Below are 72,089 nucleotides of genomic sequence, written 5' to 3' on the forward strand. Positions count from 1 at the left end.
CAATACCTGTGGAAACTCTCACACTCCTATTATAAACAATACCTGTTGAAACTCTCACACTCCTATTATAAACAAAACCTGTTGAAACTCGCACACACCTGTTATAAACAATATCTGTTGAAGCTCGCACACTCGTGTAATCCACAATACCTGTTGAAACTCTCACACTCCAGTTAGAAACAATACATGTTGAAACTCTCACACTCATGTTATAAACAATACCTGTGGAAACTCTCACACTCCTGCTATAAACAATACCTGTTGAAACTCTCACACTCATGTTATAAACAATACGTGTGGAAACTCTCACACTCCTGTTATCCACAATACCTGTTGAAACTCTCACACTCATGTTAAAAACAATACCTGTGGAAACTCTCACACTCCGGTTATAAACAACACCTGTTGAAACTCTCACACTCCTGTTGTAAACAATACCTGTTGAAGCTCGCACACCCATGTTATCAACAATACCTGTTGAAACTCTCACACTCCTGTTATAAACAATAGCTGTGGAAACTCTCACACTCCGATTATAAATAATACCTGTGGATACACTGACGCTCCTGTTATTAACAATACCTTTTGAAACTCTCACACTCCTGTTATAAACAATACCTGTTGAAACTCTCACACACCTGTTATCAACAATACCTGTTGAAACTTTCACCAACCTGTTATCCACAATACCTGTTGGAACTCTCACACTCCTGTTAGAAACAATACATGATGAAACTCTCACACTCATGTTATAAACAATACCTGTGGAAACTCTCACACTCCTATTATAAACAATACCTGTTGAAACTCTCACACTCCTATTATAAACAATACCTGTTGAAACTCGCACACACCTGTTATAAACAATATCTGTTGAAGCTCGTACACTCGTGTAATCCACAATACCTGCTGAAACTCTCACACTCCAGTTAGAAACAATACCTGTGGAAACTCTCACACTCCTATTATAAACAATACCTGTTGGAACTCTCACACTCCTGGTAGAAACAATACATGATGAAACTCTCACACTCATGTTATAAACAATACCTGTGGAAACTCTCACACTCCTGTTATAAACAATACCTGTTGAAGCTCTCACACACCTGTTATCAACAATACCTGTGGAAACACTCACACACCTATTATAAATAATACATGTGGAAACTCTCACACTCCTGTTATAAACAATACCTGTTGAAACTCTCACACACCTGTTATCAACAATACCTGTCGGAACTCTAACACTCCTTTTATCAACAATACCTGTTGAAACTCGCACACACCTGTTATAAACAATACCTGTTGAAGCTCTCACACTCCTGTTGTAAACAATACCTGTTGAAGCTCGCACACTCATGTTATCAACAATACCTATTGAAACTCTCACACTCCTGTTATAAACAATACCTGTGGAAACTCTCACACTCCTATTATAAACAATACCTGTTGAAACTCGCACACACCTGTTATAAACAATACCTGTTGAAGCTCTCACACTCCTGTTGTAAACAATACCTGTTGAAGCTCGCACACTCATGTTATCAACAATACCTATTGAAACTCTCACACTCCTGTTATAAACAATACCTGTGGAAACTCTCACACTCCTATTATAAACAATACCTGTTGAAACTCTCACACTCCTGTTATAAACAATACCTGTTGAAACTCGCACACTCATGTTATCAACAATACCTATTGAAACTCTCACACTCCTGTTATAAACAATACCTGTGGAAACTCTCACACTCCTATTATAAACAATACCTGTTGAAACTCTCACACTCCTATTATAAACAAAACCTGTTGAAACTCGCACACACCTGTTATAAACAATATCTGTTGAAGCTCGCACACTCGTGTAATCCACAATACCTGTTGAAACTCTCACACTCCAGTTAGAAACAATACATGTTGAAACTCTCACACTCATGTTATAAACAATACCTGTGGAAACTCTCACACTCCTGCTATAAACAATACCTGTTGAAACTCTCACACTCATGTTATAAACAATACGTGTGGAAACTCTCACACTCCTGTTATCCACAATACCTGTTGAAACTCTCACACTCATGTTAAAAACAATACCTGTGGAAACTCTCACACTCCGGTTATAAACAAAACCTGTTGAAACTCGCACACACCTGTTATAAACAATATCTGTTGAAGCTCGCACACTCGTGTAATCCACAATACCTGTTGAAACTCTCACACTCCAGTTAGAAACAATACATGTTGAAACTCTCACACTCATGTTATAAACAATACCTGTGGAAACTCTCACACTCCTGCTATAAACAATACCTGTTGAAACTCTCACACTCATGTTATAAACAATACGTGTGGAAACTCTCACACTCCTGTTATCCACAATACCTGTTGAAACTCTCACACTCATGTTATAAACAATACCTGTGGAAACTCTCAAACACCTATTATAAATAATACATGTGGAAACTCGCACACTCCTGTTATCAACAATAACTGTTGAAGCTCTTACACTCCTTTTATCAACAATACCTGTTGAAACTCGCACACACCTGTTATAAACAATACCTGTTGAAGCTCTCACACTCCTGTTGTAAACAATACCTGTTGAAGCTCGCACACCCATGTTATCAACAATACCTGTTGAAACTCTCACACTCCTGTTATAAACAATACCTGTGGATACACTCACACTCCTGTTATTAACAATACCTTTTGAAACTCTCACACTCCTGTTATAAACAATACCTGTTGAAACTCTGACACACCTGTCATCAACAATACCTGTTGAAACTTTCACCAACCTGTTATCCACAATACCTGTTGAAACTCTCACACTCCTGTTAGAAACAATACATGATGAAACTCTCACACTCATGTTATAAACAATACCTGTGGAAACTCTCACACTCCTATTATAAACAATACCTGTTGAAACTCTCACACTCCTATTATAAAGAATACCTGTTGAAACTCGCACACACCTGTTATAAACAATATCTGTTGAAGCTCGCACACTCCTGTAATCCACAATACCTGTTGAAACTCTCACACTCCAGTTAGAAACAATACCTGTGGAAACTCTCACACTCCTATTATAAACAATACCTGTTGGAACTCTCACACTCCTGTTAGAAACAATACATGATGAAACTCTCACACTCATGTTATAAACAATACCTGTGGAAACTCTCACACTCCTGTTATAAACAATACCTGTTGAAGCTCTCACACACCTGTTATCAACAATACCTGTGGAAACACTCACACACCTATTATAAATAATACATGTGGAAACTCTCACACTCCTGTTATAAACAATACCTGTTGAAACTCTCACACACCTGTTATCAACAATACCTGTTGGAACTCTAACACTCCTTTTATCAACAATATCTGTTGAAACTCGCACACACCTGTTATAAACAATACCTGTTGAAGCTCTCACACTCCTGTTGTAAACAATACCTGTTGAAGCTCGCACACTCATGTTATCAACAATACCTATTGAAACTCTCACACTCCTGTTATAAACAATACCTGTGGAAACTCTCACACTGCTATTATAAACAATACCTGTTGAAATTCTCACACTCCTGTTATAAACAATACCTGTGGATACACTCACACTCCTGTTATTAACAATACCTTTTGAAACTCTCACACACCTGTTATCAACAATACCTGTTGAAACTTTCACCAACCTGTTATCCACAATACCTGTTGGAATTCTCACACTCCTGTTAGAAACAATACCTGTGGAAACTCTCACACTCCTGTTATAAACAATACCTGTTGAAGCTCTCACACTCATGTTATGAACAATACCTGTTGAAACTCTCACACACCTGTTATCCACAATACCTGTTGAAACTCTCACACACCTGTTATAAACAATACATGTTGAAGCTCTCACACTCATGTTATCAACAATACCTGTTGAAACTCTCACACTCCCGTTATAAACAATATCTGTTGAAGCTCGCACACTCCTGTAATCCACAATACCTGTTGAAACTCTCACACTCCAGTTAGAAACAATACCTGTGGAAACTCTCACACTCCTATTATAAACAATACCTGTTGGAACTCTCACACTCCTGTTAGAAACAATACATGATGAAACTCTCACACTCATGTTATAAACAATACCTGTGGAAACTCTCACACTCCTGTTATAAACAATACCTGTTGAAGCTCTCACACACCTGTTATCAACAATACCTGTGGAAACACTCACACACCTATTATAAATAATACATGTGGAAACTCTCACACTCCTGTTATAAACAATACCTGTTGAAACTCTCACACACCTGTTATCAACAATACCTGTTGGAACTCTAACACTCCTTTTATCAACAATATCTGTTGAAACTCGCACACACCTGTTATAAACAATACCTGTTGAAGCTCTCACACTCCTGTTGTAAACAATACCTGTGGATACACTCACACTCCTGTTATTAACAATACCTTTTGAAACTCTCACACACCTGTTATCAACAATACCTGTTGAAACTTTCACCAACCTGTTATCCACAATACCTGTTGGAATTCTCACACTCCTGTTAGAAACAATACCTGTGGAAACTCTCACACTCCTGTTATAAACAATACCTGTTGAAGCTCTCACACTCATGTTATGAACAATACCTGTTGAAACTCTCACACACCTGTTATCCACAATACCTGTTGAAACTCTCACACACCTGTTATAAACAATACATGTTGAAGCTCTCACACTCATGTTATCAACAATACCTGTTGAAACTCTCACACTCCCGTTATAAACAATATCTGTTGAAACTCTCACATACCTGTTAGAAACAATACATGTTGAAACTCTCACACTCATGTTATAAATAATACATGTGGAAACTTGCACACTTCTTTTATCAACAATAACTGTTGAAGCTCTTACAATCCTGTTATTAATAATACCTGTTGAAACTCTCACACTCCTTTTATCAACAATACCTGTTGAAACTCGCACACTCGTGTAATCCACAATACCTGTTGAAACTCTCACACTCCTGTTAGAAACAATACATGTTGATACTCTCACACTCCTGTTATAAACAATACCTGTTGAAACTCTCACACTGATGTTATAAACAATACCTGTGGATACTCTCACAATCCTGTTATAAACAATACCTGTGGAAACTCTCACACACCTATTATAAATAATACATGTGGAAACTCTCACACTCCTGTTATAAACAATACCTGTTGAAACTCTCACACACCTGTTATCAACAATACCTGTTGGAACTCTAAAACTCCTTTTATCAACAATACCTGTTGACACACGCACACACCTGTTATAAACAATACCTGTTGAAGCTCTCACACTCCTGTTGTAAACAATACCTGTTGAAGCTCGCACACTCATGTTATCAACAATACCTGTTGAAACTCTCACACTACTGTTATAAACAATACCTGTGGAAACTCTCACACTCCTATTATAAACAATACCTGTTGAAACTCTCACACTCCTGTTATTAACAATAACTTTTGAAACTCTCACACTCCTGTTATAAACAATACCTGTTGAAACTCTCACACACCTGTTATCAACAATACCTGTTGAAACTTTCACCAACCTGTTATCCACATTACCTGTTGGAATTCTTACAATCCTGTTAGAAACAATACATGTTGAAGCTCTCACACTCATGTTATCAACAATACCTGTTGAAACTCTCACACTCCCGTTATAAACAATACCTGTTGAAGCTCTCACACTCCTATTATAAACAATACATGTTGAAGCTCTCACACTCATGTTATCAACAATACCTGTTGAAACTCTCACACTCCTGTTATAAACAATACCTGTGGAAACTCTCACACTCCTATTATAAATAATACCTGTGGATACACTCACTCACCTCTTATTAACAATACCTTTTGAAACTCTCACACTCCTGTTATAAACAATACCTGTTGAAACTCTCACACACCTGTTATAAATAATACATGTGGAAACTCGCACACTCCTGTTATCAACAATAACTGTTGAAACTCTCACACTCCTATTATAAATAATGCCTGTGGATACACTCATGCTCCTGTTATTAACAATACCTATTGAAACTCTCACAATCCTGTTATAAACAATACCTGTTGACACTCTCACACTCCTGTTATAAACAATACCTGTTGAAGCTCTCACACTCCTATTATAAACAATACCTGTTGAAGCTCTCATTCTCATGTTATGAACAATACCGGTTGAAGCTCTCACACTCCTGTAATAAACAATACCTGTTGACACTCTCACACTCCTGTTATAAACAATACCTGTTGAAGCTCTCACACTCCTGTTATAAACAATACCTGTTGAAGCTCTCATACTCATGTTATGAACAATACCGGTTGAAGCTCTCACACTCATGTTATCAACAACACCTGTTGAAACTCGCACACACCTGTTATAAACAATACCTGTTGAAGCTCTCACACTCCTGTTATAAACAATACCTGTTGAAGCTCGCACACTCATGTTATCAAAATTACCTGCTGAAACTCTCACACTCCTGATATAAACAATACCTGAGGAAACTCTCACACACCTATTATAAATAATACCTGTGGATACACTCATGCTCCTGTTATCAACAATACCTGTTGAAACTCTCACACTCCTGTTATAAACAATACCTGTGGATACACACACACACCTCTTATTAACAATACCTTTTGAAACTCTCACACTCCTGTTATAAACAATACATGTTGAAACTCTCACACACCTGTTATAAACAATACCTGTTGAAACTCTCACACACCTGTTATAAATAATACATGTGGAAACTTGCACACTCCTGTTATCAACAATAACTGTTGAAGCACTTACACTCCTGTTATCAATAATACCTGTTGGAACTCTAACACTCCTTTTATCAACAATACCTGTTAAAACACTCACACTCCTGTTATCAACAATACCTGTTGGAACTCTAACACTGCTTTTATCAACAATACCTGTTGAAAATCTCACACACCTGTTATAAACAATACCTGTTGAAACTCTCATATTCCTGTTATCAACAATACCTGTTGAAACTCTCACACTCATGTTATAAACAATACATGTTGAAGCTCTCACACTAATGTTATCAACAATACCTGTTGAAACTCTCACACACCTGTTATCCACAATACCTGTTGAAACACTCAAACACCTGTTATAAACAATACCTGTTGAAGCTCTCACACTTATGTTATCAACAACACCTGTTGAAACTCTCACACACCTGTTATAAACAATACCTGTTGAAGCTCGCAGACACCTGTTATCCACAATACCTGTTGAAACACTCACACACCTGTTATAAACAATACCTGTTGAAGCTCTCACACTCCTGTTATAAACAATACCTGTTGAAACTCTCACACTCCTGTTATCCACAATACCTGTTGAAACACTCACACACCTGTTATAAACAATACCTGTTGAAACTCTCACACTCATGTTATAAACAATACCTGTTGAAGCTCTCACACTCCTGTTATAAACAATACCTATTGAAGCTCGCAGACTCCTGTTATCAACAATACCTGTTGGAACTCTAACACTCCTTTTATCAACAATACTTGTTGAAACTCTCACACTCCTGTTATAAACAATACCTGTTGAAGCTCTCACACTCCTGTTATAAACAATACCTGTTGAAGCTCGCACACTCATGTTATCAACAACACCTGTTGAAACTCTCACACACCTGTTATCAACAATACCTGTTGGAACTCTAACACTCCTTTTATAAATAATACCTGTTGAAACTCTCACACTCCTGTTATAAACAATACCTGCTGAAACTCTCACACTCCTGTTAGAAACAATACCTGTGGAAACTCTAACACTCATGTTATAAACAATACCTGTGGAAACTCTCACACTCCTATTATAAATAATACCTGTGGATACACTCACGCTTCTGTTATTAACAATACCTTTTGAAACTCTCACTCTCCTGTTATAAACAATACCTGTTGAAACTCTCACACTCCTGTTATAAACAATACCTATTGAAACTCTCACACTCCTGTTATAAACAATACCTGTTGAAACTCTCACACACCTGTTATCAACAATACCTGTTGAAACTCTCACACTCCTGTTATCAACAATACCTGTTGAAAATTTCACCAACCTGTTATCCACAATACCTGTTGGAACTCTCACACTAGTATTCGAAACAATACCTGTTGAAAGTCTCACATTCATGTTATAAACAATACCTGTGGAAACTCTCACACTACTGTTATAAACAATACCTGTTGAAACTCTCACACTCATGTTATAAACAATACCTGTGGAAACTCTCACACTCCTATTATAAATAATACCTGTGGATACACTCAAGCTCCTGGTATTAACAATACCTGTTGAAACTCTCACACTCCTGTTTTAAACAATACCTGTTGAAACTCTCACATACCTGTTTTAAACAATACCTGTTGAAACTCTCACATACCTGTTATAAACAATAACTGTTGAAACTTTCGAACTCCTGTTATGAACAATACCTGTTGAAACTCTCACACTCCTATTATAAACAATACCTGTTGAAACTCTCACACACCAGTTATAAACAATACCCGTTGAAACTCTCACACACCTGTTATAAATAATACATGTGGAAACTCGCCCACTCCTGTTATCAACAATAACTGTTGAAGCTCTTACACTCCTGTTATCAATAATACGTGTTGAAACTCTCACACTCCTGTTATGAACAATACCTGTTGAAGATCGCACACTCATGTTATCAACAATACCTGTTGAAACTCTCACAATCATGTTATAAACAATACCTGCGGAAATTCTCACACTCCTGTTATAAACAATACCTGCTGAAACTCTCACACTTCCGTTATAAACAATATCTGTTGAAGCTCGCACACTCGTGTAATCAACAATACCTGTTGAAACTCTCATACTCCTGCTACAAACAATACCTGTTGAAAATCTCACACACCTGTTATCAGCAATACCTGTTTAATCATTCACCAAACTGTTATCCACAATACCTGTTGAAACTCTCACACTACTGTTATAAACAATACCTGTTGAAACTCTCACAATCCTATTATAAACAATACTTGTTGAAGCTCTCACACTCCTGTTATTAACAATACCCGTTGAAACTCTCACACTCCTGTTATGAACAATACCTGTTGAAGCTCGCAAAATCATGTTATCAACAATACATGTTGAAACTCTCACAATCATGTTATAAACAATACCTGCAGAAACTCTCACACTTTCGTTATAAACAATATCTGTTGAAGCTCGCACACTCGTGTAATCAACAATACCTGTTGAAATTCTCACACTCATGTTATAAACAATACATGTGGAAACTCTCACACTCCTATTATAAATAATAGCTGTGGATACACTCGCGCTCCCGTTAATAACAATACCTGTTGAAACTCTCACACTCCTGTCATGATGAACACCCATTGAAACTCTCACAATCCTATTATAAACAATACCTGTTGAAGCTCTCACACTCCTGTTATTAACAATACCCGTTGAAACTCTCACACTCCTGTTATAAACAATACCTGTGGAAACTCTCACACTCCTGTTATAAACAATACCTGCTGAAACTCTCACACTCATGTTATAAACAATACCTATGGAAACTCTCACACTCCTATTATAAACAATACCTGTTGAAACTCTCACACTCCTGTTATAAACAATACCTGTTGAAACTCTCACACTCCTGTTATAAACAATACCTGTTGAAACTCTCACACTCATGTTATAAACAATACCTGTTGAAACTCTCACACTCCTGTTATAAACAATACCTGTTGAAACTCTCACACTCATGTTATAAACAATACCTGTTGAAACTCTCACACTCATGTTATAAACAATACCTGTGGAAACTCTCACACTCCTGTTATAAACAATACCTGCTGAAACTCTCACACTCATGTTATAAACAATACCTATGGAAACTCTCACACTCCTATTATAAATAATACCTGTGGATACACTCAAGCTCCTGTTATTAACAAAACCTGTTGAAACTCTCACACTCCTGTTATCAACAATACCTTTTGAAACTCTCACACTCCTGTTATAAACAATACCTGTTGAAACTCTCACACTCCTGTTATAAACAATACCTGTTGAAACTCTCACACTCCTGTTATAAACAATACCTGTTGAAACTCTCACACTCCTGTTATAAACAATACCTGTTGAAACTCTCACACTCCTGTTATAAACAATACCTGTTGAAACTCTCACACTCCTGTTATAAACAAAACCTGTTGAAACTCTCACACTCCTGTTATAAACAATACCTGTTGAAACTCTCACACTCCTGTTATAAACAAAACCTGTTGAAACTCTCACACTCCTGTTATAAACAATACCTTTTGAAACTCACACACACCTGTTATAAACAATACATGTTGAAGCTCTCACACTCCTGTTATGAACAATACCTGTTGAAACTCTCACACACCTGTTATCAACAATACCTGTTGGAACTCTCACACACCTGCTATAAACAATACCTGTTGAAACTCTCACACTCCTGTAATAAACAATACCTGTTGAAACTCTCACATACCTGTTATAAACAATAACTGTTGAAACTCTCACACTCCTGTTATAAACAATACCTGTTGAAACTCTCACACTCCTGTTATAAACAATACCTGTTGAAACTCTCAAACACCTTTTATAAACAATACCTGTTGAAACTCTCACACACCTGTTATAAATAATAAATTTGGAAACTCTTACACTCCTGTTATTAATAATACCTGTTGAAACTCTCACACTCCTTTTAATAACAATACCTGTTGAAACACTCACCCTCCTGTTATAAACAATACCTGTTGAAGCTCTCACACACCTGTTATAAACAATACCTGTTGAAACGCTCACACTCATGTTATAAACAATACCTGTTGAAACTCTCACACTCCTGTTATAAACAATACCTGTTGAAACTCTCACACTCCTGTTATAAACAAAACCTGTTGAAACTCTCACACTCCTGTTATAAACAATACCTGTTGAAACTCACACACACCTGTTATAAACAATACATGTTGAAGCTCTCACACTCCTGTTATAAACAATACCTGTTGGAACTCTCACACACCTGTTATAAACAATACCTGTTGAAACTCTCACACTCCCTTTAATAACAATCCCTGTTGAAACTCTCACACTCCTGTTATAAACAATACCTGTTGAAACTCTCACATACCTGTTATAAACAATAACTGTTGAAACTCTCACACTCCTGTTATAAACAATACCTGTTGAAACTCTCACACACCTGTTATAAACAATACCTGTTGAAACTCTCACACACCTGTTATAAATAATAAATTTGGAAACTCTTACACTCCTGTTATTAATAATACCTGTTGAAACTCTCACACTCCTTTTAATAACAATACCTGTTGAAACACTCACCCTCCTGTTATAAACAATACCTGTTGAAGCTCTCACACTCCAGTTATTAACAATACCTTTTGAAACTCTCACATTCCTGTTATCAACAATACCTGCTGAAACTCTCACACTCATGTTATAAACAATACCTATGGAAACTCTCACACTCTATTATAAATAATACCTGTGGATACACTCACGCTCCTGTTATTAACAATACCTGTTGAAACTCTCACATACCTGTTATAAACAATACCTATGGAAACTCTCACACTCTATTATAAACAATACCTGTGGATACACTCACGCTCCTGTTATTAACAATACCTGTTGAAACTCTCACACTCCTGTTATCAACAATACCTGTTGAAACTCCCACACTCCTGTTATAAACAATACCTGTGGATACACTCACACTCCTGTTATTAACAATACCTTTTGAAACTCTCACACTCCTGTTATAAACAATACCTGTTGAAACTCTCACACTCCAGTTATAAACAATACCTGTTGAAACTCTCACACTCCTGTTATAAACAATACCTGTTGAAAGTCTCACACTCATGTTATAAACAATACCAGCTGAAACTCTCACACTCATGTTATAAACAATACCTTTGGAAACTCTCACACTCCTATTATAAATAATACCTGTGGATACACTCACGCTCCTGTTATTAACAATACCTGTTGAAACTCTCACACTCCTGTTGTAAACAATACCTGTTGAAACTCTCACACACCTGTTAAAAACAATACCTGTTAAAACTCTCACACACCTGTTATAAATAATATATGTGGAAACTCGTACACTCCTTTTATCAAAAATAACTGTTGAAGCTCTTCCACTCCTGTTATTAATAATACCTGTTGAAACTCTCACACTCCCTTTATTAACAATCCCTGTTGAAACTCTGACACTCATGTTATAAACAATACCTGTTGAAAATTTCACCAACCTGTTATCCACAATACCTGTTGGAACTCTCACACTAGTATTCGAAACAATACCTGTTGAAAGTCTCACATTCATGTTATAAACAATACCTGTGGAAACTCTCACACTACTGTTATAAACAATACCTGTTGAAACTCTCACACTCATGTTATAAACAATACCTGTGGAAACTCTCACACTCCTATTATAAATAATACCTGTGGATACACTCAAGCTCCTGGTATTAACAATACCTGTTGAAACTCTCACACTCCTGTTTTAAACAATACCTGTTGAAACTCTCACATACCTGTTTTAAACAATACCTGTTGAAACTCTCACATACCTGTTATAAACAATAACTGTTGAAACTTTCGAACTCCTGTTATGAACAATACCTGTTGAAACTCTCACACTCCTATTATAAACAATACCTGTTGAAACTCTCACACACCAGTTATAAACAATACCCGTTGAAACTCTCACACACCTGTTATAAACAATACCTGTTGAAGATCGCACACTCATGTTATCAACAATACCTGTTGAAACTCTCACACTCCTGTTATGAACAATACCTGTTGAAGATCGCACACTCATGTTATCAACAATACCTGTTGAAACTCTCACAATCATGTTATAAACAATACCTGCGGAAATTCTCACACTCCTGTTATAAACAATACCTGCTGAAACTCTCACACTTCCGTTATAAACAATATCTGTTGAAGCTCGCACACTCGTGTAATCAACAATACCTGTTGAAACTCTCATACTCCTGCTACAAACAATACCTGTTGAAAATCTCACACACCTGTTATCAGCAATACCTGTTTAATCATTCACCAAACTGTTATCCACAATACCTGTTGAAGCTCTCACACTCCTGTTATTAACAATACCCGTTGAAACTCTCACACTCCTGTTATGAACAATACATGTTGAAGCTCGCAAAATCATGTTATCAACAATACATGTTGAAACTCTCACAATCATGTTATAAACAATACCTGCAGAAACTCTCACACTTTCGTTATAAACAATATCTGTTGAAGCTCGCACACTCGTGTAATCAACAATACCTGTTGAAATTCTCACATTCCTGTTACAAACAATACCTGTTGAAAATCTCACACACCTGTTATCAACAATACCTGTTGAAACTTTCACCAAACTGTTATCCACAATACCTGTTGAAACTCTCACACTCCAGTTATAAACAATACCTGTTGAAACTCTAACACTCATGTTATAAACAATACATGTGGAAACTCTCACACTCCTATTATAAATAATAGCTGTGGATACACTCGCGCTCCCGTTAATAACAATACCTGTTGAAACTCTCACACTCCTGTCATGATGAACACCCATTGAAACTCTCACAATCCTATTATAAACAATACCTGTTGAAGCTCTCACACTCCTGTTATTAACAATACCTGCTGAAACTCTCACACTCATGTTATAAACAATACCTATGGAAACTCTCACACTCCTATTATAAATAATACCTGTGGATACACTCACGCTCCTGTTATTAACAAAACCTGTTGAAACTCTCACACTCCTGTTATCAACAATACCTGTTGAAACTCTCACACTCCTGTTATCAACAATACCTTTTGAAACTCTCACACTCCTGTTATAAACAATACCTGTTGAAACGCTCACACTCCTGTTATCAACAATACCTGTTGAAACTCTCACACTCCTGTTATCAACAAAACCTGTTGAAACTCTCACACTCCTGTTATCAACAATACCTTTTGAAACTCTCACACTCCTGTTATAAACAATACCTGTTGAAACTCTCACACTCCTGTTATAAACAATACCTGTTGAAACTCTCACACTCCTGTTATAAACAATACCTGCTGAAACTCTCACACTCCTGTTATAAACAATACCTGTTGAAACTCTCACACTCCTGTTATAAACAATACCTGTTGAAACTCACACAAACCTGTTATAAACAATACATGTTGAAGCTCTCACACTCATGTTATAAACAATACCTGTTGAAACTCTCACACACCTGTTATCAACAATACCTGTTGGAACTCTCACACAACTGTTATAAACAATACCTGTTGAAACTCTCACACTCCCTTTAATAACAATCCCTGTTGAAACTCTCACACTCCTGTTATAAACAATCCCTGTTGAAACTCTCACACTCCCTTTAATAACAATCCCTGTTGAAACTCTCACACTCCTGTTATAAACAATCCCTGTTGAAACTCTCACACTCCTGTTATAAACAATACCTGTTGAAACTCTCACACTCCTGTTATAAACAATACCTGTTGAAACTCTCACACTCCTGTTATAAACAATACCTGTTGAAACTCTCACACTCCTGTTATAAACAAAACCTGTTGAAACTCTCACACTCCTGTTATAAACAATACCTGTTGAAGCTCTCACATTCCTGTTATCAACAATACCTGCTGAAACTCTCACACTCCTGTTATAAACAAAACCTGTTGAAACTCTCACACTCCTGTTATAAACAATACCTGTTGAAACTCTCACACACCTGTTATAAATAATAAATTTGGAAACTCTTACACTCCTGTTATTAATAATACCTGTTGAAACTCTCACACTCCTTTTAATAACAATACCTGTTGAAACACTCACCCTCCTGTTATAAACAATACCTTTTGAATCTCTCACATTCCTGTTATAAACAATACCTGTTGAAACTCCCACACTCCTGTTATAAACAATACCTGTGGATACACTCACACTCCTGTTATTAACAATACCTGTTGAAACTCTCACACTCCTGTTATCAACAATACCTGTTGAAACTCCCACACTCCTGTTATAAACAATACCTGTGGATACACTCACACTCCTGTTATTAACAATACCTTTTGAAACTCTCACACTCCTGTTATAAACAATACCTGTTGAAACTCTCACACTCCAGTTATAAACAATACCTGTTGAAACTCTCACACTCCTGTTATAAACAATACCTGTTGAAAGTCTCACACTCATGTTATAAACAATACCAGCTGAAACTCTCACACTCATGTTATAAACAATACCTTTGGAAACTCTCACACTCCTATTATAAATAATACCTGTGGATACACTCACGCTCCTGTTATTAACAATACCTGTTGAAACTCTCACACTCCTGTTGTAAACAATACCTGTTGAAACTCTCACACACCTGTTAAAAACAATACCTGTTAAAACTCTCACACACCTGTTATAAATAATATATGTGGAAACTCGTACACTCCTGTTATCAAAAATAACTGTTGAAGCTCTTCCACTCCTGTTATTAATAATACCTGTTGAAACTCTCACACTCCCTTTATTAACAATCCCTGTTGAAACTCTAACACTCATGTTATAAACAATACCTGTGGAAACTCTCAAACACCTATTATAAATAATACCTGTGGATACACTCACGCTCCTGTTATTAACAATACCTTTTGAAACTCTCATATTCCTGTTATAAACAATACCCGTTGAAACTCTCACACACCTGTTATAAACAATAACTGTGGAAACTCTCACACACCTGTTATCAACAATCACTGTTGAAGCTCTTATACTCCTGTAATCAATAATACCTGTTGAAACTCTCACACACCTGTTATCAACAATCACTGTTGAAGCTCTTATACTCCTGTAATCAATAATACCTGTTGAAACTCTCACACTCCTTTTATCAACAATACCTGTTGAAACTCTCACACTCCTGTCATGAAGAACACCTGTTGAAACTCTCACAATCCTATTATAAACAATACCTGTTGAAGCTCTCACACTCCAGTTATTAACAATACCTTTTGAAACTCTCACATTCCTGTTATCAACAATACCTGCTGAAACTCTCACCCTCATGTTATAAACAATACCTATGGAAACTCTCACACTCTATTATAAATAATACCTGTGGATACACTCACGCTCCTGTTATTAACAATACCTTTTGAAACTCTCACACTCCTGTTATAAACAATACCTGTTGAAACTCTCACACACCTGTTACAAACAATACCTGTTGAAACTCTCACACTCCAGTTATAAACAATACCTGTTGAAACTCTCACATTCCTGTTATCAACAATACCTGTTGGAACTCTCACACTCCTGTTAGAAACAATACCTATGGAAACTCTCACACTCTATTATAAATAATACCTGTGGATACACTCACGCTCCTGTTATTAACAATACCTGTTGAACCTCTACACTCCTGTTATAAACAATACCTGTTAAAACTCTCACACACCTGTTATAAATAATATATGTGGAAACTCGTACACTCCTGTTATCAAAAATAACTGTTGAAGCTCTTCCACTCCTGTTATTAATAATACCTGTTGAAACTCTCACACTCCCTTTATTAACAATCCCTGTTGAAACTCTAACACTCAAGTTACAAACAATACCTGTGGAAACTCTCAAACACCTATTATAAATAATACCTGTGGATACACTCACGCTCCTGTTATTAACAATACCTTTTGAAACTCTCATATTCCTGTTATAAACAATACCTGTTGAAACTCTCACACTCCTGCTATAAACAATACCTGTTGAAGTTCTCACACTTCTGTTATGAACAATACCTGTTGAAACTCCCACACTCCTGTTATAAACAATACCTGTGGATACACTCACACTCCTTTTATTAACAATACCTTTTGAAACTCTCACACTCCTGTTATAAACAATACCTGTGGAAAGTCTCACACTCATGTTATAAACAATACCTGTGGAAACTGTCACACTCCTGTTATAAACAATACCTGCTGAAACTCTCACACTCCTGTTATAAACAATACCTTTGGAAACTCTCACACTCATATTATAAATAATACCTGTGGATACACTCACGCTCCTGTTATTAACAATACCTGTTGAAACTCTCACACTCCTGTTATAAACAATACCTGTTGAAACTCTCACATACCTGTTATAAACATTAACTGTTGAAACTCTCACACTCCTGTTATAAACAATACCTGTTGAAACTCTCACACTCATGTTATAAACAAAACCTGTTGAAACTCTCACACTCCTGTTATAAACAAAACCTGTTGAAACTCTCACACTCCTGTTATAAACAATACCTGTTGAAACTCTCACACACCTGTTATAAACAATACCTGATAAAACTCTCACACACCTGTTATAAATAATACATGTGGAAACTCGTACACTCCTGTTATCAAAAATAACTGTTGAAGCTCTTACACTCCTGTTATTAATAATACCTGTTGAAACTCTCACACTCCCTTTAATAACAATCCCTGTTGAAACTCTAACACTCCTGCTATAAACAATACCTGTTGAAGTTCTCACACTTCTGTTATCAACAATACCTGTTGAAACTCCCACACTCCTGTTATAAACAATACCTGTTGAAACTCTCACACTCCTGTTGTAAACAATACCTGTTGAAACTCTCACACACCTGTTATAAACAATACCTGTTAAAACTCTCACACACCTGTTATAAATAATATATGTGGAAACTCGTACACTCCTGTTATCAAAAATAACTGTTGAAGTTCTTCCACTCCTGTTATTAATAATACCTGTTGAAACTCTCACACTCCCTTTATTAACAATCCCTGTTGAAACTCTAACACTCAAGTTACAAACAATACCTGTGGAAACTCTCAAACACCTATTATAAATAATACCTGTGGATACATTCACGCTCCTGTTATTAACAATACCTTTTGAAACTCTCATATTCCTGTTATAAACAATACCTGTTGAAACTCTCACACTCCTGCTATAAACAATACCTGTTGAAACTCTCACACTCCCTTTAATAACAATCCCTGTTGAAACTCTAACACTCCTGCTATAAACAATACCTGTTGAAGTTCTCACACTTCTGTTATCAACAATACCTGTTGAAACTCCCACACTCCTGTTATAAACAATACCTGTGGATACACTCACACTCCTTTTATTAACAATACCTTTTGAAACTCTCACACTCCTGTTATAAACAATACCTGTGGAAAGTCTCACACTCATGTTATAAACAATACCTGTGGAAACTGTCACACTCCTGTTATAAACAATACCTGCTGAAACTCTCACACTCCTGTTATAAACAATACCTTTGGAAACTCTCACACTCATATTATAAATAATACCTGTGGATACACTCACGCTCCTGTTATTAACAATACCTGTTGAAACTCTCACACTCCTGTTATAAACAATACCTGTTGAAACTCTCACATACCTGTTATAAACATTAACTGTTGAAACTCTCACACTCCTGTTATAAACAATACCTGTTGAAACTCTCACACTCATGTTATAAACAAAACCTGTTGAAACTCTCACACTCCTGTTATAAACAAAACCTGTTGAAACTCTCACACTCCTGTTATAAACAATACCTGTTGAAACTCTCACACACCTGTTATAAACAATACCTGATAAAACTCTCACACACCTGTTATAAATAATACATGTGGAAACTCGTACACTCCTGTTATCAAAAATAACTGTTGAAGCTCTTACACTCCTGTTATTAATAATACCTGTTGAAACTCTCACACTCCCTTTAATAACAATCCCTGTTGAAACTCTAACACTCCTGCTGTAAACAATACCTGTTGAAGTTCTCACACTTCTGTTATCAACAATACCTGTTGAAACTCCCACACTCCTGTTATAAACAATACCTGTTGAAACTCTCACACTCCTGTTGTAAACAATACCTGTTGAAACTCTCACACACCTGTTATAAACAATACCTGTTAAAACTCTCACACACCTGTTATAAATAATATATGTGGAAACTCGTACACTCCTGTTATCAAAAATAACTGTTGAAGTTCTTCCACTCCTGTTATTAATAATACCTGTTGAAACTCTCACACTCCCTTTATTAACAATCCCTGTTGAAACTCTAACACTCAAGTTACAAACAATACCTGTGGAAACTCTCAAACACCTATTATAAATAATACCTGTGGATACATTCACGCTCCTGTTATTAACAATACCTTTTGAAACTCTCATATTCCTGTTATAAACAATACCTGTTGAAACTCTCACACTCCTGCTATAAACAATACCTGTTGAAACTCTCACACTCCCTTTAATAACAATCCCTGTTGAAACTCTAACACTCCTGCTATAAACAATACCTGTTGAAGTTCTCACACTTCAGTTATCAACAATACCTGTTGAAACTCCCACACTCCTGTTATAAACAATACCTGTGGATACACTCACACTCCTTTTATTAACAATACCTTTTGAAACTCTCACACTCCTGTTATAAACAATACCTGTGGAAAGTCTCACACTCATGTTATAAACAATACCTGTGGAAACTGTCACACTCCTGTTATAAACAATACCTGCTGAAACTCTCACACTCCTGTTATAAACAATACCTTTGGAAACTCTCACACTCATATTATAAATAATACCTGTGGATACACTCACGCTCCTGTTATTAACAATACCTGTTGAAACTCTCACACTCCTGTTATAAACAATACCTGTTGAAACTCTCACATACCTGTTATAAACATTAACTGTTGAAACTCTCACACTCCTGTTATAAACAATACCTGTTGAAACTCTCACACTCATGTTATAAACAAAACCTGTTGAAACTCTCACACTCCTGTTATAAACAAAACCTGTTGAAACTCTCACACTCCTGTTATAAACAATACCTGTTGAAACTCTCACACACCTGTTATAAACAATACCTGATAAAACTCTCACACACCTGTTATAAATAATACATGTGGAAACTCGTACACTCCTGTTATCAAAAATAACTGTTGAAGCTCTTACACTCCTGTTATTAATAATACCTGTTGAAACTCTCACACTCCCTTTAATAACAATCCCTGTTGAAACTCTAACACTCCTGCTGTAAACAATACCTGTTGAAGTTCTCACACTTCTGTTATCAACAATACCTGTTGAAACTCCCACACTCCTGTTATAAACAATACCTGTTGAAACTCTCACACTCCTGTTGTAAACAATACCTGTTAAAACTCTCACACACCTGTTATAAATAATATATGTGGAAACTCGTACACTCCTGTTATCAAAAATAACTGTTGAAGCTCTTCCACTCCTGTTATTAATAATACCTGTTGAAACTCTCACACTCCCTTTATTAACAATCCCTGTTGAAACTCTAACACTCAAGTTACAAACAATACCTGTGGAAACTCTCAAACACCTATTATAAATAATACCTGTGGATACACTCACGCTCCTGTTATTAACAATACCTTTTCAAACTCTCATATTCCTGTTATAAACAATACCTGTTGAAACTCTCACACTCCTGCTATAAACAATACCTGTTGAAGTTCTCACACTTCTGTTATGAACAATACCTGTTGAAACTCCCACACTCCTGTTATAAACAATACCTGTGGATACACTCACACTCCTTTTATTAACAATACCTTTTGAAACTCTCACACTCCTGTTATAAACAATACCTGTGGAAAGTCTCACACTCATGTTATAAACAATACCTGTTGAAACTCTCACATACCTGTTATAAACATTAACTGTTGAAACTCTCACACTCCTGTTATAAACAATACCTGTTGAAACTCTCACACTCATGTTATAAACAAAACCTGTTGAAACTCTCACACTCCTGTTATAAACAAAACCTGTTGAAACTCTCACACTCCTGTTATAAACAAAACCTGTTGAAACTCTCACACTCCTGTTATAAACAATACCTGTTGAAACTCTCACACACCTGTTATAAACAATACCTGATAAAACTCTCACACACCTGTTATAAATAATACATGTGGAAACTCGTACACTCCTGTTATCAAAAATAACTGTTGAAGCTCTTACACTCCTGTTATTAATAATACCTGTTGAAACTCTCACACTCCCTTTAATAACAATCCCTGTTGAAACTCTAACACTCCTGCTATAAACAATACCTGTTGAAGTTCTCACACTTCTGTTATCAACAATACCTGTTGAAACTCCCACACTCCTGTTATAAACAATACCTGTTGAAACTCTCACACTCCTGTTATAAACAATACCTGTGGATACACTCACACTCCTTTTATTAACAATACCTTTTGAAACTCTCACACTCCTGTTATAAACAATACCTGTTGAAACTCTCACACTCCTGTTATAAACAATACCTGTTGAAACTCTCACACTCCTGTTATAAACAATACCTGTTGAAACTCTCAGACACCAGTTATCAACAATACCTGTTGGAACTCTCACACTCCTGTTAGAAACAATACCTGTTGACTCTCACACTCATGTTATAAACAATACCTGTGGAAACTCTCACCCTCATGTTATAAACAATACCTGTGGAAAATCTCACACTCCTATTATAAATAATACCTGTGGATACACTCACGCTCCTGTTATTAACAATACCTGTTGAAACTCTCACACTCCTGTTATAAGCAATACCTGTTGAAACTCTCACATACCTGTTATAAACAATAACTGTTGAAACTCTCACACTCCTGTTATAAACAATACCTGTTGAAATTCTCACACACCTGTTACGAACAATACCTGTTGAAACTCTCACACACCTGTTATAAACAATACCTGTTGAAACTCTCACACCCCTGTTATAAATAATAAATTTGGAAACTCTTACACTCCTGTTATTAATAATACCTGTTGAAACTCTCACACTCCTTTTAATAACAATACCTGTTGAAACACTCACACTCCTGTTATCAACAATACATGTTGGAACTCTCACACTCCTGTTATCAACAATACATGTTGAAACTCTCACACACCTGTTAAAAACAATACCTGTTAAAACTCTCACACACCTGTTATAAATAATATATGTGGAAACTCGTACACTCCTGTTATCAAAAATAACTGTTGAAGCTCTTCCACTCCTGTTATTAATAATACCTGTTGAAACTCTCACACTCCCTTTATTAACAATCCCTGTTGAAACTCTAACACTCATGTTATAAACAATACCTGTGGAAACTCTCAAACACCTATTATAAATAATACCTGTGGATACACTCACGCTCCTGTTATTAACAATACCTTTTGAAACTCTCATATTCCTGTTATAAACAATACCTGTTGAAACTCTCACACACCTGTTATAAACAATAACTGTGGAAACTCTCACACACCTGTTATCAACAATCACTGTTGAAGCTCTTATACTCCTGTAATCAATAATACCTGTTGAAACTCTCACACACCTGTTATCAACAATCACTGTTGAAGCTCTTATACTCCTGTAATCAATAATACCTGTTGAAACTCTCACACTCCTTTTATCAACAATACCTGTTGAAACTCTCACACTCCTGTCATGAAGAACACCTGTTGAAACTCTCACAATCCTATTATAAACAATACCTGTTGAAGCTCTCACACTCCAGTTATTAACAATACCTTTTGAAACTCTCACATTCCTGTAATCAATAATACCTGTTGAAACTCTCACACACCTGTTATCAACAATCACTGTTGAAGCTCTTATACTCCTGTAATCAATAATACCTGTTGAAACTCTCACACTCCTTTTATCAACAATACCTGTTGAAACTCTCACACTCCTGTCATGAAGAACACCTGTTGAAACTCTCACAATCCTATTATAAACAATACCTGTTGAAGCTCTCACACTCCAGTTATTAACAATACCTTTTGAAACTCTCACATTCCTGTAATCAATAATACCTGTTGAAACTCTCACACACCTGTTATCAACAATCACTGTTGAAGCTCTTATACTCCTGTAATCAATAATACCTGTTGAAACTCTCACACTCCTTTTATCAACAATACCTGTTGAAACTCTCACACTCCTGTCATGAAGAACACCTGTTGAAACTCTCACAATCCTATTATAAACAATACCTGTTGAAGCTCTCACACTCCAGTTATTAACAATACCTTTTGAAACTCTCACATTCCTGTTATCAACAATACCTATGGAAACTCTCACACTCTATTATAAATAATACCTGTGGATACACTCACGCTCCTGTTATTAACAATACCTGTTGAAACTCTCACACTCCAGTTATAAACAATACCTGTTGAAACTCTCACACTCCTGTTATAAATAATACCTGTTGAAAGTCTCACACTCATGTTATAAACAATACCTGCTGAAACTCTCACACTCAAGTTATAAACAATACCTTTGGAAACTCTCACACTACTATTATAAATAATACCTGTGGATACACTCACGCTCCTGTTATTAACAATACCTGTTGAAACTCTCACACTCCTGTTGTAAACAATACCGGTTGAAACTCTCACACACCTGTTATAAACAATACCTGTTAAAACTCTCACACACCTGTTATAAATAATATATGTGGAAACTCGTACACTCCTGTTATCAAAAATAACTGTTGAAGCTCTTCCACTCCTGTTTTTAATAATACCTGTTGAAACTCTCACACTCCCTTTATTAACAATCCCTGTTGAAACTCTAACACTCAAGTTACAAACAATACCTGTGGAAACTCTCAAACACCTATTATAATTAATACCTGTGGATACACTCACGCTCCTGTTATTAACAATACCTTTTGAAACTCTCATATTCCTGTTATAAACAATACCTGTTGAAACTCTCACACTCCTGCTATAAACAATACCTGTTGAAGTTCTCACAATTCTGTTATCAACAATACCTGTTGAAACTCCCACACTCCTGTTATAAACAATACCTGTGGATACACTCACACTCCTTTTATTAACAATACCTTTTGAAACTCTCACACTCCTGTTATAAACAATACCTGTGGAAAGTCTCACACTCATGTTATAAACAATACCTGTGGAAACTGTCACACTCCTGTTATAAACAATACCTGCTGAAACTCTCACACTCCTGTTATAAACAATACCTTTGGAAACTCTCACACTCCTATTATAAATAATACCTGTGGATACACTCACGCTCCTGTTATTAACAATACCTGTTGAAACTCTCACACTCCTGTTATAAACAATACCTGTTGAAACTCTCACATACCTGTTATAAACATTAACTGTTGAAACTCTCACACTCCAGTTATAAACAATACCTGTTGAAACTCTCACACTCATGTTATAAACAAAACCTGTTGAAACTCTCACACTCCTGTTATAAACAAAACCTGTTGAAACTCTCACACTCCTGTTATAAACAATACCTGTTGAAACTCTCACACACCTGTTATAAACAATACCTGATAAAACTCTCACACACCTGTTATAAATAATACATGTGGAAACTCGTACACTCCTGTTATCAAAAATAACTGTTGAAGCTCTTACACTCCTGTTATTAATAATACCTGTTGAAACTCTCACACTCCCTTTAATAACAATCCCTGTTGAAACTCTAACACTCCTGCTATAAACAATACCTGTTGAAGTTCTCACACTTCTGTTATCAACAATACCTGTTGAAACTCCCACACTCCTGTTATAAACAATACCTGTTGAAACTCTCACACTCCTGTTATAAACAATACCTGTGGATACACTCACACTCCTTTTATTAACAATACCTTTTGAAACTCTCACACTCCTGTTATAAACAATACCTGTTGAAACTCTCACACTCCTGTTATAAACAATACCTGTTGAAACTCTCACACACCAGTTATCAACAATACCTGTTGGAACTCTCACACTCCTGTTAGAAACAATACCTGTTGACTCTCACACTCATGTTATAAACAATACCTGTGGAAACTCTCACCCTCATGTTATAAACAATACCTGTGGAAAATCTCACACTCCTATTATAAATAATACCTGTGGATACACTCACGCTCCTGTTATTAACAATACCTGTTGAAACTCTCACACTCCTGTTATAAGCAATACCTGTTGAAACTCTCACATACCTGTTATAAACAATAACTGTTGAAACTCTCACACTCCTGTTATAAACAATACCTGTTGAAATTCTCACACACCTGTTACGAACAATACCTGTTGAAACTCTCACACACCTGTTATAAACAATACCTGTTGAAACTCTCACACCCCTGTTATAAATAATAAATTTGGAAACTCTTACACTCCTGTTATTAATAATACCTGTTGAAACTCTCACACTCCTTTTAATAACAATACCTGTTGAAACACTCACACTCCTGTTATCAACAATACATGTTGGAACTCTCACACACCTGTTAAAAACAATACCTGTTAAAACTCTCACACACCTGTTATAAATAATATATGTGGAAACTCGTACACTCCTGTTATCAAAAATAACTGTTGAAGCTCTTCCACTCCTGTTATTAATAATACCTGTTGAAACTCTCACACTCCCTTTATTAACAATCCCTGTTGAAACTCTAACACTCATGTTATAAACAATACCGGTGGAAACTCTCAAACACCTATTATAAATAATACCTGTGGATACACTCACGCTCCTGTTATTAACAATACCTTTTGAAACTCTCATATTCCTGTTATAAACAATACCTGTTGAAACTCTCACACACCTGTTATAAACAATAACTGTGGAAACTCTCACACACCTGTTATCAACAATCACTGTTGAAGCTCTTATACTCCTGTAATCAATAATACCTGTTGAAACTCTCACACACCTGTTATCAACAATCACTGTTGAAGCTCTTATACTCCTGTAATCAATAATACCTGTTGAACCTCTCACACTCCTTTTATCAACAATACCTTTTGAAACTCTCACATTCCTGTTATCAACAATACCTGCTGAAACTCTCACACTCATGTTATAAACAATACCTATGGAAACTCTCACACTCTATTATAAATAATACCTGTGGATACACTCACGCTCCTGTTATTAACAATACCTGTTGAAACTCTCACACTCCTGTTATCAACAATACCTGTTGAAACTCTCACACTCCAGTTATAAACAATACCTGTTGAAAGTCTCACACTCATGTTATAAACAATACCTGTTGAAACTCTCACACTCATGTTATAAACAATACCTGTTGAAACTCTCACACTCCTGTTATAAACAATACCTGCTGAAACTCTCACACTCATGTTATAAACAATACCTTTGGAAACTCTCACACTCCTATTATAAATAATACCTGTGGATACACTCACGCTCCTGTTATTAACAATACCTGTTGAAACTCTCACACTCCTGTTGTAAACAATACCTGTTGAAACTCTCACACACCTGTTATAAACAATACCTGTTAAAACTCTCACACACCTGTTATAAATAATATATGTGGAAACTCGTACACTCCTGTTATTAAAAATAACTGTTGAAGCTCTTCCACTCCTGTTATTAATAATACCTGTTGAAACTCTCACACTCCCTTTATTAACAATCCCTGTTGAAACTCTAACACTCAAGTTACAAACAATACCTGTGGAAACTCTCAAACACCTATTATAAATAATACCTGTGGATACACTCACGCTCCTGTTATTAACAATACCTTTTGAAACTCTCATATTCCTGTTATAAACAATACCTGTTGAAACTCTCACACTCCTGCTATAAACAATACCTGTTGAAGTTCTCACACTTCTGTTATCAACAATACCTGTTGAAACTCCCACACTCCTGTTATAAACAATACCTGTGGATACACGCACACTCCTTTTATTAACAATACCTTTTGAAACTCTCACACTCATGTTATAAACAATACCTGTGGAAACTGTCACACTCCTGTTATAAACAATACCTGCTGAAACTCTCACACTCCTGTTATAAACAATACTTTGGAAACTCTCACACTCCTATTATAAATAATACCTGTGGATACACTCACGCTCCTGTTATTAACAATACCTTTTGAAACTCTCACACTCCTGTTATAAACATTAACTGTTGAAACTCTCACACTCCTGTTATAAACAATACCTGTTGAAACTCTCACACTCATGTTATAAACAAAACCTGTTGAAACTCTCACACTCCTGTTATAAACAAAACCTGTTGAAACTCTCACACTCCTGTTATAAACAATACCTGTTGAAACTCTCACACACCTGTTATAAACAATACCTGATAAAACTCTCACACACCTGTTATAAATAATACATGTGGAAACTCGTACACTCCTGTTATCAAAAATAACTGTTGAAGCTCTTACACTCCTGTTATTAATAATACCTGTTGAAACTCTCACACTCCCTTTAATAACAATCCCTGTTGAAACTCTAAAACTCCTGCTATAAACAATACCTGTTGAAGTTCTCACACTTCTGTTATCAACAATACCTGTTGAAACTCCCACACTCCTGTTATAAACAATACCTGTTGAAACTCTCACACTCCTGTTATAAACAATACCTGTGGATACACTCACACTCCTTTTATTAACAATACCTTTTGAAACTCTCACACTCCTGTTATAAACAATACCTGTTGAAACTCTCACACTCCTGTTATAAACAATACCTGTTGAAACTCTCACACTCCTGTTATAAACAATACCTGTTGAAACGCTCAGACACCAGTTATCAACAATACCTGTTGGAACTCTCACACTCCTGTTAGAAACAATACCTGTTGACTCTCACACTCATGTTATAAACAATACCTGTGGAAACTCTCACCCTCATGTTATAAACAATACCTGTGGAAAATCTCACACTCCTATTATAAATAATACCTGTGGATACACTCACGCTCCTGTTATTAACAATACCTGTTGAAACTCTCACACTCCTGTTATAAGCAATACCTGTTGAAACTCTCACATACCTGTTATAAACAATAACTGTTGAAACTCTCACACTCCTGTTATAAACAATACCTGTTGAAATTCTCACACACCTGTTACGAACAATACCTGTTGAAACTCTCACACACCTGTTATAAACAATACCTGTTGAAACTCTCACACCCCTGTTATAAATAATAAATTTGGAAACTCTTACACTCCTGTTATTAATAATACCTGTTGAAACTCTCACACTCCTTTTAATAACAATACCTGTTGAAACACTCACACTCCTGTTATAAACAATACCAGGTGAAGCTCTCACACTCCTGTTATCAACAATACCTGTTGGAACTCTCACACTCCTGTTATCAACAATACATGTTGAAACTTTCACATTCATGTTATAAACAATACCTGTTGAAACTCTCACACACCTGTTATAAATAATACATGTGGAAACTCGTACACTCCTGTTATCAAAAATAACTGTTGAAGCTCTTACACTCCTGTTATTAATAATACCTGTTGAAACTCTCACACTCCCTTTAATAACAATCGCTGTTGAAACTCTAACACTCATCTTATAAACAATACTTGTTGAAACTCTCACACTCCTGTTATGAACAGTACCCGTTGAAACTCTCACACACCTGTTATAAACAATACCTGCTGAAACTCAACACACTCATGTTATGAACAATACCTGTGGAAACTCTCACACTCCTGTTATAAACAATACCTGTTGAAACTCTAACACTCATGTTATAAACAATACCTATGGAAACTCTCACACTCTATTATAAATAATACCTGTGGATACACTCACGCTCCTGTTATTAACAATACCTTTTGAAACTCTCATATTCCTGTTATAAACAATACCTGTTGAAACTCTCACACTCCTGCTATAAACAATACCTGTTGAAGTTCTCACACTTCTGTTATCAACAATACCTGTTGAAACTCCCACACTCCTGTTATAAACAATACCTGTGGATACACGCACACTCCTTTTATTAACAATACCTTTTGAAACTCTCACACTCATGTTATAAACAATACCTGTGGAAACTGTCACACTCCTGTTATAAACAATACCTGCTGAAACTCTCACACTCCTGTTATAAACAATACTTTGGAAACTCTCACACTCCTATTATAAATAATACCTGTGGATACACTCACGCTCCTGTTATTAACAATACCTTTTGAAACTCTCACACTCCTGTTATAAACATTAACTGTTGAAACTCTCACACTCCTGTTATAAACAATACCTGTTGAAACTCTCACACTCATGTTATAAACAAAACCTGTTGAAACTCTCACACTCCTGTTATAAACAAAACCTGTTGAAACTCTCACACTCCTGTTATAAACAATACCTGTTGAAACTCTCACACACCTGTTATAAACAATACCTGATAAAACTCTCACACACCTGTTATAAATAATACATGTGGAAACTCGTACACTCCTGTTATCAAAAATAACTGTTGAAGCTCTTACACTCCTGTTATTAATAATACCTGTTGAAACTCTCACACTCCCTTTAATAACAATCCCTGTTGAAACTCTAAAACTCCTGCTATAAACAATACCTGTTGAAGTTCTCACACTTCTGTTATCAACAATACCTGTTGAAACTCCCACACTCCTGTTATAAACAATACCTGTTGAAACTCTCACACTCCTGTTATAAACAATACCTGTGGATACACTCACACTCCTTTTATTAACAATACCTTTTGAAACTCTCACACTCCTGTTATAAACAATACCTGTTGAAACTCTCACACTCCTGTTATAAACAATACCTGTTGAAACTCTCACACTCCTGTTATAAACAATACCTGTTGAAACGCTCAGACACCAGTTATCAACAATACCTGTTGGAACTCTCACACTCCTGTTAGAAACAATACCTGTTGACTCTCACACTCATGTTATAAACAATACCTGTGGAAACTCTCACCCTCATGTTATAAACAATACCTGTGGAAAATCTCACACTCCTATTATAAATAATACCTGTGGATACACTCACGCTCCTGTTATTAACAATACCTGTTGAAACTCTCACACTCCTGTTATAAGCAATACCTGTTGAAACTCTCACATACCTGTTATAAACAATAACTGTTGAAACTCTCACACTCCTGTTATAAACAATACCTGTTGAAATTCTCACACACCTGTTACGAACAATACCTGTTGAAACTCTCACACACCTGTTATAAACAATACCTGTTGAAACTCTCACACCCCTGTTATAAATAATAAATTTGGAAACTCTTACACTCCTGTTATTAATAATACCTGTTGAAACTCTCACACTCCTTTTAATAACAATACCTGTTGAAACACTCACACTCCTGTTATCAACAATACATGTTGGAACTCTCACACTCCTGTAATCAAGAATACATGTTGAAACTCTCACACTCATGTTATAAACAATACCTGTTGAAACTCTCACACACCTGTTATCCACAATACCTGTTGAAACTCTTACACTCCGGTTAGAAACAATATATGTTGAAACTCTCACACTCATGTTATAAACTATACCTGGGGAAACTCTCACACTCCCGTTATAAAAAATATCTGTTGAAGCTCGCACACTCATGTAATCAACAATACCTGTTGAAACTCTCACACTCCTGTCATGAAGAACACCTGTTGAAATTCTCACAATCCTGTTATTATCAACACCTGTTGAACCTCTCACAATCCTATTATAAACAATACCTGTTGAAGCTCTCACACTCCTGTTATTAACAATACCTGTTGAAACTCTCACTCTCCTGTTAAAAAACAATACCTGTTGAAGCTCTCACACTCATGTTATCAACAATAGCTGTTGAAACTCTCACACACCTGTTATAAACAATACATGTTGAAGCTCTCACACTCATGTTATCAACAATACCTGTTGAAACTCTCACACTCCCGTTATAAACAATATCTGTTGAAGCTCTCAAACTCCTGTTATCAACAATATCTGTAGAAACTCTCAAACACCTGTTATCAACAATACCTGTTAAAAATCTCACACACCTGTTATAAACAATACCTGTTGAAACTCTCACACTCCTGTAATCCACAATATCTGTTGAAACTCTCACACTCCCGTTATAAACAATACCTGTTGAAACTCTAACACTCATGTTATAAACTATACCTGTGGAAACTCACACACACCTGTTATAAACAATACCTGTTGAAACTCTCACTCTCCTGTTATAAACAATACCTGTTGAAACTCTCAGACTCATGTTATAACCAATACCTGTGGAAACTCTCACACTCCTGTTATAACCAATACCTGTGGAAACTCTCACACTCCTTTTATCAACAATACCTGTTGGAACTCTCACACTCCTGTTAGAAACAATACCTGTTGAGTCTCACACTCATGTTATAAACAATACCTGTTGAAGCTCTCACACTCATGTTATCAACAATACCTGTTGAAACTCTCACACTCCTGTTATAAACAATACATGTTGAAACTCTCACACTCCCGTTATAAAAAATATGTGTTGAAGCTCGCACACTCATGTGATCAACAATACCTGTTGAACCTCTCACAATCCTATTATAAACAATACATGTTGAAACTCTCACACTCGTGTAATCAACAATACCTGTTGATACTCTCACACTCCTGTTAGAAACAATACATGTTGAAACTCTCACACTCATGTTATCCACAATACATGTGGAAACTCTCACACTCCTGTTATCAACAATACCTGTTGGAACTCTAACACTCCTTTTATAAACAATACCTGTTGAAACTCTAACACTCATGTTATAAACAATACCTGTGGAAACTCACACACTCCTGTTATAAACAATACCTGTTGAAACTCTCACACACCTGTTATAAACAATACCTGTTGTAACTCTCACACACCTGTTATAAAGAATTCCTGTTGAAACATTCGCCAACCTTTTATCCACAATACCTGTTTGAACTCTCACACTCATGTTATAAACAATACCTGTGGAAACTCTCACACTCCTGTTATAAACAATATCTGTTGAAACTCTCACACTCCTGTTAGAAACAATATATGTTGAAACTCCCACACTCATGTTATAAACAATACCTGGGGAAACTCTCACACTCCTGTTATAAACAATACCTGTTGAAACTCTCACACACCTGTTATCAACAATACCTGTTGGAACTCTCAAACTCCTGTTAGAAACAATACCTGTTGAGTCTCACACTCATGTTATAAACAATACCTGTGGAAAATCTCACACTCCTATTATAAATAATACCTGTGGATACACTCACGCTCCTGTTATTAACAATACCTGTTGAAACTCTCACACTCCTGTTATAAGCAATACCTGTTGAAACTCTCACATACTTGTTATAAACAATAACTGTTGAAACTCTCACACTCCTGTTATAAACAATACCTGTTGAAACTCTCACACTCCTGTTATAAACAATACCTGTTGAAACTCTCACACACCTGTTATAAACAATACCTGTTGAAACTCTCACACACCTGTTATAAACAATACCTGTTGAAACTCTCACACACCTGTTATAAATAATAAATTTGGAAACTCTTACACTCCTGTTATTAATAATACCTGTTGAATCTCTCACACTCCTTTTAATAACAATACCTGTTGAAACTCTCACACTCCTGTTATCAACAATACCTGTTGGAACTCTCACACTCCTGTTATCAACAATACATGTTGAAACTCTCACACTCATGTTATAAACAATACCTGTGGAAACTCTGACACTCCTGTTAGAAACAATATATGTTGCAACTCTCACACTCATGTTATAAACAATACCTGGGGAAACTCTCACACTCCTGTTATAAACAATACCTGTTGAAACTCTCACACTCCTGTTAGAAACAATATATGTTGCAACTCTCACACTCATGTTATAAACAATACCTGGGGAAACTCTCACACTCCTGTTATAAACAATACCTGTTGAAACTCTCACACACCTGTTATAAACAATACATGTTGAAGCTCTCACACTCATGTAATCAACAATACCTGTTGAAACTCTCACACACCTGTTACCACAATACCTGTTGAAACTCTCACACACCTGTTATGACAATACCTGTTGAAGCTCTCACTCTCCTGTTAAAAAACAATACCTGTTGTAACTCTCACACTCCTGTTAAAAAACAATACCTGTTGAAGCTCTCACACTCATGTTATCAACAATACCTGTTGAAACTCTCACACACCTGTTATCCACAATATCTGTTGAAACTCTCACACTCGTGTCATCAACAATACTTGTTGAAACTCTCACACTCCTGTTATGAACAGTACCCGTTGAAACTCTCACACACCTGTTATAAACAATACCTGCTGAAACTCAACACACTCATGTTATGAACAATACCTGTGGAAACTCTCACACTCCTGTTATAAACAATACCTGTTGAAACTCTAACACTCATGTTATAAACAATACCTGTTGAAACTCTCACACACCTGTTATAAATAATACATGTGGAAACTCGCACACTCCTGTTATCAACAATAACTGTTGAAGCTCTTACACTCCTTTTATCAACAATACCCGTTGAAACTCTCACACTCCTGTTAAAAACAATACCTGTTGAAGCTCACACACTCATGTTATCAACAATTCCTGTTGAAACTCTCACACTCCTGTTATCAACAATACCTGTTGAAACTCTCACACTCCTGTTGGAAACAATACCTGTTGAAAGTCTCACACTCATGTTATAAACAATACCTGTGGAAACTCTCACACTCCTGTTATAAACAATACCTGCTGAAACTCTCACACTCATGTTATAAACAATACCTGTTGAAACTCTAACACTCATGTTATAAACAATACCTGTGGAAACTCTCACACTCCTATCATAAATAATACCTGTGGATACACTCATGCTCCTGTTATTAACAATACCTATTGAAACTCTCACACTCCTGTTATAAATAATACCTGTTGAAACTCTCACACTCCTGTCATCAACAATACCTGTTGGAACTCTCACACTCCTGTTGGAAACAATATCTGTTGAAAGTATCACACTCATGTTATAAACAATACCTGTGGAAACTCTCACACTCCTGTTATAAACAATACCTGCTGAAACTCTCACACTCCTGTTATAAACAATACCTGTTGAAACTCTCACATACCTGTTATAAACATTAACTGTTGAAACTCTCACACTCCTGTTATAAACAATACCTTTTGAAGCTCTCACACTCCTGTTATCAACAATACCTGTTGAAACTCTCACACTCCTCTTATAAACAATACCTGTTGAAACTCTCACACTCCTGTTATAAACAATACCTGTTGAAACTCCCACACACCTGTTATAAACAATACCTGTTAAAACTCTCACACACCTGTTATAAATAAAACATGTGGAAACTCGTACACTCCTGTAATCAAAAATAACTGTTGAAGCTCTTACACTCCTGTTATTAATAATACCTGTTGAAACTCTCACACTCCCTTTAATAACAATCCCTGTTGAAACTCTAACGCTCATGTTATAAACAATACCTGTGGAAATTCTCAAACACCTATTATAAATAATACCTGTGGATACACTCACGCTCCTGTTATTAACAATACCTTTTGAAACTCTCATATTCCTGTTATAAACAATACCTGTTGAAACTCTCACACTCCCGCTATAAACAATACCGGTTGAAGTTCTCACACTTCTGTTATCAACAATACCTGTTGAAACTCTCACACTTCTGTTATCAACAATACCTGTTGAAACTCCCACACTCCTGTTATAAACAATACCTGTGGATACACTCACACTCCTTTTATTAACAATACCTTTTGAAACTCTCACACTCCTGTTATAAACAATACCTGTGGAAACTCTCACACTCCTGTTATAAACAATACCTGTTGAAACTCTCACACATCTGTTATAAACAATACCTGTTGTAACTCTCACACACCTGTTATAAAGAATTCCTGTTGAAACATTCGCCAACCTGTTATCCACAATACCTGTTGGAACTCTCACACTCATGTTATAAACAATACCTGTGGAAACTCTCACACTCCTTTTTATAAACAATACCTGCTGAAACCCTCACACTCATGTTATAAACAATACCTGTGGAAACTCTCACACTCCTGTTATAAACAATACCTGTTGAAACTCTCAGACACCTGTTATCAACAATACCTGTTGGAACTCTCACACTCCTGTTAGAAACAATACCTGTTGAGTCTCACACTCATGTTATAAACAATACCTGTGGAAACTCTCACACTCCTGTTATAAACAATACCTGCTGAAACTCTCACCCTCATGTTATAAACAATACCTGTGGAAACTCTCACACTCCTATTATAAATAATACCTGTGGATACACTCACGCTCCTGTTATTAACAATACCTGTTGAAACTCTCACACTCCTGTTATAAACAATACCTGTTGAAACTCTCACATACCTGTTATAAACAATAACTGTTGAAACTCTCACACTCCTGTTATAAACAATAACTGTTGAAACTCTCACACACCTGTTATAAACAATACCTGTTGAAACTCTCACACACCTGTTATAAATAATAAATTTGGAAACTCTTACACTCCTGTTATTAATAATACCTGTTGAAACTCTCACACTCCTTTTAATAACAATACTTGTTGAAACACTCACACTCCTGTTATAAACAGTACCAGGTGAAGCTCTCACACTCCTGTTATCAACAATACATGTTGAAACACTCACACTCATGTTACAAACAATACCTGCGGAAACTCTCACACTCCTGTTATAAAAAGTACCTTTTGAATCTCTCACACACCTGTTATGCACAATACCTTTTGAAACTCTCACACTCCTGTTAGAAACAATATATGTTGAAACTCTCACACTCATGTTATAAACAATACCTGGGGAAACTCTGACACTCCTGTGATAAACAATACCAGTTGAAACTCTCACACTCCTGTTATAAACAATACCTGTTGAAACTCTCACACACCTGTTATAAACAATACCTGTTGTAACTCTCACACTCATGTCATGAAGAACACCTGTTGAAACTCTCACACTCCTGTTATTATCAACACCTGTTGAAACTCTCACTCTCCTGTTAAAAAACAATACCTATTGAAGCTCTCACACTCATGTTATCAACAATACCTGTTGAAACTCTCACACTCCCGTTATAAACAATATCTGTTGAAGCTCGCACACTCGTGTAATCAAGAATATCTGTTGAAACTCTCACACACCTGTTATAAACAATACATGTTGAAACTCTCACACTCCTGTTATCAACAATAACTGTTGAAGCTCTCACACTATGTAATCAACAAAACCTGTTGAAACTCTCACACACCTGTTATCCACGATACCTGTTGAAACTCTCACACTCCTGTTATAAACAATACCTGTTGAAACTCTAACACTCATGTTATAAACAATACCTGTTGAAACTCTCACACACCTGTTATAAATAATACATGTGGAAACTCGCACTCTCCTGTTATCAACAATAACTGTTGAAGCTCTTACACTCCTTTTATCAACAATACCTGTTGAAACTCTCACATACCTGTTATTAACAATACCTGTTGAAACTCTCACACTCCTGTTATAAACAATACCTGTTGAAACTCTCACATACCTGTTATAAACAATAACTGTTGAAACTCTCACACTCCTGTTATAAACAATAACTGTTGAAAGTCTCACACTCCTGTTATAAACAATACCTGTTGAAACTCTAACACTCATGTTATAAACAATACCTATTGAAACTCTCACACTCCTGTTATAAATAATACCTGTTGAAACTCTCACACTCCTGTTATCAACAATACCTGTTGGAACTCTCACACTCCTGTTATAAACAATACCTGTGGAAACTCTCACACTCCTATCATAAATAATACCTGTGGATACACTCATGCTCCTGTTATTAACAATACCTATTGAAACTCTCACACTCCTGTTATCAACAATACCTGTTGGAACTCTCACACTCCTGTTGGAAACAATACCTGTTGAAAGTCTAACATTCATGTTATAAACAATACCTGTGGAAACTCTCACACTCCTGTTATAAACAATACCTTTGGAAACTCTCACACTCCTGTTATAAACAATACCTGCTGAAACTCTCACACTCATGTTATGAACAATACCTGTGGAAACTCTCACACTCCTGTTATAAATAATAACTGTTGAAACTCTCACACTCCTGTTATCAACAATACCTGTTGGAACTCTCACACACCTGTTGGAAACAATACCTGTTGAAAGTCTAACACTCATGTTATAAACAATACCTGTGGAAACTCTCACACTCCTGTTATAAACAATACCTTTGGAAACTCTCACACTCCTGTTATAAACAATACCTGCTGAAACTCTCACACTCATGTTATGAACAATACCTGTGGAAACTCTCACACTCCTGTTATAAACAATACCTGTTGAAACTCTCACACACCTGTTATAAACAATACCTGTTGAAACTCTCACACACCTGTTATAAACAATACCTGTTGAAACTCTCACACACCTGTTATAAACAATACATGTTGAAACTCTCACACTCATGTTATAAACAATACTTGTTGAAACTCTCACACACCTGTTATAAACAATACATGTTGAAGCTCTCACACTCATGTTATCAACAAAACCTGTTGAAACTCTCACACTTCTGTTATCAACAATACCTGTTGAAACTCCCACACTCCTGTTATAAACAATACCTGTGGATACACTCACACTCCTTTTATTAACAATACCTTTTGAAACTCTCACACTCCTGTTATAAACAATACCTGTGGAAACTCTCACACTCCTGTTATAAACAATACCTGTTGAAACTCTCACACATCTGTTATAAACAATACCTGTTGTAACTCTCACACACCTGTTATAAAGAATTCCTGTTGAAACATTCGCCAACCTGTTATCCACAATACCTGTTGGAACTCTCACACTCATGTTATAAACAATACCTGTGGAAACTCTCACACTCCTTTTTATAAACAATACCTGCTGAAACCCTCACACTCATGTTATAAACAATACCTGTGGAAACTCTCACACTCCTGTTATAAACAATACCTGTTGAAACTCTCAGACACCTGTTATCAACAATACCTGTTGGAACTCTCACACTCCTGTTAGAAACAATACCTGTTGAGTCTCACACTCATGTTATAAACAATACCTGTGGAAACTCTCACACTCCTGTTATAAACAATACCTGCTGAAACTCTCACCCTCATGTTATAAACAATACCTGTGGAAACTCTCACACTCCTATTATAAATAATACCTGTGGATACACTCACGCTCCTGTTATTAACAATACCTGTTGAAACTCTCACACTCCTGTTATAAACAATACCTGTTGAAACTCTCACATACCTGTTATAAACAATAACTGTTGAAACTCTCACACTCCTGTTATAAACAATAACTGTTTAAACTCTCACACACCTGTTATAAACAATACCTGTTGAAACTCTCACACACCTGTTATAAATAATAAATTTGGAAACTCTTACACTCCTGTTATTAATAATACCTGTTGAAACTCTCACACTCCTTTTAATAACAATACTTGTTGAAACACTCACACTCCTGTTATAAACAATACCAGGTGAAGCTCTCACACTCCTGTTATCAACAATACATGTTGAAACACTCACACTCATGTTACAAACAATACCTGCGGAAACTCTCACACTCCTGTTATAAAAAGTACCTTTTGAATCTCTCACACACCTGTTATGCACAATACCTTTTGAAACTCTCACACTCCTGTTAGAAACAATATATGTTGAAACTCTCACACTCATGTTATAAACAATACTGGGGAAACTCTGACACTCCTGTGATAAACAATACCAGTTGAAACTCTCACACTCCTGTTATAAACAATACCTGTTGAAACTCTCACACACCTGTTATAAACAATACCTGTTGTAACTCTCACACTCATGTCATGAAGAACACCTGTTGAAACTCTCACACTCCTGTTATTATCAACACCTGTTGAAACTCTCACTCTCCTGTTAAAAAACAATACCTATTGAAGCTCTCACACTCATGTTATCAACAATACCTGTTGAAACTCTCACACTCCCGTTATAAACAATATCTGTTGAAGCTCGCACACTCGTGTAATCAAGAATATCTGTTGAAACTCTCACACACCTGTTATAAACAATACATGTTGAAACTCTCACACTCCTGTTATCAACAATAACTGTTGAAGCTCTCACACTATGTAATCAACAAAACCTGTTGAAACTCTCACACACCTGTTATCCACGATACCTGTTGAAACTCTCACACTCCTGTTATAAACAATACCTGTTGAAACTCTAACACTCATGTTATAAACAATACCTGTTGAAACTCTCACACACCTGTTATAAATAATACATGTGGAAACTCGCACTCTCCTGTTATCAACAATAACTGTTGAAGCTCTTACACTCCTTTTATCAACAATACCTGTTGAAACTCTCACATACCTGTTATTAACAATACCTGTTGAAACTCTCACACTCCTGTTATAAACAATACCTGTTGAAACTCTCACATACCTGTTATAAACAATAACTGTTGAAACTCTCACACTCCTGTTATAAACAATAACTGTTGAAACTCTCACACTCCTGTTATAAACAATACCTGTTGAAACTCTAACACTCATGTTATAAACAATACCTATTGAAACTCTCACACACCTGTTATAAATAATACCTGTTGAAACTCTCACACTCCTGTTATCAACAATACCTGTTGGAACTCTCACACTCCTGTTATAAACAATACCTGTGGAAACTCTCACACTCCTATCATAAATAATACCTGTGGATACACTCATGCTCCTGTTATTAACAATACCTATTGAAACTCTCACACTCCTGTTATCAACAATACCTGTTGGAACTCTCACACTCCTGTTGGAAACAATACCTGTTGAAAGTCTAACATTCATGTTATAAACAATACCTGTGGAAACTCTCACACTCCTGTTATAAACAATACCTTTGGAAACTCTCACACTCCTGTTATAAACAATACCTGCTGAAACTCTCACACTCATGTTATGAACAATACCTGTGGAAACTCTCACACTCCTGTTATAAATAATACCTGTTGAAACTCTCACACTCCTGTTATCAACAATACCTGTTGGAACTCTCACACACCTGTTGGAAACAATACCTGTTGAAAGTCTAACACTCATGTTATAAACAATACCTGTGGAAACTCTCACACTCCTGTTATAAACAATACCTTTGGAAACTCTCACACTCCTGTTATAAACAATACCTGCTGAAACTCTCACACTCATGTTATGAACAATACCTGTGGAAACTCTCACACTCCTGTTATAAACAATACCTGTTGAAACTCTCACACACCTGTTATAAACAATACCTGTTGAAACTCTCACACACCTGTTATAAACAATAACTGTTGAAACTCTCACACTCCTGTTATAAACAATACCTGTTGAAGCTCGCACACTCGTGTAATCAACAATACCTGTTGAAACTCTCACACACCTGTTATAAACAATACATGTTGAAACTCTCACACTCATGTTATAAACAATACTTGTTGAAACTCTCACACACCTGTTATAAACAATACATGTTGAAGCTCTCACACTCATGTTATCAACAAAACCTGTTGAAACTCTCACACACCTGTTATCCACAATACCTGTTGAAACTCTCACACTCCTGTTAGATACAATACATGTTGAAACGCTCACACTCCTGTTATAAACAATACCTGTTGAAACTCTAACACTCATGTTATAAACAATACCTGTTGAAACTCTCACACACCTGTTATAAATAATACATGTGGAAACTCGCACTCTCCTGTTATCAACAATAACTGTTGAAGCTCTTACACTCCTTTTATCAACAATACCTGTTGAAACTCTCACACTCCTGTTATAAACAATACCTGCTGAAACTCTCACACTCCTGTTATAAACAATACCTGTTGAAACTCTAACACTCCTGTTATAAACAATACCTATTGAAACTCTCACACTCCTGTTATAAATAATACCTGTTGAAACTCTCACACTCCTGTTATCAACAATACCTGTTGGAACTCTCACACTCCTGTTGGATACAATACCTGTTGAAAGTCTCACACTCATGTTATAAACAATACCTGGGGAAACTCTGACACTCCTGTGATAAACAATACCAATTGAAACTCTCACACTCCTGTTATAAACAATACCTGTTGAAACTCTCACACACCTGTTATAAACAATACCTGTTGTAACTCTCACACTCATGTCATGAAGAACACCTGTTGAAACTCTCACACTCCTGTTATTATCAACACCTGTTGAAACTCTCACTCTCCTGTTAAAAAACAATACCTATTGAAGCTCTCACACTCATGTTATCAACAATACCTGTTGAAACTCTCACACTCCCGTTATAAACAATATCTGTTGAAGCTCGCACACTCGTGTAATCAAGAATACCTGTTGAAACTCTCACACACCTGTTATAAACAATACATGTTGAAACTCTCACACTCCTGTTATAAACAATACCTGCTGAAACTCTCACACTCATGTTATGAACAATACCTGTGGAAACTCTCACACTCCTGTTATAAATAATACCTGTTGAAACTCTCACACTCCTGTTATCAACAATACCTGTTGGAACTCTCACACACCTGTTGGAAACAATACCTGTTGAAAGTCTAACACTCATGTTATAAACAATACCTGTGGAAACTCTCACACTCCTGTTATAAACAATACCTTTGGAAACTCTCACACTCCTGTTATAAACAATACCTGCTGAAACTCTCACACTCATGTTATGAACAATACCTGTGGAAACTCTCACACTCCTGTTATAAACAATACCTGTTGAAACTCTCACACACCTGTTATAAACAATACCTGTTGAAACTCTCACACACCTGTTATAAACAATAACTGTTGAAACTCTCACACTCCTGTTATAAACAATACCTGTTGAAGCTCGCACACTCGTGTAATCAACAATACCTGTTGAAACTCTCACACACCTGTTATAAACAATACATGTTGAAACTCTCACACTCATGTTATAAACAATACTTGTTGAAACTCTCACACACCTGTTATAAACAATACATGTTGAAGCTCTCACACTCATGTTATCAACAAAACCTGTTGAAACTCTCACACTCATGTTATAAACAATACTTGTTGAAACTCTCACACACCTGTTATCCACAATACCTGTTGAAACTCTCACACTCCTGTTAGATAGAATACATGTTGAAACGCTCACACTCCTGTTATAAACAATACCTGTTGAAACTCTAACACTCATGTTATAAACAATACCTGTTGAAACTCTCACACACCTGTTATAAATAATACATGTGGAAACTCGCACTCTCCTGTTATCAACAATAACTGTTGAAGCTCTTACACTCCTTTTATCAACAATACCTGTTGAAACTCTCACACTCCTGTTATAAACAATACCTGTTGAAGCTCTCACACTCCTGTTATAAACAATACCTGTTGAAGCTCACACACTCATGTTATCAACAACACCTGCTGAAACTCTCACACTCCTGTTATAAATAATACCTGTTGAAACTCTCACACTCCTGTTATCAACAATACCTGTTGGAACTCTCACACTCATGTTATAAACAATACCTGGGGAAACTCTGACACTCCTGTGATAAACAATACCAATTGAAACTCTCACACTCCTGTTATAAACAATACCTGTTGAAACTCTCACACACCTGTTATAAACAATACCTGTTGTAACTCTCACACTCATGTCATGAAGAACACCTGTTGAAACTCTCACACTCCTGTTATTATCAACACCTGTTGAAACTCTCACTCTCCTGTTAAAAAACAATACCTATTGAAGCTCTCACACTCATGTTATCAACAATACCTGTTGAAACTCTCACACTCCCGTTATAAACAATATCTGTTGAAGCTCGCACACTCGTGTAATCAAGAATACCTGTTGAAACTCTCACACACCTGTTATAAACAATACATGTTGAAACTCTCACACTCCTGTTATCAACAATAACTGTTGAAGCTCTCACACACCTGTTATCCACGATACCTGTTGAAACTCTCACACTCCTGTTAGAAACAATACATGTTGAAACTCTCACACTCCTGTTATAAACAATACCTGTTGAAACTCTAACACTCATGTTATAAACAATACCTGTTGAAACTCTCACACACCTGTTATAAATAATACATGTGGAAACTCGCACTCTCCTGTTATCAACAATAACTGTTGAAGCTCTTACACTCCTTTTATCAACAATACCTGTTGAAACCCTCACACTCCTGTTATAAACAATACCTGTTGAAGCTCTCACACTCCTGTTATAAACAATACCTGCTAAAACTCTCACACTCCTGTTATGAACAATACCTGTTGAAACTCTAACTCTCATGTTATAAACAATACCTATTGAAACTCTCACACTCCTGTTATAAATAATACCTGTTGAAACTCTCACACTCCTGTTATCAACAATACCTGTTGGAACTCTCACACTCCTGTTATAAACAATACCTGTGGAAACTCTCACACTCCTATCATAAATAATACCTGTGGATACACTCATGCTCCTGTTATTAACAATACCTATTGAAACTCTCACACTCCTGTTATCAACAATACCTGTTGGAACTCTCACACTCCTGTTGGAAACAATACCTGTTGAAAGTCTAACATTCCTGTTATAAACAATACCTGCGGAAACTCTCACACTCCTGTTATAAATAATACCTGTTGAAACTCTCACACTCCTGTTATCAACAATACCTGTTGGAACTCTCACACACCTGTTGGAAACAATACCTGTTGAAAGTCTAACACTCATGTTATAAACAATACCTGTGGAAACTCTCACACTCCTGTTATAAACAATACCTTTGGAAACTCTCACACTCCTGTTATAAACAATACCTGCTGAAACTCTCACACTCATGTTATGAACAATACCTGTGGAAACTCTCACACTCCTGTTATAAACAATACCTGTTGAAACTCTCACACACCTGTTATAAACAATACCTGTTGAAACTCTCACACACCTGTTATAAACAATAACTGTTGAAACTCTCACACTCCTGTTATAAACAATACCTGTTGAAGCTCGCACACTCGTGTAATCAACAATACCTGTTGAAACTCTCACACACCTGTTATAAACAATACTTGTTGAAACTCTCACACACCTGTTATAAACAATACATGTTGAAGCTCTCACACTCATGTTATCAACAAAACCTGTTGAAACTCTCACACACCTGTTATCCACAATACCTGTTGAAACTCTCACACTCCTGTTAGATACAATACATGTTGAAACGCTCACACTCCTGTTATAAACAATACCTGTTGAAACTCTAACACTCATGTTATAAACAATACCTGTTGAAACTCTCACACACCTGTTATAAATAATACATGTGGAAACTCGCACTCTCCTGTTATCAACAATAACTGTTGAAGCTCTTACACTCCTTTTATCAACAATACCTGTTGAAACTCTCACACTCCTGTTATAAACAATACCTGTTGAAGCTCACACACTCATGTTATCAACAATACCTGCTGAAACTCTCACACTCCTGTTATAAACAATACCTGTTGAAACTCTAACACACATGTTATAAACAATACCTATTGAAACTCTCACACTCCTGTTATAAATAATACCTGTTGAAACTCTCACACTCCTGTTATCAACAATACCTGTTGGAACTCTCACACTCCTGTTGGAAACAATACCTGTTGAAAGTCTCACACTCATGTTATAAACAATACCTGTGGAAACTCTCACACTCCTGTTATAAACAAAACCTGCTGAAACTCTCAGACTCCTGTTATAAACAATACCTGTTGAAACTCTCAGACTCCTGTTATAAACAATACCTGTTGAAACTCTCACACACCTGTTATCAACAATACCTGTGGAAACTCTCACACTCCTGTTATAAACAATACCTGCTGAAACTCTCACACTCATGTTATAAACAATACCTGTTGAAACTCTAACACTCATGTTATAAACAATACCTGTGGAAACTCTCACACTCCTATCATAAATAATACCTGTGGATACACTCATGCTCCTGTTATTAACAATACCTATTGAAACTCTCACACTCCTGTTATAAATAATAGCTGTTGAAACTCTCACACTCCTGTCATCAACAATACCTGTTGGAACTCTCACACTCCTGTTGGAAACAATACCTGTTGAAAGTCTCACACTCATGTTATAAACAATACCTGTGGAAACTCTCACACTCCTGTTATAAACAATACCTGTTGAAACTCTCACACTCCTGTTATAAACAATACCTGCTGAAACTCTCACTCCCCTGTTATAAACATTAACTGTTGAAACTCTCACACTCCTGTTATAAACAATACCTTTTGAAGCTCTCACACTCCTGTTATCAACAATACCTGTTGAAACTCTCACACTCCTCTTATAAACAATACCTGTTGAAACTCTCACACTCCTGTTATAAACAATACCTGTTGAAACTCTCACACACCTGTTATAAACAATACCTGTTAAAACTCTCACACACCTGTTATAAATAAAACATGTGGAAACTCGTACACTCCTGTAATCAAAAATAACTGTTGAAGCTCTTACACTCCTGTTATTAATAATACCTGTTGAAACTCTCACACTCCCTTTAATAACAATCCCTGTTGAAACTCTAACACTCATGTTATAAACAATACCTGTGGCAATTCTCAAACACCTATTATAAATAATACCTGTGGATACACTCACGCTCCTGTTATTAACAATACCTTTTGAAACTCTCATATTCCTGTTATAAACAATACCTGTTGAAACTCTCACACTCCTGTTATAAACAATACCAGGTGAAGCTCTCACACTCCTGTTATCAACAATACCTGTTGGAACTCTCACACTCCTGTTATCAACAATACATGTTGAAACTTTCACATTCATGTTATAAACAATACCTGTTGAAACTCTCACACACCTGTTATAAATAATACATGTGGAAACTCGTACACTCCTGTTATCAAAATTAACTGTTGAAGCTCTTACACTCCTGTTATTAATAATACCTGTTGAAACTCTCACACTCCCTTTAATAACAATCGCTGTTGAAACTCTAACACTCATCTTATAAACAATACCTGTTGAAGTTCTCACACTTCTGTTATCAACAATACCTGTTGAAACTCCCACACTCCTGTTATAAACAATACCTGTGGATACACTCACACTCCTTTTATTAACAATACCTTTTGAAACTCTCACACTCCTGTTATAAACAATACCTGTTGAAACTCTCACTATCCTGTTATAAACAATACCTGTTGAAACTCTCACACACCTGTTATAAACAATACCTGTTGTAACTCTCAAACACCTATTATAAATAATACCTGTGGATACACTCACGCTCCTGTTATTAACAATACCTTTTGAAACTCTCATATTCCTGTTATAAACAATACCTGTTGAAACTCTCACACTCCTGTTATAAACAATACCTGTTGAAGTTCTCACACTTCTTGTATCAACAATACCTGTTGAAACTCCCACACTCCTGTTATAAAGAATACCTGTTGAAACTCTCACATACCTGTTATAAACAATAACTGTTGAAACTCTCACACTCCTGTTATAAACAATACCTGTTGAAACTCTCACACTCCTATTATAAACAATACCTGTTGAAACTCTCACACTCCTATTATAAACAATACCTGTTGAAACTCTCACACACCTGTTATAAACAATACCTGTTGAAACTTTCAAACACCTGTTATAAATAATAAATTTGGAAACTCTTACACACCTGTTATTAATAATACCTGTTGAAACTCTCACACTCCTTTTAATAACAATACCTGTTGAAACACTCACACTCCTGTTATAAACAATACCAGGTGAAGCTCTCACACTCCTGTTATCAACAATACCTGTTGGAACTCTCACACTCCTGTTATCAACAATACATGTTGAAACTTTCACATTCATGTTATAAACAATACCTGTTGAAACTCTCACACACCTGTTATAAATAATACATGTGGAAACTCGTACACTCCTGTTATCAAAAATAACTGTTGAAGCTCTTACACTCCTGTTATTAATAATACCTGTTGAAACTCTCACACTCCCTTTAATAACAATCGCTGTTGAAACTCTAACACTCATCTTATAAACAATACCTGTTGAAGTTCTCACACTTCTGTTATCAACAATACCTGTTGAAACTCCCACACTCCTGTTATAAACAATACCTGTGGATACACTCACACTCCTTTTATTAACAATACCTTTTGAAACTCTCACACTCCTGTTATAAACAATACCTGTTGAAACTCTCACAATCCTGTTATAAACAATACCTGTTGTAACTCTCAAACACCTATTATAAATAATACCTGTGGATACACTCACGCTCCTGTTATTAACAATACCTTTTGAAACTCTCATATTCCTGTTATAAACAATACCTGTTGAAACTCTCACACTCCTGTTATAAACAATACCTGTTGAAGTTCTCACACTTCTTGTATCAACAATAGCTGTTGAAACTCCTTCACTCCTGTTATAAACAATACCTGTGGATACACTTACACTCCTGTTAGGAACAATACCTGTTGAAAGTCTCAGACTCATGTTATAAACAATACCTGTGGAAACTCTCACACTCCTGTTATAAACAATGCCTGCTGAAACCCTCACACTCATGTTATAAACAATACCTGTTGAAACTCTCACACTCCTGTTATAAACAATACCTGTTGAAACTCTCACACTCCTGTTATAAACAATACCTGTTGAAACTCTCACACATCTGTTATCCACAATATCTGTTGAAACTCTCACACTCCTGTTAGAAACAATATATGTTGAAACTCTCACACTCATGTTATAAACAATACCTGGGGAAACTCTCACACTCCTGTTATAAACAATACCTGTTGAAACTCTCACACACCTGTTATCAACAATACCTGTTGGAACTCTCAGACTCCTGTTAGAAACACTACCTGTTGAGTCTCACACTCATGTTATAAACAATACCTGTGGAAACTCTCACACTCCTGTTATAAACAATACCTGTTGTAACTCTCAAACACCTATTATAAATAATACCTGTGGATACACTCACGCTCCTGTTATTAACAATACCTTTTGAAACTCTCATATTCCTGTTATAAACAATACCTGTTGAAACTCTCACACTCCTGTTATAAACAATACCTGTTGAAGTTCTCACACTTCTGTTATCAACAATACCTGTTGAAACTCCCACACTCCTGTTATAAACAATACCTTTGGATACACTTACACTCCTGTTAGGAACAATACCTGTTGAAAGTCTCACACTCATGTTATAAACAATACCTGTGGAAACTCTCACACTCCTGTTATAAACAATGCCTGCTGAAACTCTCACGCTCATGTTATAAACAATACCTGTTGAAACTCTCACACTGCTGTTATAAACAATACCTGTTGAAACTCTCACACTCCTGTTATAAACAATACCTGTTGAAACTCTCACACACCTGTTATAAACAATACCTGTTTTAACTCTCACACACCTGTTATAAAGAATACCTGTTGAAACATTCGCCAACCTGTTATCCACAATACCTGTTGGAACTCTCACACTCCTGTTAGGAACAATACCTGTTGAAAGTCTCACACTCATGTTATAAACAATACCTGTGGAAACTCTCACACTCCTGTTATAAACAATGCCTGCTGAAACTCTCACACTCATGTTATAAACAATACCTGTGGAAACTCTCACACTCCTGTTATAAACAATACCTGTTGAAACTCTCACACACCTGTTATCAACAATACCTGTTGGAACTCTCACATTCCTGTTAGAAACAATACCTGTTGAGTCTCACAGTCATGTTATAAACAATACCTGTGGAAACTCTCAGACTCCTGTTATAAACAATACCTGCTGAATCTGTCACACTCATGTTATAAACAATACCTGTGGAAACTCTCACACTCCTATTCTAAATAATACCTGTGGATACACTCACGCTCCTGTTAGTAACAATACCTGTTGAAACTCTCACACTCCTGTTATTAACAATACCTGTGGAAACTCTCAAACACCTGTTATAAATAATAAATTTGGAAACTCTTACACTCCTGTTATTAATAATACCTGTTGAAATTCTCACACTCCTTTTAATAACAATACCTGTTGAAACACTCACACTCCTGTTATAAACAATAGCAGGTGAAGCTCTCACACTCCTGTTATCAACAATACCTGTTGGAACTCTCACACTCCTGTTATCAACAATACATGTTGAAACTCTCACACGCATGTTATAAACAATACCTGCGGAAACTCTCACACTCCTGTTATAAACAATACCTTTTGAAACTCTCACACATCTGTTATACACAACACCTGTTGGAACTCTCAGACTCCTGTTAGAAACAATATCTGTTGAGTCTCACACTCATGTTATAAACAATACCTGTGGAAACTCTCACACTCCTGTTATAAACAATACCTGCTGAAACTCTCACACTCATGTTATAAACAATACCTGTGGAAACTCTCACACTCCTATTATAAATAATACCTGTTGAAACTCTCACATACCTGTTATAAACAATAACTGTTGAAACTCTCACACTCCTGTTATAAACAATACCTGTTGAAACTCTCACACTCCTGTTATAAACAATACCTGTTGAAACTCTCACACACCTGTTATAAATGATAAATTTGGAAACTCTTACACTCCTGTTATTAATAATACCTGTTGAAACTCTCACACTCCTTTTAATAACAATACCTGTTGAAACTCTCACACTCCTGTTATAAACAATACCTGTTGAAACTCTCACACACCTGTTATAAATGATAAATTTGGAAACTCTTACACTCCTGTTATTAATAATACCTGTTGAAACTCTCACACTCCTTTTAATAACAATACCTGTTGAAACACTCACACTCCTGTTATAAACAATACCAGGTGAAGCTCTCACACTCCTGTTATCAACAATACCTGTTGGAACTCTCACACTCCTGTTATCAACAATACATGTTGAAACTCTCACACTCATGTTATAAACAATACCTGCGAAAAGCTCACACTCCTGTTATAAACAATACCTTTTGAAACTCTCACACACCTGTTATCCACAATACCTGTTGAAACTCTCACACTCCTGTTATAAACAATATATGTTGAAACTCTCACACTCATGTTATAAACAATACCTGGGGAAACTCTCAAACTCCTGTTATAAACAATACCTGTTGAAACTCTCACACTCCTGTTATAAACAATACCTGTTGAAACTCTCACACACCTGTTATACACAATACTTGCTGAAACTCTCAAACTCATGTTATAAACAATACCTGTGGAAACTCTCACACTCCTATTATAAATAATACCTGTGGATACACTCACGCTCCAGTTATTAACAATACCTATTGAAACTCTCACACTCCTGTTATAAACAATACCTGGGGAAACTCTCACACTCCTGTTATAAACAATACCTGTTGATACTCTCACACTCCTGTTATAAACAATACCTGTTGAAACTCTCACACACCTATTATAAGCAATACCTGTTGAGACTCTCACACACCTGTTATAAATAATACATGTGGAAACTCGCACACTCCTGTTATCAACAATACCTGTTGAAACTCCCAGACTCATGTTATAAACAGTACATGTTGAAGCTCTCACACTCATGTTATCAACAATACCTGTTGAAACTCTCACACACCTGTTACCACAATACCTGTTGAAACTCTCACACACCTGTTATCAACAATACCTGTTGAAACTCTAACACTCCTTTTATCAACAATACCTGTTCAAACTCTCACACTCCTGTTATAAACAAAACCTGCTGAAGCTCTCATACTCCTGTTATCAACAATACCTGTTGAAACTCTCACACTCCTGTCATAAACAATACCTGTTGAAACTCTCACACTCCTGTCATAAACAATACCTGTTGAAACTCGCACACTCCTGTTATCAACAATACCTGTTGAAACTCTCACACTCCTGTTATCAACAATACCTGTTGAAACTCTCAGACTCATGTTATAAACAGTACATGTTGAAGCTCTCACACTCATGTTATCAACAATACCTGTTGAAACTCTCAGACTCATGTTATAAACAGTACATGTTGAAGCTCTCACACTCATGTTATCAACAATACCTGTTGAAACTCTCACACACCTGTTACCACAATACCTGTTGAAACACTCACACACCTGTTATAAACAATACCTGTTGAAGCCCTCACACTCATGTTATCAACAACACCTGTTGAAACTCTCACACACCTGTTATCAACAATACCTGTTGAAACTCTAACACTCCTTTTATCAACAATACCTGTTGGAACTCTAAAACTACTTTTATCAACAATACTTGTTGAAACTCTCACACTCATGTTATAAACTATACCTGTGGAAACTCTCACACTCCTATTATAAATAATACCTGTGGATACACTCACGCACCTGTTATTAACAATACCTGTTGAAACTCTCATACTGCTGTTATAAACAATACCTGTTGAAACTCTCACATACCTGTTATAAACAATACCTGTTGTAACTCTCACACACCTGTTATAAAGAATACCTGTTGAAACATTCGCCAACCTGTTATCCACAATACCTGTTGGAACTCTCACACTCCTGTTAGAAACAATACCTGTTGAAAGACTCACACTCATGTTATAAACAATACCTGTGGAAACTCTCACACTCCTGTTATAAACAATGCCTGCTGAAACTTTCACACTCATGTTATAAACTATACCTTTGGAAACTCTGACACTCCTGTTAGAAACAATACCTGTTGAGTCTCACACTCATGTTATAAACAATACCTGTGGAAACTCTCACACTCCTATTATAAATAATACCTGTGGATACACTCACGCTCCTGTTATTAACAATACCTGTTGAAACTCTCACACTCCTGTTATAAACAATACCTGTTGAAACTCTCACATACCTGTTATAAACAATAACTGTTGAAACTCTCACACTCATGTTGTAAACAGAACATGTTGATGCTCTCACACTCATGTTATCAACAATACCTGTTGAAACTCTCACACTCATGTTATAAACAATACCTGTTGAAACTCTCACATACCTGTTATAAACAATAACTGTTGAAACTCTCACACTCATGTTGTAAACAGAACATGTTGATGCTCTCACACTCATGTTATCAACAATACCTGTTGAAACACTCACACTCCTGTTACCCACAATACCTGTTGAAGCCCTCACACTCATGTTATCAACAACACCTGTTGAAACTCTCACACACCTGTTATCAACAATACCTGTTGGAACTCTAACACTCCTTTTATCAACAGTACTTGTTGAAACTCTCACACTCCTGTTATAAACAATACCTGTTGAAACTCCCACACTCCTGTTATCAACAATACCTGTTGGAACTCTAACACTCCTTTTATCAACAATACCTGTTGAAACTCGCAGACACCTGTTATAAACAATACCTGTTGAAAATCTCACACTCATGTTATCAACAATACCTGTTGAAACTCGCAGACACCTGTTATAAACAATACCTGGGGAAACTCTCACACTCCTGTTATCAACAATACCTGTTGAAACTCGCACACTCCTGTTATCAACAATACCTGTTGAAACTCTCACACTCCTGTTATCAACAATACCTGTTGAAACTCTCAGACTCATGTTATAAACAGTACATGTTGAAGCTCTCACACTCATGTTATCAACAATACCTGTTGAAACTCTCAGACTCATGTTATAAACAGTACATGTTGAAGCTCTCACACTCATGTTATCAACAATACCTGTTGAAACTCTCACACACCTGTTACCACAATACCTGTTGAAACACTCACACACCTGTTATAAACAATACCTGTTGAAGCCCTCACACTCATGTTATCAACAACACCTGTTGAAACTCTCACACACCTGTTATCAACAATACCTGTTGAAACTCTAACACTCCTTTTATCAACAATACCTGTTGGAACTCTAAAACTACTTTTATCAACAATACTTGTTGAAACTCTCACACTCATGTTATAAACTATACCTGTGGAAACTCTCACACTCCTATTATAAATAATACCTGTGGATACACTCACGCACCTGTTATTAACAATACCTGTTGAAACTCTCATACTGCTGTTATAAACAATACCTGTTGAAACTCTCACATACCTGTTATAAACAATACCTGTTGTAACTCTCACACACCTGTTATAAAGAATACCTGTTGAAACATTCGCCAACCTGTTATCCACAATACCTGTTGGAACTCTCACACTCCTGTTAGAAACAATACCTGTTGAAAGACTCACACTCATGTTATAAACAATACCTGTGGAAACTCTCACACTCCTGTTATAAACAATGCCTGCTGAAACTTTCACACTCATGTTATAAACTATACCTTTGGAAACTCTGACACTCCTGTTAGAAACAATACCTGTTGAGTCTCACACTCATGTTATAAACAATACCTGTGGAAACTCTCACACTCCTATTATAAATAATACCTGTGGATACACTCACGCTCCTGTTATTAACAATACCTGTTGAAACTCTCACACTCCTGTTATAAACAATACCTGTTGAAACTCTCACATACCTGTTATAAACAATAACTGTTGAAACTCTCACACTCATGTTGTAAACAGAACATGTTGATGCTCTCACACTCATGTTATCAACAATACCTGTTGAAACTCTCACACTCATGTTATAAACAATACCTGTTGAAACTCTCACATACCTGTTATAAACAATAACTGTTGAAACTCTCACACTCATGTTGTAAACAGAACATGTTGATGCTCTCACACTCATGTTATCAACAATACCTGTTGAAACACTCACACTCCTGTTACCCACAATACCTGTTGAAGCCCTCACACTCATGTTATCAACAACACCTGTTGAAACTCTCACACACCTGTTATCAACAATACCTGTTGAAACTCTAACACTCCTTTTATCAACAATACCTGTTGAAACTCGCAGACACCTGTTATAAACAATACCTGTTGAAAATCTCACACTCATGTTATCAACAATACCTGTTGAAACTCGCAGACACCTGTTATAAACAATACCTGGGGAAACTCTCACACTCCTGTTATCAACAATACCTGTTGAAGCTCGCAGACACCTGTTATCAACAATACCTGTTGGAACTCTAACACTCCTTTTATCAACAATACTTGTTGAAACTCTCACACTCCTGTTATAAACAATACCTGTTGAAACTCCCACACTCCTGTTATCAACAATACCTGTTGGAACTCTAACACTCCTTTTATCAACAATACCTGTTGAAACTCGCAGACACCTGTTATAAACAATACCTGTTGAAACTCTCACACTCCTGTTATAAACAATACCTGTTGAAGCTCGCAGACTCATGTTATCAACAATACCTGTTGAAACTCTCACACTCCTGTTATCAACAATACCTGTTGGAACTCTAACACTCCTTTTATCAACAATACTTGTTGAAACTCGCAGACACCTGTTATAAACAATACCTGTTGAAGCTCGCACACTCATGTTATCAACAATACCTGCTGAAACTCACTCACTCCTGTTATATACAATACCTGTTGAAACTTTCACCAAACTGTTGTCCACAATACCTGTTGAAACTCTCACACTCCTGTTAGAAACAATACATATTGAAACTCTCACACTCATGTTATAAACCAATACCTGTGGAAACTCTCACACTCCTGTTATAAACAATACCTGTGGAAACTCTCACACTCATGTTATAAACCAATACCTGTGGAAACTCTCACACTCCTGTTCGAAACAATACCTGTTGAAAGTCTCACACTCATGTTATAAACAATACCTGTGGAAACTCTCACACTCCTGTTATAAACATTACCTGTTGAAGCTCTCACTCTCCTGTTATAAACAATACCTGTTGAAACTCTCACACTCCTGTTATCAACAATACCTGTTGAAACTCTTACACTCCTGTTATAAACAATACCAGGTGAAGCTCTCACACTCCTCTTATAAACATTACCTGTTGAAGCTCTCACTCTCCTGTTATAAACAATACCTGTTGAAACTCTCACACTCCTGTTATCAACAATACCTGTTGAAACTCTTACACTCCTGTTATAAACAATACCAGGTGAAGCTCTCACGCTCCTCTTATAAACATTACCTGTTGAAGCTCTCACTCTCCTGTTATCAACAATAACTGTTGAAGCTCTTACACTCCTTTTATCAACAATACCTGTTGAAACTCTCACACTCCTGTTATAAACAATACCTGTTGAAGCACTCACACTCCTGTTATAAACAATACCTGTTGAAACTCTCACACTCATGTTATATACAATACCTGCTGAAACTCTCACACTCCTGTTATCAACAATACCTGTTGGAACTCTCACACTCCTGTTGGAAACAATACCTGTTGAAAGTCTAACATTCATGTTATAAACAATACCTGTGGAAACTCTCACACTCCTGTTATAAACAATACCTTTGGAAACTCTCACACTCCTGTTATAAACAATACCTGCTGAAACTCTCACACTTCAGTTATAAACAATTTCTGTTGAAGCTCGCACACTCTTGTAATCAACAATACCTGTTCATACTCTCACACTACTGTTACAAACAATACCTGTTGAAAATCTCACACACCTGTTATCAACAATACCTGTTGAAACTTTCACCAAACTGTTATCCACAATACCTGTTGAAACTCTCACACTCCTGTTATCAACAATACATGTTGAAACTCTCACACTCATGTTATAAACAATCCCTGCGGAAACTCTCACACTCCTGTTATAAACAATACCTTTTGAAACTCTCACACACCTGTTATCCACAATACCTGTTGAAACTCTCACACTCCTGTTAGAAACAATATATGTTGAAACTCTCACACTCATGTTATAAACAATACCTGTTGAAACTCTCACACACCTGTTATACACAATACTTGCTGAAACTCTCACACTCATGTTATAAACAATACCTGTGGAAACTCTCACACTCCTATTATAAATAATACCTGTAGATACACTCACGCTCCTGTTATTAACAATACATTTTGAAACTCTCACACTCCTGTTATAAACAATGCCTGCTGAAACTCTCACACTCATGTTATAAACAATACCTGTGGAAACTCTCACACTCCTGTTATAAACAATACCTGTTGAAACTCTCACACACCTGTTATCAACAATACCTGTTGGAACTCTCACATTCCTGTTAGAAACAATACCTGTTGAGTCTCACAGTCATGTTATAAACAATACCTGTGGAAACTCTCAGACTCCTGTTATAAACAATACCTGCTGAATCTGTCACACTCATGTTATAAACAATACCTGTGGAAACTCTCACACTCCTATTCTAAATAATACCTGTGGATACACTCACGCTCCTGTTAGTAACAATACCTGTTGAAACTCTCACACTCCTGTTATTAACAATACCTGTGGAAACTCTCAAACACCTGTTATAAATAATAAATTTGGAAACTCTTACACTCCTGTTATTAATAATACCTGTTGAAATTCTCACACTCCTTTTAATAACAATACCTGTTGAAACACTCACACTCCTGTTATAAACAATAGCAGGTGAAGCTCTCACACTCCTGTTATCAACAATACCTGTTGGAACTCTCACACTCCTGTTATCAACAATACATGTTGAAACTCTCACACGCATGTTATAAGCAATACCTGCGGAAACTCTCACACTCCTGTTATAAACAATACCTTTTGAAACTCTCACACATCTGTTATCCACAATATCTGTTGAAACTCTCACACTCCTGTTAGAAACAATATATGTTGAAACTCCCACACTCATGTTATAAACAATACCTGGGGAAACTCTCACACTCCTGTTATAAACAATACCTGTTGAAACTCTCACACACCTGTTATCAACAATACCTGTTGGAACTCTCAAACTCCTGTTAGAAACAATACCTGTTGAGTCTCACACTCATGTTATAAACAATACCTGTGGCAACTCTCACACTCCTGTTATAAACAATACCTGTTGAAACTCTCACACACATGTTATAAACAATACCTGTTGCAACTCTCAAACACCTGTTATAAATAATACCTATGGATACACTCACGCTCCTGTTATTAACAATACCTTTTGAAACTCTCATATTCCTGTTATAAACAATACCTGTTGAAACTCTCACACTCCTGTTATAAACAATACCTGTTGAAGTTCTCACACTTCTGTTATCAACAATACCTGTTGAAACTCCCACACTCCTGTTATAAACAATACCTGTGGATACACTTACACTCCTGTTAGGAACAATACCTGTTGAAAGTCTCACACTCCTGTTATAAACAATGCCTGCTGAAACTCTCACGCTCATGTTATAAACAACACCTGTTGAAACTCTCACACTGCTGTTATAAACAATACCTGTCGAAACTCTCACACTCCTGTTATAAACAATACCTGTTGAAACTCTCACACACCTGTTATAAACAATACCTGTTGAAACTCTCACACACCTGTTATCAACAATACCTGTTGGAACTCTCACATTCCTGTTAGAAACAATACCTGTTGAGTCTCACAGTCATGTTATAAACAATACCTGTGGAAACTCTCACACTCCTATTCTAAATAATACCTGTGGATACACTCACGCTCCTGTTATTAACAATACCTGTTGAAACTCTCACACTCCTGTTATAAACAATAACTGTTGAAACTCTCAAACACCTGTTATAAATAATAAATTTGGAAACTCTTACACTCCTGTTATTAATAATACCTGTTGAAACTCTCACACTCCTTTTAATAACAATACCTGTTGAAACACTCACACTCCTCTTATAAACAATACCAGGTGAAGCTCTCACACGACTGTTATCAACAATACCTGTTGGAACTCTCGCTCTCCTGTTATCAACAATACATGTTGAAACTCTCACACGCATGTTATAAACAATACCTGCGGAAACTCTCACACTCCTGTTATAAACAATACCTTTTGAAACTCTCACACATCTGTTATACACAACACCTGTTGGAACTCTCAGACTCCTGTTAGAAACAATATCTGTTGAGTCTCACACTCATGTTATAAACAATACCTGTGGAAACTCTCACACTCCTGTTATAAACAATACCTGCTGAAACTCTCACACTCATGTTATAAACAATACCTGTGGAAACTCTCACACTCCTATTATAAATAATACCTGTTGAAACTCTCACATACCTGTTATAAACAATAACTGTTGAAACTCTCACACTCCTGTTATAAACAATACCTGTTGATACACTCACGCTCCTGTTATTAACAATACCTGTTGAAACTCTCACACTCCTGTTATAAACAATACCTGTTGAAACTCTCACACTCCTGTTATAAACAATACCTGTTGAAACTCTCACACACCTGTTATAAATGATAAATTTGGAAACTCTTACACTCCTGTTATTAATAATACCTGTTGAAACTCTCACACTCCTTTTAATAACAATACCTGTTGAAACACTCACACTCCTGTTATAAACAATACCAGGTGAAGCTCTCACACTCCTGTTATCAACAATACCTGTTGGAACTCTCACACTCCTGTTATCAACAATACATGTTGAAACTCTCACACTCATGTTATAAACAATACCTGCGAAAAGCTCACACTCCTGTTATAAACAATACCTTTTGAAACTCTCACACACCTGTTATCCACAATACCTGTTGAAACTCTCACACTCCTGTTATAAACAATATATGTTGAAACTCTCACACTCATGTTATAAACAATACCTGGGGAAACTCTCAAACTCCTGTTATAAACAATACCTGTTGAAACTCTCACACTCCTGTTATAAACAATACCTGTTGAAACTCTCACACACCTGTTATACACAATACTTGCTGAAACTCTCAAACTCATGTTATAAACAATACCTGTGGAAACTCTCACACTCCTATTATAAATAATACCTGTGGATACACTCACGCTCCAGTTATTAACAATACCTATTGAAACTCTCACACTCCTGTTATAAACAATACCTGGGGAAACTCTCACACTCCTGTTATAAACAATACCTGTTGATACTCTCACACTCCTGTTATAAACAATACCTGTTGAAACTCTCACACACCTATTATAAGCAATACCTGTTGAGACTCTCACACACCTGTTATAAATAATACATGTGGAAACTCGCACACTCCTGTTATCAACAATACCTGTTGAAACTCTCAGACTCATGTTATAAACAGTACATGTTGAAGCTCTCACACTCATGTTATCAACAATACCTGTTGAAACTCTCACACACCTGTTACCACAATACCTGTTGAAACTCTCACACACCTGTTATCAACAATACCTGTTGAAACTCTAACACTCCTTTTATCAACAATACCTGTTCAAACTCTCACACTCCTGTTATAAACAAAACCTGCTGAAGCTCTCATACTCATGTTATCAACAATACCTGTTGAAACTCTCACACTCCTGTCATAAACAATACCTGTTGAAACTCTCACACTCCTGTCATAAACAATACCTGTTGAAACTCGCACACTCCTGTTATCAACAATACCTGTTGAAACTCTCACACTCCTGTTATCAACAATACCTGTTGAAACTCTCAGACTCATGTTATAAACAGTACATGTTGAAGCTCTCACACTCATGTTATCAACAATACCTGTTGAAACTCTCACACACCTGTTACCACAATACCTGTTGAAACACTCACACACCTGTTATAAACAATACCTGTTGAAGCCCTCACACTCATGTTATCAACAACACCTGTTGAAACTCTCACACACCTGTTATCAACAATACCTGTTGAAACTCTAACACTCCTTTTATCAACAATACCTGTTGGAACTCTAAAACTACTTTTATCAACAATACTTGTTGAAACTCTCACACTCATGTTATAAACTATACCTGTGGAAACTCTCACACTCCTATTATAAATAATACCTGTGGATACACTCACGCACCTGTTATTAACAATACCTGTTGAAACTCTCATACTGCTGTTATAAACAATACCTGTTGAAACTCTCACATACCTGTTATAAACAATACCTGTTGTAACTCTCACACACCTGTTATAAAGAATACCTGTTGAAACATTCGCCAACCTGTTATCCACAATACCTGTTGGAACTCTCACACTCCTGTTAGAAACAATACCTGTTGAAAGACTCACACTCATGTTATAAACAATACCTGTGGAAACTCTCACACTCCTGTTATAAACAATGCCTGCTGAAACTTTCACACTCATGTTATAAACTATACCTTTGGAAACTCTGACACTCCTGTTAGAAACAATACCTGTTGAGTCTCACACTCATGTTATAAACAATACCTGTGGAAACTCTCACACTCCTATTATAAATAATACCTGTGGATACACTCACGCTCCTGTTATTAACAATACCTGTTGAAACTCTCACACTCCTGTTATAAACAATACCTGTTGAAACTCTCACATACCTGTTATAAACAATACCTGTTGAAACTCTCACACTCCTGTTATCAACAATACCTGTTGAAACTCTCACACTCCTGTTACCACAATACCTGTTGAAACACTCACACACCTGTTATAAACAATACCTGTTGAAGCCCTCACACTCATGTTATCAACAACACCTGTTGAAACTCTCACACACCTGTTATCAACAATACCTGTTGAAACTCTAACACTCCTTTTATCAACAATACCTGTTGAAACTCGCAGACACCTGTTATAAACAATACCTGTTGAAAATCTCACACTCATGTTATCAACAATACCTGTTGAAACTCGCAGACACCTGTTATAAACAATACCTGGGGAAACTCTCACACTCCTGTTATCAACAATACCTGTTGAAGCTCGCAGACACCTGTTATCAACAATACCTGTTGGAACTCTAACACTCCTTTTATCAACAATACTTGTTGAAACTCTCACACTCCTGTTATAAACAATACCTGTTGAAACTCCCACACTCCTGTTATCAACAATACCTGTTGGAACTCTAACACTCCTTTTATCAACAATACCTGTTGAAACTCGCAGACACCTGTTATAAACAATACCTGTTGAAACTCTCACACTCCTGTTATCAACAATACCTGTTGGAACTCTAACACTCCTTTTATCAACAATACTTGTTGAAACTCGCAGACACCTGTTATAAACAATACCTGTTGAAGCTCGCACACTCATGTTATCAACAATACCTGCTGAAACTCACTCACTCCTGTTATATACAATACCTGTTGAAACTTTCACCAAACTGTTGTCCACAATACCTGTTGAAACTCTCACACTCCTGTTAGAAACAATACATATTGAAACTCTCACACTCATGTTATAAACCAATACCTGTGGAAACTCTCACACTCCTGTTATAAACAATACCTGTGGAAACTCTCACACTCATGTTATAAACCAATACCTGTGGAAACTCTCACACTCCTGTTCGAAACAATACCTGTTGAAAGTCTCACACTCATGTTATAAACAATACCTGTGGAAACTCTCACACTCCTGTTATAAACATTACCTGTTGAAGCTCTCACTCTCCTGTTATAAACAATACCTGTTGAAACTCTCACACTCCTGTTATCAACAATACCTGTTGAAACTCTTACACTCCTGTTATAAACAATACCAGGTGAAGCTCTCACACTCCTCTTATAAACATTACCTGTTGAAGCTCTCACTCTCCTGTTATAAACAATACCTGTTGAAACTCTCACACTCCTGTTATCAACAATACCTGTTGAAACTCTTACACTCCTGTTATAAACAATACCAGGTGAAGCTCTCACGCTCCTCTTATAAACATTACCTGTTGAAATTCTCACACTCCTGTTATAAACAATACCTGTTGAAGCTCACACACTCATGTTATCAACAATACCTGCTGAAACTCACACACTCCTGTTATAAACAATACCTGCTGAAACTCTCACACTCCTGTTATAAACAATACCTGCTGAAACTCTCACACTTCAGTTATAAACAATTTCTGTTGAAGCTCGCACACTCTTGTAATCAACAATACCTGTTCATACTCTCACACTACTGTTACAAACAATACCTGTTGAAAATGTCACACACCTGTTATCAACAATACCTGTTGAAACTTTCACCAAACTGTTATCCACAATACCTGTTGAAACTCTCACACTCCTGTTATCAACAATACATGTTGAAACTCTCACACTCATGTTATAAACAATACCTGCGGAAACTCTCACACTCCTGTTATAAACAATACCTTTTGAAACTCTCACACACCTGTTATCCACAATACCTGTTGAAACTCTCACACTCCTGTTAGAAACAATATATGTTGAAACTCTCACACTCATGTTATAAACAATACCTGGGGAAACTCTCACACTCCTGTTATAAACAATACCTGTTGAAACTCTCACACACCTGTTATACACAATACTTGCTGAAACTCTCACACTCATGTTATAAACAATACCTGTGGAAACTCTCACACTCCTATTATAAATAATACCTGTAGATACACTCACGCTCCTGTTATTAACAATACCTTTTGAAACTCTCACACTCCTGTTATAAACAATACCTGTTGAAACTCTCACACTCCTGTTATTAACAATACCTGTTGAAACTCTCACACACCGGTTATCAACAATACCTGTTGAAACATTCACCAACCTGTTATCCACAATACCTGTTGGAACTCTCACACTCCTGTTAGTAACAATACCAGTTGAAAGTCTCACACTCATGTTATAAACAATACCTGTGGAAACTGTCACACTCCTGTTATAAACAATAGCTAATGAAACTCTCACACTCATATTATAAACAATACCTGTGGAAACTCTCACACTCCTATTATAAATAATACCTGTGGATACACTCACGCTCCTGTTAATAACAATACCTGTTGAAACTCTCACACTCCTGTTATAAACTATACCTGTTGAAACTCTCACATACCTGTTATAAACATTAACTGTTGAAACTCTCACACTCCTGTTATAAACAAAACCTGTTGAAACTCTCACACTCCTGTTATAAACAATACCTGTTGAAACTCTCACACACCTGTTATAAACAATACCTGTTTAAACTCTCACACACCTGTTATAAATAATACATGTGGAAACTCGCACACTCCAGTTATCAACAATAACTGTTGAAGCTCTTACACACCTGTTATCAACAATACCTGTTGAAACTTTCACCAAACTGTTATCCACAATACCTGTTGAAACTCTCACACTCCTGTTATAAACAATACCTGCTGAAACTCTCACACTCATGTTATAAACAATACCTGTTGAATTTCTCACACTTCTGTTATCAACAATACCTGTTGAAACTCCCATACTCCTGTTATAAACAATACCAGTGGATACACTCACACTCCAGTTATTAACAATACGTTTTGAAACTCTCACACTCATGTTATGAACAATACCTGCTGAAACTCTCACACTCCTGTTATCAACAATACCTGTTGAAGCTCTTACACTCCTGTTATTAATATTACCTGTTGAAACTCTCACACACCTGTTATCAACAATACCTGCTGAAACGCTCACACTCCTGTTATAAACAATACATGTTGAAACTCTCACACTCCTGTTCGAAACAATACCTGCTGAAAGTCTCACACTCCTGTTATAAACATTACCTGTGGAAGCTCTCACTCTCCTGTTATAAACAATATCTGTTGAAGCTCGCACACTCGTGTTATCAACAATACCTGTTGAAACTCTCACAATCCTATTATAAACAATACCCGTTGAAACTCTCACACACCTGTTATCAACAATACCTGTTGAAACTTTCACCAAACTGTTATCCACAATACCTGTTGAAACTCTCACACTCCTGTTATAAACAATACCTGTGTAAACTCTCACACTCCTATTATAAATAATACCTGTGGATACACTCACGCTCCTGTTATAAACAATACCTGCTGAAACTCTCACACTCCTGCTATCAACAATACCTGTTGAATTTCTCACACTTCTGTTATCAACAATACCTGTTGAAACTCTCACACACCTGTTATAAACAATACCTGTTGAAGCTCTCACACTCCTGTTATAAACAATACCTGTTGAAACTCTCACACTCCTGTTATAAACAATACCTGCTGAAACTCTCACACTCATGTTATAAACAATACCTATGGAAACTCTCACACTCCTGTTATAAACAATACCTGCTGAAACTCTCACACTCCTGTTATTAACAATACCTGTTAAAACTCTCACACTCCTGTTATAAACAATACCTGCTGAAACTCTCACACTCATGTTATAAACAATACCTATGTAAACTCTCACACTCCTATTATAAATAATAGGAGTGGATACACTCACGCTCCTGTTATTAACAATACCTGTTGAAACTCTCACACTCCTGTTATCAACAATACCTGTTGAAACTCCCACACTCCTGTTATAAACAATACCTGTGGATACACTCACTCTCCTGTTATTAACAATACCTTTTGAAACTCTCACACTCCTGTTATAAACAATTCCTGTTGGAACTCTCACACTCCTGTTAGAAACAATACCCGTTGGAAGTCTCACACTCATGTTATAAACACTACCTGTGGAAACTGTCACACTCCTTTTATAAACAATAGATAATGAAACTCTCACACTCATGTTATAAACAATACCTGTGGAAACTCTCACACTCCTATTATAAATAATGCCTGTGGATACACTCACGCTCCTGTTATTAACAATACCTTTTGTAACTCTCATATTCCTGTTATAAACAATACCTGTTGAAACTCTCACACTCATGTTATCAACAATACCTGTTGAAACTCTCACACACCTGTTACCCACAATACCTGTTGAAACACTCACACACCTGTTATAAACAATACCTGTTGAAGCTCTCACACTCATGTTATCAACAATACCTGTTGAAACTCTCACACACCTGTTACCCACAATACCTGTTGAAACACTCACACACCTGTTATAAACAATACCTGTTGAAGCTCTCACACTCATGTTATCAACAATACCTGTTGGAACTCTAACACTCCTTTTATCAACAATACCTGTTGAAGCTCTCACACTCATGTTATCAACAATACCTGTTGAAACTCTCACACACCTGTTACCCACAATACCTGTTGAAACACTCACACACCTGTTATAAACAATACCTGTTGAAGCTCTCACACTCCTGTTATCCACAATACCTGTTGAAACTCTCACACACCGGTTATCAACAATAAATGTTGAAACTCTCACACACCGTTTATCAACAATACCTGTTGAAACTCTCACAATCCTGTTAGTAGCAATACCGGTTGAAAGTCTCACACTCATGTTATAAACAATACCTGTGGAAACTGTCACACTCCTGTTATAAACAATACCTAATGAAACTCTCACACTCATGTTATAAACAATACCTGTGGAAACTCTCACACTCCTATTATAAATAATACCTGTGGATACACTCACGCTCCTGTTATTAACAATACCTGTTGAAACTCTCACACTCCTGTTATAAACTATACCTGTTGAATCTCTCACATACCTGTTATAAACATTAACTGTTGAAACTCTCACACTCCTGTTATAAACAAAACCTGTTGAAACTTTCACACTCCTGTTATAAGCAATACCTGTTGAAACTCTCACACACCTGTTATAAATAATACATGTGGAAACTCGTACACTCCTGTTATCAACAATAACTGTTGAAGCTCTTACACTCCTGTTATAAACAATACCTGTTGAAACTCTCACACACCTGTTATCAACAATACCTGTTGAAACTTTCACCAACCTGTTATCCACAAGACCATTTGGAACTCTCACACTCCTGTTCGAAACAATACCTGTTGAAAGTCTCAGACTCATGTTATAAACAATACCTGTGGAAACTCTCACACACCTGTTATAAACATTACCTGTTGAAGCTCTCACTCCCCTGTTATAAACAATACATGTTGAAACTCTCACACACCTGTTATCTACAATACCTGTTGAAGCTCTCACACTCATGTTATCAACAATACCTGTTGAAACTCTCACACTTCCGTTATAAACAATATCTGTTCAAGCTCGCACACTCGTGTAATCAACAATACCTGTTGCAACTCTCACACTCCTGTTACAAACAATACCTGTTGAAGCTCTCACACTCATGTTATAAATAATACCTATGGAAACTCTCCCAGTCCTATTATAAATAATAGGAGTGGATACACTCACGCTCCTGTTATTAACAATACCTTTTGAAACTCTCATATTCCTGTCATAAACAATACCTGTTGAAACTCTCACACACCTGTTATAAACAATACCTGTCGAAACTCTCACACTCCTGTTATAAACAATATCTGTAGAAGCTCGCACACTCGTGTAATCAACAATACCTGTTGAAACTCTCACACTCCTGTTCGAAACAATACCTGTTGAAAGTCTCACACTCATGTTATAAACAATACCTGTGGAAACTCTCACACTCCTGTTATAAACATTACCTGTTGAAGATCTCACTCTCCTGTTATAAACAATACCTGTTGAAACTCTCATACTCCTTTTATCAACAATACCTGTTGAAATACTCACACTCCTGTTATAAACAATACCAGGTGAAGCTCTCGCACTCCTGTTATAAACAACACCTGTTGAAACTCTCACACACCTGTTATCAACAATCACTGTTGAAGCTCTTATACTCCTGTTATCAATAATACCTGTTGAAACTCTCACACTACTTTTATCAACAATACCTGTTGAAGCTCCCACACTCCTGTTATTAACAATACCCGTTGAAACTCTCACTCTGCTGTTAAAAAACAATACCTGTTGAAGCTCTCACACACCTGTTATAAACAATCACTGTTGAAGCTCTTATACTCAGGTTATCAACAATACCTGTTGAAACTCTCACACTCCTGTTATAAACAATACCTGTTGAATTTCTCACACTTCTGTTATCAACAATACCTGTTGAAACTCCCACACTCCTGTTATAAACAATACCTGTGGATACACTCACACTCCAGTTATTAACAGTACCTTTTGAAACTCTCACACTCCTGTTATAAACAATAGCTGTGGAAACTCTCACACTCCGGTTATAAACAATACCTGTGGAAACTCACACACTCCTGTTATAAACAATACATGTGGATACACTCACACTCCTGTTATTAACAATACCTTTTGAAACTCTCACCCTCCTGTTATAAACAATACCTGTTGAAACTCTCACACTCCTGCTATAAACAATACCTGTTGAAACTCTAACACTCATGTTATAAATATTACCTGTGGATACACTCAAGCTCCTGTTATTAACAATACCTGTTGAAACTCTCGCACTCCTGTTATAAACAATACCTGTTGAAACTCTCACATACCTGTTATAAACAACACCTGTTGAAACTCTCACACTCCTGTTACAAACAATACCTGTTGAAAATCTCACACACCTGTTATCAACAATACCTGTTGAAACTCTCACACACCTGTTATAAATAATACATGTGGAAACTCGTACACTCCTGTTATCAACAATAACTGTTGAAGCTCTTACACTCCTGTTATTAATAATACCTGTTGAAACTCTCACACTCCTTTTAATAACAATCCCTCTTGAAACTATAACACTCATGTTATAAACAATACCTGTGGAAACTCTCAAACACCTATTATAAATAATACCTGTGGATACACTCACGCTCCTGTTATTAACAATACCTTTTGAAACTCTTATATTCCTGTTGTAAACAATACCTCTTAAAACTCTCACACACCTGTTATAAACAATACCTGTGGAAACTCTCACACTCCTGTTCGAAACAATACCTGCTGAAAGTCTCACACTCCTGTTATAAACATTACCTGTGGAAGCTCTCACTCTCCTGTTATAAACAATATCTGTTGAAGCTCGCACACTCGTGTTATCAACAATACCTGTTGAAACTCTCACAATCCTATTATAAACAATACCCGTTGAAACTCTCACACTCCTGTTATGAACAATACCTGTTGAAGCTCGCACACTCATGTTATCCACAATACCTGCTGAAACTCTCACACTCATGTTATAAACAATACCTATGGAAACTCTCACACTCCTATTATAAATAATAGGAGTGGATACACTCACGCTCCTATTATTAACAATACCTGTTGAAACTCTCACACTCCTGTTATCAACAATACCTGTTGAAACTCCCACACTCCTGTTATAAACAATACCTGTTGAAACTCTCACACTCCTGTTATAAACAATACCTGTGGATACACTCACACTCCTGTTATAAACAATACCTGTTGAAACTCTCACACACCTGTTATAAACAATACCTGTTGAAACTCCTACACACCTGTTATAAATAATACATGTGGAAACTCGCACAATCCTGTTATCAACAATAACTGTTGAAGGTCTTACACTCCTGTTATCAATAATGCCTTTTGAAACTCTCACATTCCTTTTATCAACAATACCTGTTGTAACACTCACACTCCTGTTATAAACAATAACAGGTGAAGCTCTCACACTCTGTTATCAACAATACATGTTGAAACTCTCACACACCTGTTATAAACAATAACTGCGGAAACTCTCAGACTTCTGTTATAAACAATACCTGTTGAAACTCTCACACACCTGTTATGAAGAACACCTGTTGAAACTCTCACACTCCTGTTATTATGAATACCTGTTGAAGCTCTCTCAATCCTATTATAAACAATACCTGTTGAAGCTCTCACACTCATGTTATCAACAATACCTGTTGAAACTCTCACACACCTGTTATCCACAATACCTGGGGAAACTCTCACACTCCTGTTATTATCAATACCTGTTGAAGCTCTCACAATCCTATTATAAACAATACCTGTGGAAACTCATGTTATCAACAATACCTTTTGAAACTCTCACACTCATGTTATAAACAATACCTGTGGAAACTCTCAAACACCTATTATAAATAATACCTGTGGATACACTCACGCTCCTGTTATTAATACCTTTTGAAACTCTCAAACTCCTGATATAAACAATACCTGTTGAAACTCTCACACTCTTGTTATAAACAATACCTGTTGAAACTCTCACACTCTTGTTATAAACAATACCTGTTGAAACTATCACACTCCTGTTATAAACAATACCTGTGGAAACTCTCACATACCTGTTATAAACAATACCTGTTGAAAGTCTCACACTCATGTTATCAACAATACCTGTTGAAACTCTCACACTCATGTTATAAACAATACCTGTGGATACACTCACACTCCTGTTATAAACAATACCTGTTGAAGCTCTCACACTCATGTTATCAACAATACCTGTTGAAACTCTAACACTCATGTTATAAACAATACCTGTGGATACACTCACACTCCTGTTATAAACAATACCTGTGGAAACTCTTACACTCCTGTTATAAACAATACCAGGTGAAGCTCTCACACTCCTCTTATAAACATTACCTGTTGAAGCTCTCACTCTCCTGTTATCAATAATACCTGTTGAAACTCTCATACTCCTTTTATCAACAATACCTGTTGAAACACTCACACTCCTGTTATAAACAATACCTGTTGAAGCTCTCACACTCATGTTATCAACAATACCTGTTGAAGCTCTCACACTCCTGTTATTAACAATACCCGTTGAAACTCTCACTCTGCTGTTAAAAAACAATACCTGTTGAAGCTCTCACACACCTGTTATAAACAATCACTGTTGAAGCTCTTATACTCAGGTTATCAACAATACCTGTTGAAACTCTCACACTCCTGTTATAAACAATACCTGTTGAAACTCACACACTCCTGTTATAAACAATACCTGTGGATACACTCACACTCCAGTTATTAACAGTACCTTTTGAAACTCTCACACTCCTGTTATAAACAATAGCTGTGGAAACTCTCACACTCCGGTTATAAACAATACCTGTGGAAACTCACACACTCCTGTTATAAACAATACATGTGGATACACTCACACTCCTGTTATTAACAATACCTTTTGAAACTCTCACAATCCTGTTATAAACAATACCTGTTGAAACTCTCACACTCCTGTTATAAACAATACCTGTTGAAACTCTCACACTCCTGTTATAAACAATACCTGTTGAAACTCTAACACTCATGTTATAAATATTACCTGTGGATACACTCAAGCTCCTGTTATTAACAATACCTGTTGAAACTCTCGCACTCCTGTTATAAACAATACCTGTTGAAACTCTCACACTCCTGTTACAAACAATACCTGTTGAAACTCTCACACACCTGTTATAAATAATACATGTGGAAACTCGTACACTCCTGTTATCAACAATAACTGTTGAAGCTCTTACACTCCTGTTATTAATAATACCTGTTGAAACTCTCACACTCCTTTTAATAAAAATCCCTCTTGAAACTCTAACACTCATGTTATAAACAATACCTGTGGAAACTCTCAAACACCTATTATAAATAATACCTGTGGATACACTCACGCTCCTGTTATTAACAATACCTTTTGAAACTCTTATATTCCTGTTGTAAACAATACCTCTTAAAACTCTCACACACCTGTTATAAACAATACCTGTGGAAACTCTCACACTCCTGTTCGAAACAATACCTGCTGAAAGTCTCACACTCCTGTTATAAACATTACCTGTGGAAGCTCTCACTCTCCTGTTATAAACAATATCTGTTGAAGCTCGCACACTCGTGTTATCAACAATACCTGTTGAAACTCTCACAATCCTATTATAAACAATACCCGTTGAAACTCTCACACTCCTGTTATGAACAATACCTGTTGAAGCTCGCACACTCATGTTATCAACAATACCTGTTGAAACACTCACACTCCTGTTATCAACAATTCATGTTGAAACTCTCACAATCATGTTATAAACAATAACTGCGGAAACTCTCAGACTCCTGTTATAAACAATACCAGTTGAAACTCTCACACACCTGTTATGAAGAACACCTGTTGAAGCTCTCACACTCATGTTATCAACAATACTTGCTGAAACTCTCACACTCATGTTATAAACAATACCTGCTGAAACTCTCACACTCATGTTATAAACAATACCTGCTGAAACTCTCACACTCCTGTTATAAACAATACCTGTGGAAACTCTCACACTCCTATTATAAATAATAGGTGTGGATACACTCACGCTCCTATTATTAACAATACCTGTTGAAACTCTCACACTCCTGTTATAAACAATACCTTTTGAAACTCTCACACTCCTGTTATAAACAATACCTGCTGAAACTCTCACACTCCTGTTATAAACAATACCTGTGGAAACTCACACACTCCTGTTATAAACAATACATGTGGATACACTCACACTCCTGTTATTAACAATACCTTTTGAAACTCTCACCCTCCTGTTATAAACAATACCTGTTGAAACTCTAACACTCATGTTATAAATATTACCTGTGGATACACTCAAGCTCCTGTTATTAACAATACCTGTTGAAACTCTCGCACTCCTGTTATAAACAATACCTGTTGAAACTCTCACACTCCTGTTATAAACAATACCTGTTGAAACTCTAACACTCATGTTATAAATATTACCTGTGGATACACTCAAGCTCCTGTTATTAACAATACCTGTTGAAACTCTCGCACTCCTGTTATAAACAATACCTGTTGAAACTCTCACACTCCTGTTACAAACAATACCTGTTGAAACTCTCACACACCTGTTATAAATAATACATGTGGAAACTCGTACACTCCTGTTATCA

Source organism: Hypanus sabinus, chromosome 15 (genome assembly GCF_030144855.1).
Source record: "Hypanus sabinus isolate sHypSab1 chromosome 15, sHypSab1.hap1, whole genome shotgun sequence".
In the NCBI taxonomy this organism is placed as follows: Eukaryota; Metazoa; Chordata; class Chondrichthyes; order Myliobatiformes; family Dasyatidae; genus Hypanus; species Hypanus sabinus.